The 58,546-nt window shown below is 32.5% G+C and overlaps 2 protein-coding genes across 2 annotated transcripts; one reads left to right on the top strand and one right to left on the bottom strand.

Annotated features, from left to right (window-relative positions):
• Positions 1-10,591: 10,591 nt before the first annotated feature.
• On the bottom strand, positions 10,592-12,747 carry LOC148622406 (uncharacterized). The gene is made up of 2 exons (XM_088574044.1): positions 12,695-12,747; positions 10,592-11,505 (listed from the first exon to the last, which is right to left on the bottom strand). The coding sequence occupies exon 2, from the start codon at positions 11,485-11,487 to the stop codon at positions 10,714-10,716; it is 774 nt and encodes a 257-aa protein (XP_088430170.1). The 5' UTR covers positions 11,488-11,505; positions 12,695-12,747; the 3' UTR covers positions 10,592-10,713.
• Positions 12,748-28,770: 16,023 nt separating this feature from the next.
• LOC148622405 (leucine-rich repeat and fibronectin type III domain-containing protein 1-like protein) lies at positions 28,771-32,761 on the top strand. Its single transcript, XM_088572298.1, has one exon. The coding sequence runs from the start codon at positions 28,902-28,904 to the stop codon at positions 30,543-30,545; it is 1,644 nt and encodes a 547-aa protein (XP_088428424.1). The 5' UTR covers positions 28,771-28,901; the 3' UTR covers positions 30,546-32,761.
• The last annotated feature ends 25,785 nt before the right edge of the window (positions 32,762-58,546 follow it).

Genomic DNA, 58,546 nt, shown 5'->3' with positions numbered 1-58,546 from the left:
ATATTTGAATTCAATAAAGCGAATGTTAATTATTGTAATTTTAAGTAAACCGCTGTTCTTAATTATTATTTTTTAAAGGAAATAGTAATGTAGAATTTACAGTGGCGTAATACTTCATATACGACCACCCTTTTTGAAATGACGTCCCTCAAAACGTTGTTTTTTTTTAGGTAACTTCAAAATATTAGTTCCTTATTTTACGGCACCATATAAGATTCCTCAGGTACACAACTTCTAAATTTCTATTTTTAATAATGACGTCTGAATCCCATTTTACTCAAAAACATATTTTTTGAAAATTTAAGATGAGGGCCAATTTTCGTCAAAAGTGTACTTTTCTCCTTTGTGCTACTTATGGTGTTATGTTTATATTCTTGGTGTAGTCTTTGTCATCAGATAATGAATGTCGCGTTTTGTCTCATAATCTCCTCGTCTCAACTAACTTACAAACATGCTAAACAATATATTTTTACATTTTTAAAATCTATGCAGTAATAAGTTGTACAAGACATGGTAATGTCGCTATGAGTCGTGCTTATTGAATAAACTTGATAGTTGTAAATAATGCCGTCATTAATGGTACATATTATACAAATTTATCATTTTGTAAATAATATGATTTAAGACTTTCCCATGAGAGACAGAGCAATTTGTCCTGAAATAACATTATTTTGTTGATAATGCACCGCTATGTTGCTATATCGCCGATGTCGACCGACAGGAATAATCGCAAAACCAATGCGTCTGCGGTTAAAGTTCAAACAATCACTTCTTTACTGCATACCTCACTCCCAACAGAACAATTTGTAGTCATTCATCTTTCAGAACAGCTACATATATCTCTATGGGTAATTGTTTCCAGTTTAATGGTTGGATTATACGCATGTAATTGATGTGTACTGTTCCGTACACAAAGTGTACACGGTCTACTTTAGTAAAACTTGAAAATGAAAGGTAAAACTTGGTGGACAATATTGATTGAGCATTCGTTTATAAACAGGTATAATACATGTGAAGGTAAAGTAATGGAAATGCATACTTCAAGGTATCCTGAAAGATACAAGTACTTACCAGATTGGGTTTTCTCCTCTGTACGTGCTGTCTGTTTCTAAAAAATGCATAGTTTAACACGGATTTAAAACTGAGGAAAATTAGCAGAAAAAGGACTTATTTTTTGGGTTTTCTACAGCAAAACCATGCATGCTTTCTGTAAGTTCTTTTCTGGACATTTTAAAGTGCCTTGTATGTTAGACTGTCATTGACAGTCAATTTTGGGAAAGCACCGATAATTTGTCATTATTTCTAACAATGTTACCATAGCTACAAATTTATATGACAAAATATATATATATATATATATATAATAACTTTTATGTTCATGATTAGGTCTCCATAATGTAAGATTTGTAAATTTATAAAACTTAAAAAAACAAATATTGGATATGTTTACTTGAGTGTCTCAATAAAATTTTATTTCTACAAATCGACATTAAGCTACCTGCAGTGACTTATCTAAAGAATGCTACCAAATCATGTCATTATTTCCTGCTTTTGCAAATATCCCCTAAACAGAATAAAGATAAATTTGTTTCATTAGGAATTTAATACAGCTACGCAAATAAAAAATCAAATCTTAAATAAATAAATAATATAAGTCTCTATTTTTTTTATGATGACTGTCAAAGATCTAAATGGTTGGAGTCAGTTACAACTGGATGCACATATACGGTTATTGAATTAAATTATATGACAAATACGAAACAAATAGAAAAACAAATAAAAAAAAAACAAAAATAAAAATAAAGGGTGAATTTCCAATGTTCTGGTTTTTGCCCTGATATTGTTATATGTTATAAGGACTTTCCTTTTGGACTATTTATTTTTTCTACTGCCTAGAGTTTATCAGTTGGGTGATTTTGTTTTTACTCTTCATACAAAGCAATTAATTAATAAAAAGGAAATAAAACATAGATTAATGTTCATTTATAAACAATTGATGAGCAGTTGTAAAACACTTTTTTACTCAAAATTATAATGAAATGTTTTGGGAATATGTGTTTAATCTATACTTGCTTGTTTGTATATTCACTTTAATATGACAAGAGTACTATTATAAAAGAAAAAAAAGAAAATCACAATATAGAATATTATAAATATTAAATACAATGTAAGAAAGTAAAAAAAAATATGATAAAATGGAATAGTAATCAAGGAAACCAAGATTCTAGTGGAAATCAAAAGAATGTAACCCAGGGACAAAGACCAGAAATGGAAAACAGACAAATGCAATAAAGAACATAAAATATCCAAAATAATATACACGAAATAACACGTAAATGAGCCACTCGGACTCCACAACTTGAACTTAAAATTGGGAGCATGGATCAGGTGCACCGGTAGGGTTAGCGTCCTCTGCTTTTCTAGAAACACCCACCAACAGGAATAAGCGATATACGTTCACATTAAAATGGGATAAGTTTATTCATGAAGAAACACGAGATTTTTAAGATGTTCGCGGAGGCATTTTATCAATTCCGTTTTCTCCTACATCATTCCAACATCTACAATATCGCATCTCAGCTGGTACCTTAGGAGCAATTGTGCTTAGGATGATATACAGGGTAATTTGTCAAAAGAAGAAGTAGAATAAATGAACACACACGAAACACACACACTAAAATGTACAACGGACGAAGAACAAATCATCCAGGTTAATTTGTTCAATGTATAATTCTACAAAAAAACATAATTCATAAACCAAAGCAATTGCGCTCGTGACTTAAAAAACGCACTAACATTAGATATAAATTGGTTTTAAAAATGGTGTATTGCGGAAACAAAAGCAGTGTTTGATAGAATGTTGTTGATCGTAAAGAATTGAATAAATCATTTTATAATTAGTTTGTTATCCTCGTATTAAGGCACCAAAGCGATATCTATGTCCCTCATGTTGGTCAACTTGAAAAAAACCTCCACTTCGGAATATTACCTATGAACAATATCTCTTCGTTTTCATCTACATGTAATGCAGAATCTCAGTCGGTACATCCTCGCTGATCCCGGAAATGCTCGGATTCAACCGAGATTGGCCGACAAGTTGCGATTGGTAGAACCTCGCACAAAACTACAAAGTAAATATTACAAGGGAATACTATTTATCAAAACGAGGAGATATAAACAAGATACAGCTATTTTAAAAGAAGTCATTGAAAATATTTTAGTATTTTAAAAGAATTAAGCTATATTCCTGTATATATAATGAAGGAAGAAATTTCTATGCCTTTATAATTTTTTCTGAAAATTTTGTAAGTTTTGTAAATTAAATCCTGCTAAGTTGATTTTTCTTTGCTCTCAAATTGTTTAAAAGTTTACTACACTACGGACAAACCGTTCTTTTTTTATTTGTTTTGTTTTTGTTTTTTATTTACAAAACATAACAGTCTATCCATGAGTCGACATTTACGATTATTATTCCCAAGCAGATTTTTATGGAACCACCTGGTGTCTTGACTGCTTAACAAGAGACTGCTCTTTCACTTGGTACGCTATTTTTTGTTTTGTTTTGTTTTTTGTTTTTGGTCAACAACCGATCGACAGTTCGTACATTTGTGCTGTATTTAAATTGTTTAATAAATATAAAATTGAAATTTCATAATATTGAATAAGAGTAAGTTGTAACATGCATCATACACAAACATTCAATCGAAAATACTTCGTAATTTCCTTTAATTGTCACCCATATCTTTAGAATTAAAATTGAATTGATTTAAAGTAAAAATAAACTAGTAAATTTTAAGAAATCTTGGGGTTTCTAGATGACGATTTCTATATTGGATAAGCTACATATATTCCAGAGGTCAAAGATGAAATATTTGGTAGTGACCCTTTGCGTCTTTCTCTTCATTGCAGGTAAGTTGATTGCTTACTTTGGTCTATAATTAGAATTAAATTTTTATATAAAAAAATGTTCGTTGATAGTTGATATCAGACAAGAATGTAATGACTGTTGTCGTTAGTCAGGTTGTAGCTGCGGAGACTGCAGTAGACATAGTTGTTAGTATAAAGGATGTAAATAAAGGGTAATAACAAAATAACTGATGAAATCTAGGTAGTAATTAAAAGGAAAAGACAAAAGGAAAGTCCGTATAACAAATGGCAATATTAGGGTAAAAACCAGGAAGTTGGTAACCACCGCAATGATCCTGACTTTGTACAGGTATTTCAAAATGAAAGGTGGGTTAAACCTGGCTCTGTAGTGCACTGAACCTCCCGTTTCCATGACCAAAACACGCTTTTGTAAGTTTGTTTTATGACATATAATAAGCAATACTTCGCATTTTGATAACATTTCTTTTTCGTTCAATTAATAATTGAATTATTTTTAATGAAACTAAAAAGTCAATTTTTGAACAGATTATTAATTTGTTATCTTAAAGGGTGACGTAAAGTGGGAAAATTACCAAAAATTGGTAGACCCTTTGTTTAGTCTCTCATCTGGGTATGAGAAACTTAATCCGCACACCTAGGACCGTTCATCATGAAGACGAACAACATTCTCATCATAGTTATATTTGAGGACGCTTGCACTACCGGTGCACCTGGTCCTGTTCCCAGTTTTTAGTGGAGTCCGAGTTGCTCATTTGCTTTTGTTACTTTGTATGTATGATTTCAGTTACTTCGTGTTCTTTGTTGTGTGTGTCTGTTTTCCATGTCTGGTCTTTGTCCGTGAAATACATTCTTTTGACAACAGCTATAACCTTGGTTCCTTGATGACTCTTGCAAACAAAATTAAAGTAATTTTTATAAATTCAAACGATAATTACGGTATATGTTGAATCATGATTAAAACAGAGAATTTTAAAATCCAATTCAGTAGTTAAAACGCACATTCTCAATATGTTACAATAGTTTAAGTTAGTATTCCGTTCTACAAAACGAAATCATTCTACTCTTAAACAAATTTCACAAATCAAAAATCTTTTTATGTTGATTTTTTAAACGCTCAAAATGAACATAAAATATTCGGTAACTTTCGAATTTATTTCAATGAAAGATTTAAAAATAATATATGAAGAACAAAAGGAAAATAAAATCTGATGAAACATTACAAGATAGTCACATATAAAATATTCATGTAATGACACACTGATGTTGTCTTGATATTTAGAAACCCATTCCAAGGCATTAAAATATATCTGCTCAGATCTACACGAGAGGACCTAAAAAGAAAACAATAATAATTGTTAAACAATACAGAAATATGTTTGTTTGTTTGCAATATTTCAGCTATATTCAGACGACAATACAGAAATAAAGTTAATTAAATAATATGGTATTATTAATCAACTACCCAAAATACGTTAAAATATGTCAAAAACCGACCAATTGATATGAATTCAACCAGGCATCTATACGGGGCCAATATGAAAAAAGGGGACCAATATGGATTAAACCAGGGCCAATACGGCATCATAACTTCCGGTCGTTTGACGCCGCCATTTTGAGTTAGAATTGGATTTCATGTACTTTGATCACCAGGACTAAAAGCTGCAGAAAAAGGATATTTAAGACTGATTAATGCAAATAAACCTACATGTTCTTGGTAAAACACAAAAACAACTGTTCTACATATCATCTAGTTCAGTAGGTTAATAAAATTATCAATAAATATATAATTTCATGTTGGCCCTGTTATAGGTTTCGGTCAATCATATTGGCCTCGACAGCCGTATTGGCCCTCGGCGATGCCTCGACCAATATGACAGACCTGAAACCTATAACAGGGCCAATATGAAATTACATATTTATTAACATATATTATTAATCAACTCTATAGTATTGTCTTTGATACAACGTAAACTGTCCTTAAGATATAAATCGTTAAACCGACCAATATCATATGCCAATATAGATTTGTTTTCAATATTGACCGGGTTCCGATCCGTGTCGTTCGGATATTCTTGACATCAACTTATGAATTTTCGGGACTTTTCAACCTTAAGCGAATTGTCAAAAAGTTGCGGAAGATTCGTGGAAATGCAAACACAACGATGAAAACTACACAATTTTCAAGAACAAATATTCGAATGTGTTAGGTTAGAAATCTGGTTAAGTCAAATAAAGTGAAAGGAAAGATCAACAAAAAACTCTGCATCCTTGCATGATGTTACGACACATTTTAACGCAAATGAATGAGGTAAAAGGTCAACCATTTGCATAAAAATGTGGACTTTATTAAATTTCATAAGCTAATGTACTAAACTAACACATTGACACAATTATTTCTTTTTAAATTGTAATGTAATGTTTTATTAAGAATTCGCTTTTGGAGAAGTCCCAAAAAATTCTTTAAAAATTTCCGAACGGATCTGAAACCGATTACTATAGAATTCGGTCGAAATTAGCTATTTTTTTTACATTTGCCGGGTTTATGATATTATTTTGTAAGGACAGTTTAAGTTAAATTAAAGACAAAAATATAGCGTGGATAAATAATAAAACAAATTAATGGTTCATTAATGCGTACATTTAAGGTTCTAATTTCAAGCTATAAGAGAGTCTTCGAAACGTTTTTAAGCTCATCTATTTCAAACTTATTTCAAGAAATGAGAAATATTTGACACAAGATTTTCAAAGCATTAATTTCAAAGAAATTAAGGTAAAAGTGAAAAAAAAAGACTTAAAGAAAAATAAAGAGATCACTACAAAGTCCAACCATACGTTGAGCTCTATCATATTCTTAAAGCGAAAATAAGGAATATGTCGAATGGAAATACTGTTGATATATATACAAAGCGGACATGGATTATGGTTAATGTTTTTATTTTCATATCATTTGCTATAATTTTACTTACAATATGAACAGTTACATTGTTTGAATTGGCAGTCGCCACGCCCACAGCCAGCATTTCTACAGCATTTGTTACATTTCTTTTCGGCCCTCCTGGCCACATTGTTATTAAGATGATTGCAATTATCTACTATTCTAAAACACTGAGATGATACCATCCCAAGGTTAGCCGACACATCATCTAAACCTAACAAACGAAATTTCATTTAGAATAAGTGTAAAAGTAGTCGATTTTAAAGGGAAAGAACACCTTTGCATTAAGTTGGGCTCTTATGATAAATCATACCCATGTAAACAAAAATAAATAACCTTTAATGCAAAATGCGCTTTTATAAAATGCTCAAGGCTATGCAAAGTTCAAAATTCTTGAAATATAAGTGGATAGCCATCTTGCAGAACTCTCCTATCTGAAGGAAGATCATAGTCAGACTTTATTGATTTTTACCGATAGCTTCTGAATGGCTCGTGACGTCACTAAGTCGGTTTGGTACTGATACAAGTACTGCAAATAATATGTAAAAGAATAGTCCGTAAATATTTCTACGATCATGTTTATCTAATCACCAAAAACACGACGACTTGTCAAGCTTACGATTGCACGAATGATAAAAGAGAAATGTTCTAAAAGTTTTTTTTTTACCAGCAACACGAACATTCTTCGGAAGTTGCCACACAATTTTCCTTACAAATACTAGTCATCTGGCTGCAAATCCCGTTGTTCGTCGATGATGTCTGACATTTGCTTATACGTGTTGTGCCTCAATCTCTCCTTCTATTTATTTTGGGTTGAAATAATAGGGGAAAAGTCCCAAATTTGCGATTTCTTCGGACATCGTAATCAATTACCTATTTACTTTCACTTTACAAACCGACTTCGTGACGTCACATTTCAACCGGTCATGGTGGCGCCCATAGGCGCGGGAAATTCAAATTTCCTAATTATAAATCTCAATTTATTAATTAAGAAAAGGAAATTAATTTGTTTCAATTTAAGTTTTATGAATATTTAACAGATTACTTTCGATATTCATGACGTTCACAACAACATGGTCTTTACCTTTAAACATATAATTTATCAATAGAAAATCAAAACCCTACAAACTTATTCTTTTATTATGTACCACATTCATCGAGCTCAAGAATGAAAATACAATGAAATTTCAAAATAAATGTTGTATTAAGCAGGAGAATGCAATACGTTAGTGTCAAATGCATTGAATGATAGTGCGCAATATTTAACAATTAAAAAAAAACTTTTTATATTATTCATAAGCAAGAAGTTTTAAAAACTATGACAACTAACTGTAAATAAATATCTTTTTTAAATGATAAAATAGTTAAATCTGTTAACATCCACTCAAAAATCACTCATGTAATGATACGGAAATTAAAGAAGATACATACATTGACAAAAGCTAAATGAAATAAAATCGAGCCATACCTGCTACCAAGAGAGCCAAAATTAATGTCGCCACTATATGTTTCATATTGTCTCGTCTGTCTGAAGTGGAGAAATATTGTCATTTAAAAGGGTTGCTAAGTTGTATTGTTTGTACGTATGTTTATAAACCTGCGTGTTACCGACTATTTTACGGAAAGAAAGACGAATTCTATTATGGACTGTCATTACCATAGATAAATGAAAAAAATATAAAGCTCTTATGTAAAAATCGAATGACATTGCTTTTGACAACACAATAAAGAAAACGACTGCAAAAAGATCGAGAATAAATCATTAGTGAAATAATAATAATAGGTTATAGTAATGAGTCAATAACAAACATACCTGTAACAAACAACGCAAATATGTTGCTGTCCTGTTAATCCAAGTACTACTTTTATACCATTGTCCATAATGGTGTCATACTGGATACTGCTTTAGGAAAGTATTCTAATTCAAATATTGTTACAATGATTGTCGACATATTGCGGTCAAATGTTTATTGTGAATTATGTTGACCACATGTTAACATGTTTATTGAATGATAATAATAATAAAAATAATAATAATAATAATAATAGCAACAATAAACCTTGTAGTTTCCGCTATATAGATGACGTATTATCTTTAAACAATCCTAATTTTGGGGATTTGATATATCGCATCTACCCCAAAGAACTTGAGATAAATGATACTGCAGACACTGTGAAGTCAGCCTCATATCTTGACCTACGCTTAAAATCAATGGTTAAGGAAAACTATTGACCAAACTTTACGACAAACGTGATGACTTTTCATTTAGAATTGTCAACTTTTCTTTCCGTGGCAACATCCCTTCAGCACCTGCGTCTGGAGTTTTCATATCACAAATAATACGTTATGCCAGAGCTTGCCGAAACTACGCAGACGTTTTGTATCGCGCTAGAACTCTAACAAATAGGCTTCTGGAACAGGGTTATGTTGCTACAAGATTGAAGTCATCACTACATAAGTTTTATGGTCGTCATCATGAACTCGTGGATCGTTATGGTGTATCCATCTGCACCATAAAACTGATTTATTCAACGGGTCATAGGTTTCCTTTCCTCGTTTGTCTACCCCGGACTTGACTTTTTATGAGCAACTCGGTGGGTGTTTCTAGAAAAGCAGAAGACGCTTACCCTACCGGTACACCTGGTCCATGCTCCCAGTTTTTAGTGGAGTCCGAGTTGCTCATTTGCTTTTGTTACTTTGTATGTATGATTTTAGTTACTTTTTGTTCTTTGTTGTGTATGTCCGTTTTCAATGTCTGGTCTTTGTAACTGGATTACATTCTTTTGATTACCGCTAGAACCTTGGTTCCCTTGATTAATCTTGCACCACACCCATTAATTTGTAATTGGTGAATGAGAAATATACAGGCACAGTTAGCTTGTGATTTTGTTTGGCGGCAAACATCTCGCTGCTGCATCCCAGTCGGCATCATTTCAAAGCTAAAAGTTGGCCATCGTGGTAGATGGTTATCCTTTGTCCGATTGGCTTGAAATTATTGATTTGGTACTTTCACAAGATAGCTGTCTTAATATAATATCGGCAATTTTATCAGCGCAAATAATCAGATTTTGTTGCAAAATTTGTCGATTAATTAAATATATATATATATATATATATATACATTATTTTTATTCTGTTTTCGAAAAAAATCAGGTATTCACGGAAATATAAAGAGGACCTCATTAAAAACTTCATGAAAATATTCAAGCATTTCAAGATATTCATTGAAATACTTAAGTCTTAACGAAAATATTCAGAATATTTGAAACGGAAATGTCCAATGAGAAGTCTTTACAGAAATATTCAGAGGTCTTCACAAGTTATTAGCAGTCATGACCAAAATAAGATAGATACGTTCCCGTTTGTCCTTCACGCATCTAGTGACCACAATTCCCCTGAAACCATGGCCGGATCCAGACACAAAGAGGGGTCCTCGTCGAGGTTCCTCGGAAAAAGGGGGTGCTAGGACATTATACCATTTTTGGTTAATTTTACAGATGAAAATGACAACTTTTTCAATAAAAAGGGAGTGCCAACCCATGCATCCCATTCTGGATCCGTCACTGTGAAACTACTGATCGAACTGATGTTATGAAATTATGGTCGTTTGAATTATTATATTTCAAGAGATATTAGGTAATGGGAGATAAACCTTACTTGTTTTCGAAAAAGAAAACAAACTTGAATCACACTTCGTCTCCCTTTCATATTTGTTTGTGAAAAAGAACAAAAGAAAAATCTCAATTCGTATTATAAGACGATGTTAATGGTCTTTAGATATGTTTTTTAATTTAGAAACCGAAATCAAGCTATACATTCTTGCTTTAAACAGCCTTACTTTAATGCACTGAAACACTTAAATAGTACTGCCTTTATGTTCTTTGATATTTTAATTGTTAACTTGACCATGCACAACGGATACAGAGAAAAATATAAGTCCGGACAGGAACACACTGGCAGCAATTAATCCAAGAGTGTAAAGCACAGCTGAAATTCTCCCATCAAATTTGGCCCTGTCCTCATGACCTGTTCTGTACTCCTCATCTGACCTTTCCATGTAGTGTACACCAGGTAAACAACACAACAAACAGAAGAAAAAGAAACAAGGACAATGTAACACTGCATGAAGTTTGTGATTACATTTATTATGTGGGTTCGGCTCAATAACATAGTCTTTCGGTGCCACTCGTTCCTCTTCCGATAAACGGTTGAAGAAGTATCGTAGTGGTTCGTCAACAACATGCTCAGACACCGGCTCAGGCTTCTCAGACCATGGTGATAACGGTTGTGTGATACAAATTTGATGTCTTTTCGGTGTAGGCGGGCAGGTAAATGCCTTTCTGGTCGGATCGTGAACATTTTCCCATTCTTCACCTATTGACATATTTATTTGACGGGTATAATGGGAAGCATTTGAATGTTTTGACCTCACAGAAAATGTCCTCTGGAAAGAAATCTCAGATGTTGGTGATCCTGGAGATATCGGTGCTTGTTCAGGTTGATGATAAAACGGATTATGATATCCAAAACGTGCCATTTTAGCAGAGTCTGTATCGTTATAAATACTTTGATTGTATATGTTGAAATTTTCTTGTAATTCATCATTAATTTGTAGTCCTAAATTATCATGGCCCAGTGGAGGGGCCGATGGTGTGACTTTCATCTTCTTCTATGTATCTAACTAAATGAATAATGAAATATCATTTACATGAAATAAACTGATACATGGTATTCTCAGTCTTCATCACCATTACAAAAGGTTTTTGGTTTTTCATAACAACTTTATTAAAAGATATGAAGTTTCTATCTCTATCTGAAAGATGAAACCAGATATCTGCCGTGAGTTTTCTCGTTTTACCGGATTTTACTCACTTGTGCGAGCAATGTGACAGGTGCTGCAGGTGGAGCAAAACATGCTAACCCTTCCTGAGCAAGTGGTGTCACTTTCGGAGTCTTCATACTGCAATTGCTTAAGCTTTAAGTGTGCTGTATTCATTTTGTGATATTCAGATTTTTCATTGTATTTTATTCTGTTGTATATGCATTGTGTATGTTGATTGTCTCTTGCATTTTGATGTTCTTTGATTGTCCTCCTGTACTGATGCTTCGGGAGTTTTTGCTGATATTTACACAATGGCCAAAATACATTTATCATATATTTAGATTAAAGTATAATTTTTTTTTGTACAAGTATTATAAGTGTTTGTTTAAACCCCATATCATCTACCCCTTTAAAGAACACACTTGTAGTACGGTTTAAATATATGATATAATGAACATGACATGTCAAAATCTGTATCACATGCGGTATCAAACCTCGACCTATATCAACCCATGGGTCGGTGGCCCATGGGATGATATAGGAGTCTCGGGTTGATGCAGCATGCGATACAGATTTTGATATGTTATATTCAGTATATTTTTTCTGTTCTATACAATCTCATGATATTTGTTATTCAATGATTTTACAATTTTACGCGTTTGTCTTTTTAATAATGATAGTTTTATTAAATATTAATACTTATTGCAGAGAAGAAATAAATTCAGGTTTTAGAAAAGTTCATTGTTTACTAAAATTGATTGAAATATGTTTAATGTTACAGATATTTTGGATGGAAATGAAGTAGTAAATAGCATTGTACGACATGCTCTAGTTTGACAACTGAGAATATATTAACATATTTTCTGATTCGTACGAATATAGAATTAATTACTTTTAACAATAATATCATCTAATATAGCCGTAAGACAAAACCAGGATAATCTAAATATTTAAACACTATGCTGGTAATCATATTTGTGCTTGAAATTGAAGTATACGTATTATTTTAAGCTTAAAAGAAGTTTTATACCTGAAAGAGTTGACTTACCTGTTAGGACTATAATTTTCTTCTTAATGTGTGAATCATGTCCTTCCTTTATCGCAAATGATTACCTATACATCATTTGGGGCGTTAGAAATATTTCATTGGTTAATTTCACTTGAATAATGCATATCTTCGTGTTTTGCTTGTTTTAAGGTTTGACAGGAAATAAACAGATTCAGGGAAAACAATGGCAGATTTAGCCAACGGATAATATTTTTAATTATCAGTGATGATTAAGTTCCCTAGTTTATTAGACAGGAATGCTCTATGAACAAAATACTATGGAGTTCTACGACATCTTAATTTAATATACTACATGAAAAGTAGTAAATTCATGAAGTAATTGGAAACTTTATTTTTTCAGCGTTTAGAAGTGTCTTCTTTTTTTCAGTATAATAAAAGAGTAATCAAGGAAACCAGGGTTATAGCGGTAATCAAAAGAATGTAATCCAGGGACAAAGACCAGACATGGAAAACATACACAACAAAGAACATAAAGTAACTAAATACCGTGTTGTTTTACACAATTTTGTTGCTCACAAAACAAAATATTCGGAATATCTAATTTAAAATTGACTTATTTGTTTTTGAGTTAGTGGTGTTGCTTATAGACAGTTATAACCAATGTATTATCATGAGTGAATTTTATTGTGTGTTTGTTTGTTTGTTTGTTTGTTGGGGTTTAACGCCCGAGCAGCAATATTTCAGTTATATTAAGGAGATGAAGATGAAGTGGATGACAAAATGAACATGAAATGATGAAATGAAAAATGGGATGGGACACAAGGATAATGGGGTCGAGAAATTCTGATTGCCACTGGAAATAGGGAGAGGTGGGTAGAATCGGGCAATTTATCCTACTGTGGCGGAGCCCTATGGTTCCTACTCCGGGAGAATACCACAGTAGGTTTTTTTAACGTGCGAGGAACGTGGCATCTTTCCCAACACGGTGCACCACTATGGTTTGTGGTCAGGTTTTCCGTATTATAGCCTGACAACCCCAGCATGTAACACGCCAGGGGTACCCCATTCCACCACCTGGGGCACACAACCCAGTTGCTCTGTGGTCAGAGCGCCCTAGCCCCTGGCTAGGGTTCTGAGCAATTTTACGACAAGCTTAGCGCTGCTGCAGGCCTATTCTTTTGACACCCGGACCTGCACGGGTCTATTGTATATTTGTTTGTTGTTTCAATTCATAAGTGTATTTGCTTTAAAAGGGGACGGATACACTAGTTAAATACCACCGCAGGTTTCATGCACATGTCCACGGCCAGGTATCTGCCTTTGTGTTATAATAATACATTTCAGTCTGTTTACATGGATTTATTTTTTTGTGGCCGAGGCTTTCCAGAGCTTGCTTAAAGGTGTATCTACACCTGTTGATGACCATATGTTGACAATTTATGGTATTTACTATTTTAGATTTAGGTTATACACTGGTTTTACCATATCCGTTATATTACTTTTCCATCATAATCGGAAAAAAACATATTTCAGAAAAAATGCTCCCAGTTTTTAGTAGAGTCCGAGTTGTTCATTTACTTTTGTTACTTTGTATGTATTTTTTAATTATTTTATGTTTTTTGTTGTTTGTATCTGTTTCCCTTGCCTGGTCTCCATCCCTGGATTACATTCTTTTGATTCCCGCTAGAATCTTGCTTCCCTTGATTAGTCTTTAATGAATGAACTACTGAATGATTTCTCAAGTTAATATAGTTGAAAAAAGGTGTCCATTTCCTAATTTTTTGTTTAGCTCTGCGAATAAACTTTATCGAACAATCGAAGAGAACGCTATAATCGAAATGACTAAAGTACTTCCAAATGACTTTATGAAAGCTTTGGAAATACTTGTAATAAAAATGTGGGATATTTTGTTTAGCATTACCTCCGGTGCCTTTTCTGCTTCTTGTGAATAGGATCAAATTCTGATATTAGTTATTATCGAACAGATTACGTGTAAATAAAGCCTCATTACGGGAGATTTAAACCATAGAAAACGAATCTCTTAGTAAATACTTTCAAAAGGTCCCGAGTTCCGCGAACCACGCTCCATAAATTGGAATTATAACTTTAAAGTTCTTATAAATGCCGTGGAGGACTACGCAAGAAAATGGATAAAACGAGAACAAGAATGCGACATCAGTTTTCACCGATCCCGATGTGGCAAAACATTGTCTACTATACATGACAATATGTTGTTGTACCAGCAGACAAAGCCCAAAACAACATTTTGTTTTGTCTGCAAAACGTATCACACAAATTGTTTATTATAAGAGATAGACGTAGATAATAATAATAGTAATAAGATCTTTACTACCGCTACAGAAGAGATAGTGGAAAAGCAAAAAATTGATATCCTCTTTTGGTATCTCTACCGAATACGATCATTGTAATCTGCCATCTATATACTGGATTCCTAAACTTCACAAGAATCAATACAAAAAAACGCTGGCTCTGCAAAATGTACCACCAAACCTCTTCTCAAAACTTCTAACTTCTATACTCACAGCTGTCAAAAAGTGTCTCCGGTTCTACCACGACACCTGTTGCTCCCGTAGCGGTATCAATTGAATGTGGATCCTGAAAAATTTGAAAGATAACATGAAAGCTCTCAATTCAAGATTATTATCCAAATAAAATAGCATTAAAACCTATGTTTTTTTTAACTCTTTATATTTCTATTCCCTATTTCTTAGTAAAAATCACAACTCAAAAACATTATACATCGTTGTTAGTGTGAAGTCAGCCACATATCTTGACCTACAGTTAGAGATCGATGGTGAAGGAAAACTATTTAGCAAACTATACGAGAAACGCGGTGACTTTTCATTCAGAATTGTCAACTTTCCTTTCATCTCTGGCAACAACCCTTCAGCACCTGCGTATGGAGTTTTCATATCACAACTCATACGTTATGCCAGAGCTCACCGTACCTACACAGACTTTGTGTATCGCGCTAGACGTCTTACAATTTGGCCTCTTGTACAGGGTTATCTGCTACAAGATTGAAGTCATCACTGTAGAAGTTCTATGGTCATCATCATGAACTCGTGGATCGTTACGGTGTATCCATCTGCATCATGAAAACTGATTTGTTCAACGTGTCATAATTTCCTTTCCTTTCCGTTTGTCTTCCCTGGACTTAACGTTTATGAGAACTCGGCGGGTGTTTCTAGAAAAACAGAGGACACTTACCCTACCGGTGCCCGTGTGGTCCTTACTTCCAGTTCTTTTGTGGAGTCGGAGTTGCTCATTTACTGCTGTTGCTTCGTACGTATTAGTTCGGTTATCTTATTGTCTTTGTTGTGTTTGTCTGTTTTCCATGTCTGGTCTTTGTCCCTGGATGACATTCTATTGATTTCCGTTAGAATCTTGGCTTCCTTGACTACTCTTGAGCGAAGATCCGCTTTGTACAAGGAAGTTTTCTGGTATGGTATTGCGAGTTTATACATGTGTACCCTTTTGCTATTATCGTCAAAGTGTTTTTTTTAATTAAAAGTGTATTTCAGCCATTATTAGTGACAAAATACATTCTAACCTCTCTTTTCCTAAAAGAGAGAAAATGAAAAAGTTACGAATATTTTGAAAACAAATACATGTCTTGCAGTTTGACTTCCACTATATCAAACACGGTCTTTTAAAGTAATCAAAATAAGTAAAGCCATGTCATGTCGGTCTATTATAAACATGCTTTTTGAAAGAAACACACTGCTGCAAAAAGTTGGTAATGACGATTTTTTACTTGAATAAAAACTCCATTTATCTTAGAAGAAAAACAGTGGTTATCTTTCTTTCTACGGTGTGTATCAAGATTTGTACAGCCTATAGATCTGTTACTGTTAAGGCGTTCTGAATATCATAGTTGGATCTCTTTTTGTAAAAAAAAAACAAATAAAATAAAATGAAATAAAAAAAATAAATAAATAAATAAAAAATACATAATATAAAAGAAAAACTGTTTGGTATTGATAAATTAGAATGGATTGGGAATGCGTTTTATGATAGAAAGAGTAATCAAAAGTATAGCGGTAGTCAAAAGACTGTAATCCAGGGACAAAGACCAGACATGAAAAACAGACATACACAACAAAGAACATAAAGTTACTAAAATCATACATACAAAGTAACAAAAGCAAATGAGCATCTCGGGCTCCACTAAAACCTGGGAGCATGGACCAGGTGCACCGGTAGGGTAAGCGTTTTCTGCTTTTCTGGTGCAGATGGATACACCATAACGATCCATGAGAAATGAGCCAAATGGTAATAAGCTTCGTACTTTTCGAATATATAAGAATGAGTTGTTTACAGATTTTTATGTAAAGAATGTTTTGAACAGACAGCATAGAAGGATATTCTAGCAAATTTTAGAAGTGGTTGTTTTCGTTTATCTTTTGAAACTAGGCGATATACCAGGCCAAAGGTTCCATTGAATCAACGTTTTTATATATATTGTAATAATAACTATATTACAAACCAGCATTTTTTTTTCATTAACTTGTGATTTTTATTCTGACATTTGATCTATTTTATTTGATAAAGCGAGTCAATTTAATAAAGGATTTTCTATTAAGGGATAACCTTATTTTTTCTTATGACAAATGTAAAGATCCAACTTTTTTTTGGCCAAAACTATATATCATATGTTTTATCGCAGAAAATATTGGGTTTTATAACCTTATATGTTTGTACATATACACGAATAAAGTGTCTCGTATATCAAATATGGTTGGGAACCAATATTTTAAGTGTACTGTAATTTGTATCCCGTACTGTATGTATTTGTAATTGTATTGGTATGTAATACTATAGTAAAATTTTCATATTCTGATATTGTGTTACAATTTAGAATTGACAATTTTATTTAATTTAACCTGACCACAGAGATATAAAAAATCCCTAAATTATCGGATATTGATCTTGTCTGAGTTGGCGCAAAATCATTTTGTATTAAAACATGAAAAATAAATAGTGTAATTGCACAACGTCAGAAATATCCAAAATTCTACCAAAACAGGTAATTTTCTCACCGTTGGGGAGTGACGATATTCCTGTGTTTCACAGTCATTTTGTACCCTTTATAAACAAAGTTTAACGTATATATCGTAGAGGTACAATTTTAGTTCTGTATCATATCTGGTAAAGCAGCCAATTTCCGTATTTTCACGTTTTTTTTCTAAAATGTTGCCATCACAATCATAGCTTGTCGTGTTACAAAAGTTTTTATCCATTTTGAATGGGATAAGTTTATTATTTATTTTATTGACATAATTAGCAAAAGGACTTTGAATTTCTTATTTTCACTTAATTTCAACGGAAAAAACTCGTCTACAACTTAACATGATTGGTTATATTTAAAAATCTGGATTCAAAAACATTAACTGCATAGATATTACTGCATCTTTGTTTTGATCAGAGCTTAACCTTCAAAATAATCAATTTGTCCTTTTGATGGCTTCAATTGAAGTCAGTCTAACAGATCGAAAAATGAACTTGGTGAAATGAGATAGAATTAGTTCAGCTACAGATTTGAGCTTTCAACCCTTACGAGAGAGCATCGTGTTTAACAATGGTTTGTTTTGGTTTTAAGTAACGCATGTGTGTTCTATTAAAGCTATAAATTTTGTATTTAAGTTCATTCCATTTGCTTCGTTGCTTAGTTCCTCGGTCTATTTGCTCTATATTCTGGTATGAATTCTCAATTATAATTGTAGGATAGTCGAATTAACAGCACATAAAAAATCATATGATCATCACCTAGTATAAAACCTAATTATACATATTTTTTTATTATTATTTCGATTCTTGGAATAGACAAAATGTTTTATCAGCGATAAATACAGTAAAGACCTACCACCCACGAGTAACTAGAAGATATAAATCAATGTGAAAGACAGACTATGTGCTTCTTGAAGATTCCGAGAAGTTATACGTATAACTAAAACGTACGTTGATCGATTAGCCAAATCTAGTTTCTTAAAACCAGACAGAAAAAGATATCTTGGTATGTCTCCGCTTTTTTGAATGCGTTGAGCTTTTGTGTTCTTATTGAAATTATTCAAGCTGTAATTTAGCAAAATAAAACTTTAACTGCTAAGTGTAGGAAGTGTCAGCAGATACAGGCTAAAAACCACTAATTCCACTTCCCATAGGCTTCTATGCTAATTTCACAATATTCAATGGCTTCTCTGGACTTTACCTTAACTTTAACCTGCAGAGGACTATATATCAGCATGATTCTACATATGTCAGCTCACAATCCTCAGAATGGCATGTGGGGTTAGCAGACTTGCAGTGCAGTACTGGTCACCGGAAGTGAAGGGTCTATAAATAGCATGGGAAATCCCAGTGTTTTCACAAGATAGCGGTATATTTAAAAATCATTATGGAGATTAGGTTTCACATCACAAGAAGCAAAATGTACCTATAAAATGTACAGAAATGTTTTTCCTTTCAGAAACTGTTTAAATATTTTTAATAAGATGAGAACTTTTTTCACAGCACTATGAGGAACAGGGGTAATTTCTGCGTAGGACTATTTTTGCGTACGTTCCAAATGCTCATTGGTTGAATTGGTGGTCTGTAACCTACACGCTTATTAAAAAAAGCAAGATATATTGTGAACAGAACTTAGAGAAAAGCATTTTCAAAACCTTAGTAGTGACTTCAATCGAATAAAGCTAGCTTTTCTATGCATTCTGTAAAAAATTGTTAAAATATCAATGCGTCAAGGTATGTTAAGTGTATAACTAAACTTCTAGATTATTTATTTGTTTGGCAGCAGTTTGAGCTATGTTCAGTATTTCAAATACACGAAACTAATTAAAAACATTTGCAGTATTTAGTTTAAAAAAATCAGAACATTTCAATGGCCATAACTTTCATATGCCACAACCCATTTGACTTATCTTAAGTGTCATACTGCGTGATTCTTTGTTCCTTTATGCATTTCTAGATACGACACTGTCAGAACAGTTAACGTTGAGTACAAATAAGTCTGCATCATGTTTATCCTTTTAAAGATTTAAATAATATATTAACTCCAAATTCAATGAACGTATCGTTAATTCTACTAATCGATAGACGCAAACTTATTACCTTTCCTATATGAAGTAAAAACTTGCATCATAATTCAGCTTTATTCTTCTGCTTCAGTGACAAGAACCCTTTCTCAATATTATTGTAAAGTATTATTGTGCCAATGTGATGTGTTTTAATACATGCTTCGTACTAACTAAAGGTTTACACAAACCTAATACTTGACAGGTGTCGACGTTATATGTAATAAGCATTAAATGGCAAAATAAAAAAGAGAAATTAATATCTTTTCGACAGCTAATTTTCTGCTGAACAGAAATCGTAATATGTTTAGCTTTTCCAACAAGAAAGGGACTATTATGATGAAAAACCTTTACTTACATGTACAGGTTATCTTGCAATCAAAATATATTTACATTTTCAAATTCCAATTGTTTACCACTTTTTGAGTACTTCTTATAAAATATGAAAATAATTCAGGAAGATTATTTGATAAATCGCATCAATTATCAAGGTGATTAAGATAAAGAAAAAAATAGTTTGTATTACATTAAGGTAGTTTTAAAAGGTTTTATTTCCGAAACATTACAATATTTCCTATAGTTTTATTAGACTAAAATTCTTAAATTCTTGAATTAAAAAAAAACATTTTACTTGGTGTGCTTATCATATTGTGCATATTTTAATCAGTATCGAACTATTCCGTTTAAGACTTTTTTTTGGAACGTAAATAGTGTTGCAATGTAACACAAGGACATAGAACAGGAACATATAAACAAGCAAGCGAAATTGATGTGAAAAAAATACAGAAAAACCGGATGCAAAAGACCCAATAACCAAGTACTGTTCGTATAGTATATATAGGGAAGTAGAACACTGTGATCGAGTAACTATGAAATGACAACATTGGTCGTACATTTACACAATCCTGCTGCAAAGTATAATCTGTTATAAGTTAGAAAAATGTCAGCACAGTATTAACTAGTACATTTATTAGAGTTGAGATGCGAAAAAGCTGACAAAATGCTACCACAAACAGAAGAAATTTTACTTTTAAGGAATAAATTTAACGCTAATTAGCATACAGTTTAGATGTGAAATTTCTCCACTCATTGAATTAAGCAAGCATGCGATTGTTGCGATGGATTAAAAGATTTGCGTGACATCATCATACTTCGATTTCTCTTTTACACAGATTGATAAAACATATAAGACAATTTTACAAGTGAAACATTAATAGCATACAAAATAATTAAACACTTTTAAATTATTCAAAAATAAATGTTCCTTATGTGGTTAGCACATAAGTCAATGCTCATAGTCTATAGAATGGCTTCTGCATGTCCGGCTGTGGTTAAGAGTAATCAAGGTAACCAAGATTCTAGCGGAAATCAAAAGAATGTAACCCAGGGACAAAGACCAGACATGGAAAACAGACAAACACAATAAAGAACATAAAGTAACTAAAATAATATATAAAAAGTAACAAAATTAATTGAAAAGCTCGGACTCCACTAAAAACTGAGAGCATGGACCAGGTACACAGGTAGTGTAAGCGTCTTCTGCTTGTCTAGAAACACCCGCCGAGTTACTCATAAAAAGTCAAGCCCGGGGTACACGAAAGAGGAAAGGAAAACTATGACACGTTGAACAAATCAGTTTTCATGGTGCAGGAGGATGATGACGACCATAAAACTTCTGTAGTGAGGACTTCAATCTTGTAGCAACATAACCCCTGTTCCACACGCCTAATTACAAGAAGTCTAGCGTGATACAAAAAGTCTGCGTAGTTTCAGCAAGCTCTGGCATAACGTATGAGTTGGTATGAAAACTCCATACGCAGGTGCTGAAGGAATGTTGCCAGAGATGAAAGGAAAGTTGACAATTCTAAATGAAAAGTCATCACGTTTGTCGTAAAGGAAAGTTAATAGTTTTCCTTTACCGTCGATTTCTAAGTGTGGGTCAAGAAATGAGGCTGACTTCACTGTGTCTGAAGTATCCTTTATTTCAAGACCTTTGGGGTAGATGTATCAAATCCAAGAAACCTGGATGTTTTATTTAAAAAAAGTTAAATATAGGTGCACCTAGTCAATGATCCCAACTTGAGTGAACTCCTAATTGTCAATTTACTTTTAGTTTTCTGTGGGTTTTTCCCGTTTTCAAAAATATATTTCTTGTTTTTCGTTTATGCTTACCGGTTTTTATTGCTCTTGTCCTTATTCCTTTATCGTAGATTGTTGATATTTTCGTTCCCGAGTACTTCATAAATAAAATTGAGTTTTATAGGGGATATCAAGTTATTTTTCTTTTCCAATATTTAATAAGCTCATTTTGTTTTCATTTGTTTCATGAGTTAATGATGTTCTACCTCTGATGATAATATATAAATAAATAGGCTCTTTCCAAAAGCCAGCATTTTGTTAGAAATATCAATTGAATGCGAATAAATCAGAATTGTGTGAAAGTATCTCAATTTATTTAATCATATAGTTTTGAATAAAAAATGAAACTTTATACATCATTACTTTAACTCATCTATTCTTAGCAGCATTTCTGTGATGTAGACAGCAATGTCGGTAATTAAATCTGGGTGCGTTACGGATCGAAAATTTCAGATCCGCTCACACATTAAATTCAATATCCAAAATGGAAATTGAATTAATCTAATAGAGATACGGTCATATTGAATAACGAAAAAACAACTTGTGCGTTAAAACTGAACTAACCAGATTTCCTCCAGTTTCAATACCATGATGCCTTATCTTTTCAATTTTCAATCCTGAGAATAATATTTCCTCCAGCACATTTTGTATGAATACATCACATCGTGTTATAAAATATGACATGGCTCAACTGACAACATCAGACAAGAGATGAGGTTAACAAACTTATGACTAACAAAGACAGACGTATACAATGCAACTGAAAAAATACTGACTGATGGTAAAAACTGAAAAGTAAATATAAAACAATAACAGTAGAAAATCAAAGTACTCATGTACTGAATCCATTTATATAGATCGTTTGAATTCTTACTCCTCAAATTATCGTCAAATTGCAAAGATAAGAGATTAAAGAAAAACAGGGATCGAATTCAAACGTATCTTAACACAAGCTTAGTGTTGTAAAATGTTAATATTTAATTCATTGATTTAATACGTTTATATATTAACCCTTCTGTTTACGAAGGACATAAAAAAGTAGACATACCAAAAATACAAAATTGACGATGCATCGTAGCAGTGCATCAGTTTGCGTATCATTCAGGTTCGGGGTTGATTTACATGATGAATGAACACAAAACTCTCCGACATATTGCGTAATTGAACTACAAACTTCTAGTTGGACTTTCCCAGTTTCTACATTCAACTTATCGACCTCCAGGTCGAAACTGTCTGTCTACAGGTTATCGCATAAACACGTATGTGTCATTTAAAACGATAATTTCAATAATCATATATGGTGCACGAAACAATAGCCATGCACTGTGAGGTCCTGTAGCACCTACAGCTCTATTACTATAACAAATGACAAAAGATACAAAATTGACGATGCATCATAGCAATGCGATAGTCAAATAGAATGATTATAACAAAAAGCAATATCAAAAGATGATAACTTGACACGATTCCTGAGAAATGCATTATCGAAATTCCTGTGCCACCGTCTAAGCAAAGTTTTATTTTTGCTCGTCATCTCCGGACTTCTGATATCACCAGGCGGTAACCATTATAAAATATACGACACAGATGGTGATACATCAGAATGGTTTCTATGGTTTTGCTGCCCTTTTGTTAAAAAAAGTTGAAAAAAAATATATAAATAATAATAATAATAATAATAATAATAATAATAATAATAATGATTGAGAGACAAATAATTGCATGGAACCCCTTTCTTTAAGTAAGTTTCTTGATTGGGACCACTGTCTCCTTTTTGTAACTATTTGGATCCGCCAGGGCCTGCTTGAAATGTCTAGAGACAGACTTTACAATTGGCACTGAGGATTCTTCTTAATATTTCATTTCTATGATTAATGACTATTGATAATCTCATAGGGGCTTCATTTCTAGCTAAACATCAAATTGTTAATTAAACCAATTGTATGCAACTTAAATATATCGACAGTGAATGACCAGTTTATTCGGGTAAATGCATATAAATGAACAAGTACAGTTTATTGACATAAATAACATAGAATTAAAATTGATATATCAGAAATACCTATAAAGTGGACCTTACAATCTGCACTTATGTCCTTACTTATATGCCAATGGGACTACTTTCCTGCGGTAGTATAAGATAATTACAGATGCTAACAGGCTTTACAAATCTAAAGGCTCCAGCGATTGTTCTATCAATTCTGATCTTCGATCTTCACTGATAAAAACAAACTGATATTTTACAAGTAAATAGATAATGAAATAAAAAAATGAGACAGAATAATGAACACCAAAACTAGGGAAAATACACAGAACACTATAACTATATAGTAACCTGGTCACCTCCAAATAATTAAAGTAGGGACCACGTGCTAAGGTGTGGTAAGTTTCCTGTTTATTCGGTCGGGTAGTATTCAGTAGACAAATAGTAGAACTCAACCTTCAATATGAATTTGTCGCGTCTTTTTCGTAGATTACAGTTGTTGCTGGACGAATAAGATTCGTTTTACCTATTATATGGGTCTGTTATAAGTGTAACCGACATACTATTCTCTGAATGGAAATTTTTCGTTCACATCGTATACATCAATTTATTATTTATCATCTGAAACAATGAATTATCATTCTTCACAAACGAAAATAGAGCTTGCAAATCAATTGAATCATTCAGGGAATATTACTTACCTACGTTATAGTATAATTTTGTAGATAATAATGTTGATATGTATAAATACTGTAAGCCTGTTGTCAATTGTTGTAAATACCGTAGAAACAATGAATATCAATGTTGGTTTTTGTTTCCCCTGGATGATAAATGGCTATATACCGAGTAATAATGGTTGCTGTAACTGTTTGAATTGCAACTTCAATTAAAGACGATGGGTAAAGTGCATAATTATCGTAATTATCCAAACCATGAAGCGCTTTACTGTTATTAAATCTCTCTTTCTGTTTGGCGAATGATAACATGGAATTGATGAGGTTTTTTGTTTTTTTACAGAAGAGTAAAAATCTTTCAATATTGGCCTACTTTAGCTGTAATAAGCATGTTTACGTAACGTTTTATGTGACAAATGGATCACTGATTGTTGTAGATTATGACTTTTTCTAATTTCACCAGGCAGCAGTACTATCGATAATAGCCGATCCTCATTACATTTCAACGACATATGTGCAGTTTTTATAGCTATGTTTGTCTTTCTAAGAAAATTTCGAATACTTAATTTCTTGTGTGTTCTTTTCGTTAAACGTATGAAGGAACAAGAACAGTGGTAATGGAAGCAATTTATAAATATCGTGAGCTCAGTAGAACCACAACTACATATGGTTTTGCACTTTGTATATGATAATAAATAACGCCTGCTCTTATACAGTAAAACTATCTTATACCAGTATTTATTTTGGAATTAAAAAAACCCTTTTTTTTATAGTACACAGGCTGTCGTCCCATCGGTCTTTTCGCTGATCAAATATAAGTATAAGCTCTCACTGTCAACAGTACTAAAGGTGACTATGATTTATATCACCTATCATTATCTACACTGAAGTCCGTAATTGGTACTTTAACTGACGATCTACTCAAAAATCGACACTGATAATGCTAAAATTATAGATGATACTGTATGTTAGGACCTTAAACCTAAACATATACACTTACATAAAGATTCTATTAATGTAGTAGTGGATAAAACCCAATGCTCTTTGAAGTGTTAAACAGATAGAGAAGAAAAACCTTTTTGTTAGTTCAACGACCAAATATCTGAGGGATGTTTATATCAACTTAGTAATCTAGCTAATATCTTGGGTCTGCAACAGCTTATCAATGCTTTTTTTCTCGCCAATGTGTGTAATAGACATATGTCTCTATCGAAAGAATAACGTCATGAAATAATCCCAGACATAATTTGACCGTGTTCTATATAATATATGCGGCCTTAATGGTTGAGCCGGAATATGTCATGAAGCTTGAATACTTTATGGATTTTGTAATGACATCATCATCCCGTGATAAACATTTGATAAGCTCAGCGAGTAAGATTACTAGCAACATGTTACTTCCTTTTGTAAGGCCTTAGAATATTTGTAGACTCATTGTAATCCTATAGTTTAGTAAACTAAAAAAAAAGAGAAACCCACAAAAAAACCCACGATAAAAAATGAATCGAAAGAAATCAGATACAAATATGCACGCATAATACTAAAAAAAATCGATTTTTCTGGGGATTAAAAATTAAATTACATAAGGATTCTGCAATATGCATGTTGACAAGAAGATGTTATTATTGCATGCATTTAATGTCACATGAAAGTTACATTACAGATAAACAAACCAACAAATGTACGTCTGATATTTCGTATTAAGTAATTTGATAATTGGAATGATTTTTACCGACTTCCTATTATATTTAATTCGCTGTATCTTTTTTGAAAAATACTTGGAGATACGCCCATGTACTCTAGCAATTAAGATTAATTAAAATGCGAGGTATTTCCGCAGATGAAATGTTAAAACTCATCATGGAATGGTTGGACAGCTTCATACAATACTTTAACGTATATATATATGAAAAGTATATATGACCCAGACTTAACAGAATATTGACTAGCACACGCAACCCGCCGTTAATCAACCTCAAGTACACCGAATCCATCTTTTCAGACGCCCTTTAATTTACAACACCGACAATAGGAACCTTTGTTGCTTTACCCACGGTCAATTATACTTTATAGGACACTGAAAAATAACTTAAAGGTTTATTCTCTCGGATTGTGTCATCCCTATCGTAACCCTTTTGTATCAAGATAACCTGGATAATAGAACAGAGCAGGTCGTACTGGTGTTTAAACCACCTATTTAGTCGTAAGAGAGTGTTAAAAGCTAGCGGTACGGGCACCTTATTCCAAATTTCAATAGGATTTGATACGTATCGTGAGGTTTATACTTAATCTGTGGATTGATGGAGGGTTGACCTTTGACATGAGCGCTATTTTTCAATTGAAGAAATCGGAAAGTTGAACTTATATTGAGCAACAGAATCCGCCACAACATGGACACAAGTGTAGGGAAGGTATTCCAACATAGCGATTCCGTGTAATATTTACGTATTAAAATGACATTAGTTTACCATTAGAATAGCAAAGATTGTTTTCAAACTATAGTAGCTAACAAGGCGATAATATACCTTTCTCATGATAATTAAAATATCACCTGCAATTTGAAGTGGCACTCGGGTTCGGTAAAAATAACACCATGTGTTTATGAGAAGAAGAAAAACACGGTTTATCGCGCAGTCATTAAAAACCATTTAAATACAATTTAGACCTTTATTCGCCTTTCACGATGCAGTAATTACAGATAGTGTACATCTAGTAAACATAAAGGATGACCATGACATTGTTTATGATTATGACAATTCTTGTCAAAGTTGTGACATGGTCAAAATGAAAAGAAATCTGATTGTCATACTTTTATAAAGACAGCTAAATGACACATTCATTTGACTGAAAACCTAGAGAATGTGTCTTCTCGTTCAAGAATTAACACGGTTTATGATTGAAAGTACAACATTTAATGCATTAAGCTAAAACCTCTTTATCTTATCTCAAAGTAAATCAATGTCTCATCCAACCAACAAAGAATATATTATGACGAAGCAGGTTTGAATTGATTGCATTTTATTTATCATACATTAACTCATTAATTTTTAATTAATTCGTGATGAAATGTAGACGTGATAATGAAAAGTTGCTGATAATTCTGGTTTTATCTGTCACTGCATTTTGGAGAAGAGGGTTGCACATTTCTATATCATGTAAAAAGTAGGTTTTCATTCAGTTTAATGCATTTCTACAATTCAAAGGTGTTTTCTGTACAGAAATTAATTTATTGAACAATACAGAGTGCACCTTCTTTTCCATACCAGAATTACAGTGCAATGTATAGAAAGCCACCGACTCAGCCATTCTCAAACACCATTAAACATAAAAATCAAACGACAGTATAAATACTGAAACAGTACAAAGGTTACGTTCACTTCAGTACACAGAAGGGCTAGCCGATTAGATGAACTGATCTGAACTTTAATGTACATGCATTTAATTTCTGTACATGAATCTCGACTATCAAGACAATAACATGGATCCATTTTAGATAATATGCATGTCGGTCGTCTTTGTTATGAAATAATCTTTTAATCTTTGTATAGTAATTATATCAATCTTGGGGCTACTGTATGTCATATACTATTAGTACTTGTCATACATGTAAATATTTATCTTTGATTTTAAATAAAAAGTCAATACATTAACTTCAGGGTAAGGGATAACATAGGTATAAATGATTTATATATGTATTTTTAATGAATCAGTGCTCGAATTAATGACTATAACAGCTGTCATCAGAACTTCAAACGTGTTACATCGACATTCTATAAAATTGAAACAAAAACAAAAAAAGACGTCTAAGATAAAGTTGCAGTATTTATAAAATATATTTGGGATCTATTAATATTTAAGAGAACATTTGTTTTAATAAGAGTTGCGGAGGATAGTACTTAAAGGACAACTTGTCGAAGTATCTTGAAAGACAAAAAAAAAAAAAAGAAGAAAAAATAGCTATTTTTCATCCCCATTAGAAATTCACAGTTATCCTTAAATAACCCTTGTATCATGTTGACAGAAAAATCAATAAAATATTTTTCTTTGTATATCAATGAACATATTTTCTAAACATCAGACTAATAGTCTACAAAATATTTACAAAATTCTCAAATCCTGAAAACGTAAAGCTGATAAAATATTCTAGGTAAACTGCAATCTGAACAGAAATAACGTTATACAGAGGCACTCAACTGTATAGATATAAATACACCGATAGAGGTCGCTGTTTTAAATCCATACACACATTACAGTGAGATCGTTCACAATGAAGGATGCTAAATCTCGCTGGAGAATATTTATACCTTTGGAAATATTTTAAATGGAAATGAAAACAAATATAATTTATATTAAACATGTTTTATAATACGGATGTGCAAGTAAGTGTAACATTTTTAGTAAATTTCTTAACTATACTGGGATGTAGCAGTTTAGTTTCCTCGGCTTGTCCGGGGATTTGTTTTTGTCCTGCCTTAAGTGACAATGTTTTTTGTTCAAGAAAAAATTTACCATTCATTCCGTTTGGTGTCTCGCCTGATACCGTACAACTTAATATGAATGAAAATAATTTTCTAACGTCAACTTTGTACAGAAGTAATTTTTCAACGTATACAAAACTTGAACATCTTTACCTGAGTAGTTGTGGAATTGAGAGAATTGAAGTGGACACTTTCGCAGACTTAACAAAGTTACAGTGGCTTGATCTAAGCAAGAATCGCTTAAGAACGATTGAGGATTATACATTCCGAGGTCTAACTCTGGAACATTTATTCCTTAACGATAACCCTGGTATGAGAATAGCTAAAAATGCTTTCAGGGGATTGCGAACTAACGGATTATACATTCATAATTGTGCAATTTCTGAACTTTCATTAGAAGTTATTAAGCCACTTAATAGGACACTAAAATACCTGTGGCTGGATGGAAATAAATTTGAGAGTTTTTCTTCTAACTGGTTGTATGTTTTCCGTAGACTGACTCATACGCGGCTTGCTGGAAATCCTCTACATTGTAACTGTGAGGTAGGTTGGTTGTTTGATTTTTTCCAGACCAATATAAAAATGTTTACTGGCGTAGATCCACCGTCTTGTCGAACTCCGTCAAGGCTCAGAGCAAAAACTTTTAATGAACTTACGGCTGAAGATTTCCGCTGCCAGTTACCGGTTTTCAAAAAAGTAGATGCCATTTTTGAAGAATCAGTAGGCAAGCTGAACTGTCTTGCTACAGGGGATCCCATTCCACTAATTCAATGGATCAAACCAGGTAATGATGTTGAAACTTTCCAACCGAAAGGAAAGCCCAGTTCCAATGAAAATTATGGAATTCTTTACCTTACCGACCCACAGGCTACAGAAGATTTGGTTTATAAGTGTGTTGCCAGCAATCCCGCGGGGAACGTAACATTCTCACTGAATGTTGTCTGGCCTCCAAAATATTCCAGGGATCAAGTTATTATTAATACACCAAAGACTACACTCCCACCGACCATACCGCCAACTAAACAAACTGTTACGGATTTAAAACAAATTGAAAAAGATAGATCAAAAGAAAAAGACTCTAAACAAAAGATTGATACACGTGACAAACTGACAGTGCCGTTCGAAAAAGATAAAAACATGAATTCGAAAGACCAATCGTACATTGTTGATCATAAAAACAGTGGCGAAAATCAAAAGAATTCAGAGGGTGAATCAAAACAAATTGATAGAGAAAAAAATGACCAGCCATTTATTATAAACGCCAGTAAATCTGAAATGAGCATTGCACGCGAAGAAATAGTTCAGGGAGGATTTTCATTGGCTGACATTATTGGTGCCGTCGTTGGAACATTTTTGTTGACGTTACTTGCGTGCATTGCTGTATTCCATGTCGTTAATCGTAGATTTAATCATAATCTCATGTATAAATCACAAAACGTTCTACCGGGAAAACAAGTGAACAATCACGTAATAGTTGATCCACGAGCAGAGAACACGAAAATGCTACAAAACAATATCTGAACAGATTGATAGTGCGTGGAGTCCTCAGGGAAACATATAAATCCTTTACGGAAGGTGCTTTGTTGATGGTGTAATGAAATGAAAAATGGTGCCAAATTCTAGTGAAGATTAATGACAAGCACAAGATAAAGAGACAATGAAGGAGTGTTATTTGCGGCTAATAAATTTATTAAGTGGTGAAATATTAATATACAGTACCCATCTTGTCGTATATAAAGTTTAACAACCGGCCATAAGGCCGAATCAACGTCAGTTTTACTTAATTCGAACATAAAATGTGATTGATGACCGGTATGTGCCCCGACTTACCAAGTATGGATCATACTTACACCGTACATGTATATAATCGTATATTTATAAGGTTAATTGACATAATTGAGTATGTACATTGTGGTAATGATACGCTATACCATCTAGTCGATGTTATTTGTTTAGTCAAGGCATAATGCTATAAACCAGATTAAACTGATATAGAAATTATCTAAAATTAGCCCTAATCGTTGTGAACTGTCCCGTTCACATGAAAACTAATATCAATTTACCAGGCAATCTTCTCGCGTCCCATTTTTTTATTATTAGCTTCATAGTGGACATAAATATATAATGGTACATGCTAACTATAACTCTAAGCTTATGTATAGTCTCCTAAATATCGAAGAAAATCAATAGACTAATATGTTAATGACTAGCTATCTGATTGTTTTCTGTGGATTTATGTGAAGATAATGGTTTTATCTTCTTAGGGAATCACTGCAACTTGAGAGACACGTCCGTCCGTATTAAAAGCTAATCAAATATTTCCTCTCTGTTGAGTAAAACTGACATTTGCCTAAGAAAATCAGAACTAACTGCGTTAACGTCTTTTCTATTTGAAACACTTTATGGATAAATTGTCAAGTACATGCCATGAAAGACTTTGTTCTGGAAAGAAACAGCTTAATCGATTTCCTCTCTTTAGATAATTGCCACAAAGAGGCAAGATTAAAACACAGCCAATCATTTCTCTGTGTCTAACAATATCAAATGCTCCACCGTTCTCACAAATTACTTTCCCAGTTCTTTACGTTTTTGCCCAAGGGGAGAATTTCTTTTCCTTCATTGCAGGAACAAAAAAGTCGTTATCGATTAGTTTGTATGACTTTGACAGCATACTTTTTTTGCTTTTATGGAGCCGTGATTAAAATCATCCCGCCATTTCATTGTCAACCCGACTTAAAGTCTGCCAAATTATGTTGACATTGGGAGAAACAAGTTTATCAAATACTATTTGAACTAACAAAACAAGTTCTTGAGATAAATATCTACCAATATAAGGTCAATTTGAAGGCTAATATTGTTTTTGTCACTTATTTATAAGGTTTAGATTTTCGCTTTTCACATTGTAAATGGTGATTAGTCCGTGTTTAAACCATTTAAAGAAATATTTGTTTATGTTGAGGTTGGATATTAAGATAGGTGATTGGTATTTTTACAACAATTAAAAGGGTGGGAGAAAAAGATTTGATCTTAATGCGATATTTGTTAGTTGAAATGGTTTTTAGTAAAAACAAAGATATGCCTACTGGAATGTAGATCTTTGGCTAGTCTGGCGAACAGAGTCAGATAACCATTAATCTTTGTATATAATCTTCGTAAGAAAATGCAACTGCGGTCATTGAAGCATACTACATGCTTCCTCAATTATCTAAGTTTACGGCAGATTTATGTATTATTTTCATCACGCTTTCATTATGTACTAAAATATGTGTCTGTTTCATGGACCTCTCATTTTCCTTCACATTATTATATATTTATGAAGTTAGATTTTTTGTATTGATCGTTGTTTGTGTATTAACATTTTTGACATATTGCGTTTCATACACTAGTTAGACTATTTCACACCTCATAGGGCTGCATGGTTATATTGTTTGTACTTTACGTGATGGAATGGAAGAATATTGTAAGGATGAATGAGCATAAAAGATTGGTTTTCAGTCGACGGGTAAAGAATGAATGATGCTTTAGAAAAAAGAGCGAATGGCATTTATAGATTATTCTGTTTGTGGATGGTTCCCACGTGTGATAGAGATTTATTTTATATTGTCACATGAAACTTCATATTCTTCACACGTATTAGTTTAGTGCTGAAATGAATTTACATACAAAGTACCTATTTATTTCTATTTTCAGCATTAAACTAGCTGTGTGATAAATAAAAAAGATGTTTAAATAGACAATTTGTGTATCATTTTAGCCCATTTTAACTTCGTTGCAGGACATTTATCAGATGAGTAGGTCTGAATGAGAAAATTATTTGTAATATTTGCACGCTGTTACAAAATCTGTAAAACGTCTCGGTAAGACTTGATCAGAATCAACTAAAGTTGGGATGACGTTTTCTGAGGAAAACAAATATTTACAACTATTCATATTTTGTATTGACAGTATTAAATGAGTAGATTCCTTTATACCCCACTGTTGTTCTATAATAATGTTTAGATAATTTAGCGGAGTACCTACCGGATGAGTATTATATAAAGTTATAAAATTATCAATCGAAATGTTATATCAAAATAATATTCTACAGTGTGACAGGTATTCATTGAGCTCAAAGACAACCTTAAGTAGATTACAAACAAATCTTTAACCATCACAAAGCAATGTTTGAATAGAACCTCCTTACTGAAATTTAAAACTCCCTTCTCATTGCTCCACAAAGGGCAATGACATAATATCTTCTTTGTCTTATTGTGAAATGTCTCATTCTTGTAATATATCTCCATCAAGAGTACTTAGGAAATGAGTTTAATTATATGATTGATGTCCGGGTAATACCGAAGCCGGATACCCCCACTCTGGTATAAGTTTCTGGACTTATCTCATCAATAAGGATATACATCTTGTGTGCAAGTTGTAATTAAATGTGTAAGAACAAGAATAAGTGTCATGGCCCCATTATAACCTCAAAAGGCGACAGGATATAGAATCCAACATAATTATAGGTATTTGTATATCGCTGATAACATCGATATCAACTTTTCCTGTGTAATTATGGAAAATCTAGACTGGTCGTATTATTCAGTTCTCAGTCACAATGCTGATGTTTGATAGCTAGAATGTTCTGGGAATTCATTCGTAATATTCACATATTTATGTTTTAAAACAATGAATTACGAAACGTAACATGATATGATAAGAATTGATAATCATAGTATTATTTAATGAATCTAATCGTTGTTAGCTTGGAAAATTATTATATGCTTACTGTGGGTGGTATCCCACGGATCAGTATGATTAAAGGCCATGAAAATCAATTCCGATCACTTGATACATTCAAAACATATCAACAAGAACTTGTAAAAGCTAAACAAAAGTACGCATGTTGTACTTAGGGTTTCCAACTTCATTCAAATTATATTTCATAGAATCTAGTGTCAAGGGAACGTGACAAATACTCATAATTGAGAAATTTATCGCTTTTTTAAAATTTGTTAGTACTAAAAGATTTCGTAGCCCCGAAAACAAAATTTTGGGTCCGACGGGGCTTTAAGGAAACAGTAAAACATTTTCCAAAACCAGTTGTTTTTAAAGAAAAGGTGTGAAAATTGTCTTAATATTAAATGACAAGTATAATGGATTTTACTAGTCTCGCTCCAACGAGTAGAGAGTAAAAATTAAACAAAGGCATTATAACCAGACCCCAATCTTTTCATTGGAAACGGAATCAAATCTTAAAATGTTAAGATGTGTCTAATTGCTAAAATGCTATCTAATGGATGTGAAAACATTGACAGCAGACTGTTTTTTTTCCAGGTATTCTAATTTCAGCGGAAACCTGTTACAACACTCTTTTTACAATTCTTTGACCAAACCTTTCGTTGGACACTCGTATATAATTGGTTCTAACGACAGCATGTTTGACAATTATTTGTTATCATTCACACAATTTAGACTCGTGTCCACATACCTGAACAAACCACCTGACACCATACACCACACGGATCAAACAAACCTAATAAATGCAACATTTGTACATGTCAAGATGGTGAACGTTACATGTCATCGCTGTGTGACCCTGAGTTGACCTGTAAAGTCCACTGTCCTTGATAATTGTCCGGTTAATAAGTACCTGGCCTGATCATGTCTGAGTGCACCATTAGCATTCGGCAGTTATTGTTTTCATAACCAGACAGCTGCAGCATGCTTAAGCTGTTCTTTCAAACTAGAATATTCATTTACTGTTAAAATCGATGTCAGGTTCATAATTAATAAGTTTGTAAATATTAATTTGATATAGCATTGTCGATAGGTGAATTAATAGCATTGGGGATAGATTTCTAAGGGTTATATATACAATTATAGTAGCTGCATTGAAATAATTATGACACGCTTAGTCATTCCTTTAAGTGATCGTTAAATGGTATCGACACTTTCTGTTTGACAAGGTTTAAATAGGATTAAAATAACATTAAATCACGAAAGTATGTGCAGAAAATTAGGTTTAGATTTGTTCTTTTCAAATATTACTTGGTAAAATCAATACAACTCGGGACAAACATCGTGTAAGTTTGTAGTCTTGTTCTGATATGTTATGTATAGTGGTTTAAGCACATCTTCCAAAAAATATCTGTCTTCTTTTTAGTATTATTAATCAACCGACCTACCTATTTCGTAAAATCACTTTTGATAAACACGCAAGGCAACTGCAGTAATGATATACTTAGTTAATATGTTGAAGCGATACTGGTGCCCCCTCAACACACGCTCTGGTATCATTGATTGATTAGTACAAAATACCGGCATACACAAGTATATTAAACACTTTAAATATTGATGAGTTTGTTAGCCAATTCTAATGTTAAAATGGGCAAAACTGTGATAGACTCGCGCTTCACTAAAATACCGAGAGAAAAAAAGCTGTCTGCATGTGACGAAACAAATTATTTATAGACACATGAAAAGATTTGACGTCAATATTCATAAGGATTGAACATTAACCGGATGCCAGTTTAGAAATTAAAGTTGACAAAACATTCCATGTTTTTGAAATTCTAGATACTCTACTACTTTCAAGTGTTCGTACTTCCATGTCACACCACGATATCTAATTAACCATTTATGTTTACTTCATTAGCATGTCTTTCTTTTGACAGAATATGATAATTATGACACCGACAATTGAATTCGAGCATGCAGATGTGCATGTTAATAATCCTAAGTATAAACTTATAGTAAATAGAAAGTGTACTTGAAAAAGTCTCGTGTACTACAAACGCCATTTTGCGAAATAAAAAAAAACATGGGGAAAACCTGGAAAGAAACTGAAAATGATGGCTATTGATGGAGCTGGTTTCAACTTTATGCGCCACCGGCAACGAAGAGGGTAGGTAAAATACTGCAAGTACCTAACTCCTAACGTCACCTTATAGAGGTAGAACCATCATCATGACCATCTAGAGTGAAACTCGACCAGGTGTTCTGAAACATTGCATATAGTATATATAGTATATATTCTCATGTTAAACAGGTCCTTCAGACACCTTTGTATAATGGTTCACTCCCCTGTCTGATCGAATTGCAGGTGACAGGATTAGTACCCTGTATGGCTTGAATTTAATGTTGTTTAATGAATACGATACTTTACAAATTTGTTTTTTAAAGATGAGACGAGTTTACAAAGGAATCCCGTCATAAAATGCATACATTATGTAGATATATATGTGGGATAAGATCACAATGTTCATATTTGTGTGTAATAATTACATGGTTGGGTTACTGAAATGTATAGATGGAATCCAATAATGCTACAAAACATATCAAGCTTAATCTGAATCTTATTTGAAAGTAAATATTCCATGTTCGATCGCTTTTAGATATACAATGAAAGTACCAGTACAATTTCTTATTTTATTTTGTCAATGGTTTTTGCTCTCACTTTGTTATGTAAATATTTGTCATTTCCTTTAAAAAGTATTCAATTGCTGAATATAAAAATCGGTTCAGTTCAAAGCCATCAAACATCTGTTAGAGACCACCCCATGTCATACCCCGATGTCATATATTGGTATGTGAAAAAAAATGTTTAGGCTCAACATTCTAACCCAAATGAGGTACATTATTTAACAACAGAAATGGTAAAAAATCACGATTCAAACATGTTCATTGATTTAATTGTAAAAAAAATATCAAAATTGTATAAGTGTACTGTAGTAGAAAATCAAACGTGGTGGAATACAATAACATGTGAATTAAAAAAAAATAGCTCTAAAACTACCGTTACCATGATTTCACAGAGAAAGTTTGTCAAAACAACAAACAGAATTATTTTACTAAGTACCAACTAATTATTTGTCCAAGATTTATTCCTTATTCCATAACGAAATTCAATTTTTCTTCTACCAGTGTCAACAATAATGGTATTTGTTTAAGATCTGACCACGTAACCATCATGATATGTTTACCCTTACATTAATGGCTGTAATCATTACATTCATTTACATGATCAAAGGCAGTGTAAGTTAAAACCTGTGTAGTTGTCAAAAATAAGTTTTTGTCTAATAGTGACGTCGTGTTTGATCGTAAAATCATGCTTTGAGGGTACTCGTGCGTAGTAGATCTTATCAGATGATTGGTGTTTGTCTAAACTATGTCAGGTACTGTCAAGGAATATCAAAGTTTAATCTTGCTCAATTCACTTACGATTTGTACTTATACGACCTTAAAAGCTTTGCGGTCTTGTACGTCCAGACAAGTGTGGGTATCTCAACGAAAATATACCACAAGCTGTCATATCACAAATGGGTGGCTTAAGGGTCATGATTTGATCGGTCAGAAAGTTGGTATTACTTTAAATAAGTCAAACAATTGAAAGGAGGTATATTCGATTTATATCGATTGTGGACTGTCGATAGAGACCCAGATGCGAAATTATTAAGATAAGCATTCATGACATACTTCCATGGGGGAAGTATTAGAAACAAGCGTCGACATCTGAAACATTTCAAACCTGAAAGTAATTTGAATCAAGACTATTTTGACAATAATATAAAAACGCAGATATATTTATAATAATGATAAAAAAATATATATTGAAACGTTATTGATGTAATAGCTCGTGAATCTATTGTGTCTTGGTTTTATACCTTTTTAACATAAGTAGATGCCAGTAGGTTTTTAATGGGTCTTCTCAAATTTTCACTTAATGTAGCAACAGTCTCAGGAAAGAAACATGTCACACAACTCGCATTGTCGAGTATGCAACCCTCTGTCCTTTCGAATATGCGCTTGGCGGAGAACATTGATTGCTTATTTTAATGTTTTGGTTTCATGCAACCACGGATCCCTTCTTCTTGAAGCGATTGCACCAATTTATAGAAAACGTTTTGTTTGGTTGTTAGATTTAAGTCGTTTCCTCCATTTCTCAAAAAGATATCTTCATAGTGTAAATTATACTGAAATGGCGTTTCTCAAGTGTATCATTTCGATGTTTCCTCTAGGAATATTCAATGTCAAGAAACGTCAAATTCATAATCATGGTTCTGAGGATTTTCTCGATTCTATGGCTTTCACAAGTTGAAAATTACGCAATTTTATTCTAAGTACTGTACAAGATATCAAGATATACATTTTAACATATTTACCATGGATTCTGACGTGCATGTAATAACTATACACATAACTTCTTATTGTAGGAGATACAGCAAATTGAACTATAATGCATAATGCCATAGAGCCAACCAGGGTTCTGGCATATTGAAGAAGAAAATCAAATAATTTACTACTTGATGTTTAATCGAAAAATAATCGCATGACGCATCCATATGTTTTCCTCAGGCAACAGCGATGTTGTGCGGTGTTCTGCAAATTGTTTCCTCACCGAAGATTCGATTATTAGATTTCACCATTACTTTTAGAATGTCAGGTATTCTATTTGTTGATAAGTAGAATGGAGTTAAACAGGTTTACTGAAAAGTAGAACTAAATCTATCAACGAAACATTTTAATTCAAATTTATTTGTCTATCTTTTAATTTCATTTTGATGAAAAAAGTCTAAAATTTCCTTGTCTATTTTCCATGTTCTTTTCAAGATGTTACTGAAAATTAATCCTGTTCTGTAATAGCCCATGAACTGGGAGGGCCCACCGTGCACCCCACTCATCACTTAATTGGGATTACTTCATGGTGATTTTCTGGTACCTTTATACCTTTCATTACCGAATCAATTTGTCGCCAAAGAATATTCTATAATTTTTTTTCAATATAAGCCTATATTTGTACCCCACTGGGTCAAAAAGCCAAGATTTTTGTGACTCAATTGTTTGACCGTCTAAGCCTTTCTGAGATAGCATGCGTGAACAAACTAAACATATGTAGGTATTGCCATGTAGCCCAATGTTGCAGCTTTCTACTGGTACCAAAACAGTTGCGGTAACAATTGGCGTTCAGGGGTAACATGAATAAAATATACCCCTACCCCGCCGAAAAATCGCTTAAATTGGCATATTTTTCAATGTCCATAACCCCAAGAGTATTTATGCTTCGGTAAAAAATGGCTTATTTGGTATTTTCTGTTTAGTTTTATCACAATATATACTTGGGTTCTTTTGATAAATTTTGTCAGAATTTAGCCAAAAATGAAAAAGAAAAAGAAATGTGATTTTCGAATTTTCCGTAAAAGTCAGATAAATTCTTCTCTTCAAGTTATTGGTCAACTGAAACGTCTCAAATTTGGTATCATTCGACAGATAATTTTATTTTCTACATAAATAAACTACGAAGAACTAATTTTCAAGTTTCAAGAAAGAATTTTAAAAAATGGTAAAAATATTACCCCTACCCCTAGAAAACTGGTCACAGTATCAAACAGAATTCTCATTCACAGCATACCGACAGTGTAGAACCCATATCATTTGTTAAACATTCATAATTAAGATAAAGATGTACAAAACATATCAGATCAATTCTGGCGCTTAGATTTTCCACTTAGAGTGACAATTACTAAAACAGTAATCAAGGGAACCAAGTTTCTAGCGGTAATCAAAAGAATGCAATCCAGGGACAAAGACCAGACATGGAAAACAGACATACACAACAAAGAATATAAAGTAACTAAAATCATGCATACAAAGTAACAAAAGCAAATGAGCAACTCGGACTCCACTAAAACCTGGGAGCCTGGACCAGGTGCACCGGTAGGGTAAGCGTCCTCTACTTTTCTAGAAACACCCGCCGTGTTGCACATAAAAAGACAAGTCCGGGGTACTAAAAAAAGTACCCAAGAAAATCGGAAAAATGGGAATTTCACAATTTCAGAATTTTATTTTATATCACCCGTTATTGTCTTTTTTCAGAATACCGTAGTTTTAACAAGCGTTTGCGTGATACGGTACATTAATGTAGTGCTTAGCTTCAAAATTGGTCTAAGCAATAGATATTTGAACTTTTTTTCATGTCATGTTAGGTGGAAAAATGCCACCCCTACCCATGAAAAAAAATGCCTCAACATGAATTTAAATGTTAGTTTTTTGACAAATAAAGGGTGTACAACAGACATGTTGGGTTCTTTTGTTTTAATTAGCGATGTATCTAACATATCTTCTCATTTCAGGCGCGATTTTTTTTTCAGTTTCAATGTGACAATAATAAGTTTTTCATAAAAAAGGGAATTTTCGGAATTTAATATTTTCTTCAATTTATTCATTTATTTAGTCATTCAAATACAAACAAAAAGCTTCAAACAAGCTTTTGTATATTCAAATACTATTATATAGTGTCTTAGCTTGCTTGATAATGAACCCGAGTAATAAATATTTGAACTTTTCCAAGACCAATTAGGTGAAAAATTGCCACCCCTACCCATGAGAACAATACCTCCACATGGCCCAAAATGGCTTTTTTCCACCTAACATGAAACGAAAAAGTTCAAACATTTATTGCTTAGGCCAATTTTAGACACTATATTAATATGCTGTATCACGCAAAAGCTTGTTAAACTACGGTATTCTAAAAAAAAGACAATAACGGGTGATATAAAAGAAAATTCTTAAAGTCAGAAAATTCCCATTTTTCCGATTTTATAGTAATTGTCAACCTGAAAGGAAAATATAAGCGCCTGAATTGATCCGATATGTTTTGTACATCTTTATCTTAATTATGAATGCTTACAGTATAAGTTCTACACAAAATTTGAGACGTTTCAGTTGAGCAATAACTTGAAGAGTAGAATTTATCTGACGTTTACAGAAAATTCGAAAATCACAAATTTTTTTTTTGATTTTTGGATAGATTCTGACCACGAAAATCGCCAAAATTTGTTAAAAGAAGCCCAGAAGTATAAATTGTGATAATACTAAACAGAAAATACCAAATAAACCATTTTTTACTGAAGTTTAAATACTCTAGGGGTTTTGACATTGAAAAATATGTCAATTTAAGCGATTTTTCGGCGGGGTAGGGGCAATTTTATTCATTTTTTCCCAAACCCTAAGTGTTACCGCTACTGTTTTGGTATCATTGCAAACCTGAGACTATGGGCTACATGATGATACATACATATGTAAGTTTACTTTGTTTTGAAGAAAGAAGACGTGTTTAGAATCAAAAGACTCAAAAAATGGATTTTTGCCTCAAAGAAGTATACAAAGTAGCCGAAATATACAAAAGTGCTTCAGTGAAAGTTTTGGCGAAAAAACTATTCTTAAATGGGAGGTATAAGGGTACCGGAAAAACATATTTTGGTTGATGAGTGTGGGGGGGGGGGGTATCTCAGCCCCTATACTATGAATTTTTCATAAAAAGGGAATTTTTGGAATGTCCGTTTTCTTCCATTTTACCGGAAATTTGCAGTTTTGTTCAAATGCAATACTTCAAACAAGCGTTTGCATGTTCAAATACAATAAATAAAGTAGTAGCTTTCTAAAGTGCCCTAGTTATAAATAGGCCACCCATCGATTTTCAATGAACGACGAAGAAATCCTCATACCACAGGGCAGGATGCAGCAGGCACCAAAAACATAATTATACACAGGTACAGGGAAAGAGTTCCCCCCTTTTACTCTTGTAACATAAAAAACCTAAAGATTAAAACGAAACAAGACATACAGAGGCCAGAAATTCCTGACTTGGGACAGGCGCAAAAATGCGGCGGGGTTTAAGTTCTTTGGCGTGATCACAACCATCCCCTTTAAAATATGGCCACCATGGAAAAAATATAACACAATAAAGCACATTTATGTAGCATCTTAGCTTTCTAATGAGCAAATGGAATGCATAGTTAATCGTATTCCAGACTATTTTGGCGGAAGAATGGTACCTCCTACCCACTAAAATCTGCCCCAAAGTGAAATATAAAATTATTGTTTATAGCATACATGAACTGTACACATGGTCTATCTGGCATTTATTATAGAGATCTTCATCTACCAATCATATTAACTACCCTACCAAATATGCTTTAATTATCCAGAAGACGACGAATTATTGAAAAAGTGAAATTTAAGAATTAACAAATTATCACGCATTTTAGCACGTAAATTGTATATTTTGTGTTTATAATATCACAGTTTTAACATGTAAAAATATATAAATTCTGACTACAAAAACGCCACAAAAAAACCAGAAGTATTAATTGGGATAATACTTAACAGACACCAAATTAAGCCGTTTTTTACTGAAGCATAAGTACCCTAGGGGATTTGACATTGAAAAATATGTCAATTTTAGCGATTTTTTCGGTGGGATAGGGGTACTTTTGTTTTCATTTTACTCCTAAATCATAAGTGTTAGCGTTACGTTCTTCATACCATTGTAAAACTGAAACATTGGGCTACATGTTGATACCTATATATGTAAATTTATTTCATTGTGTAGAAAGGAGAATTTCGAAGAATCAAAAAACGTAAAAAAATGATTTTTGCCTCAATGAAGTATAAAAAGTAGATAAAGATAAAAAAAAATGCTTCAGTTTATATTTTGACAACACAACAATTATGTTAATTTGAGGTACAAGGTTAGCTGAAACTCATATTTTGGTTGATGAGTGGAGAGGTGCACGGGCGTTATCTAACCCCACGTACTATAAATATCATTAATGAAATGCTCTAACAGTAAAACAATTAGACGTATTCTACAGATAGTTTTTGAAACGCCCAAAACCATAAAAGTTATCAAAGACAACGATAAGTAAATCACTAATCGCTGAATACTAACAACTGAACAGTATCAATAGCAATGGATATCAGTAACCTTATATGATACAAACTTTTTTTTATAGGAGTGCAAGAACTTTTTTGTAGTTAGTGTCTATAATCTTAAAAAGTTGTGTAATTGACCTTTTATGTTGTTTTATTTGCTAATAATTGTCTATACAATAACCACACTTTAGAGTAACTTTCATTCTGTGATACAGAATAATGATTATACATACCAAAACAGCTGAACATGACTTATCTGTAGAATTCAACTTAAATGTCTTCTACAATTAGCTGTAAAACATGAATATGAATAAATAAGGCCAAAATATTTTAGTTAGGTGGAAAAGACGGAATAAAAATAAAATAAAACTGGCAAAACTGTCAATAAATACATTAAAACATAACTTGAAACAATTTGCTTTTATTAAATATTTCATCCCCAACTGCACATCCACCGTACGGTAATCCATAACTAGTTTTTGTATTTTGTTGATCAGATCGGAATCATTTACTTATTATTTTAAACCACGAATGTTCTGCAACGTATTAACACGGCTGTAGCCGCAAGGAATCAAAATACAAGAGTCTGATGAAGTTTAAATTGGAATAATGCTTTTTTGCGAAAAAAAAAACCGTTTTTAAACATTTTTAATAGGGAATATTAGGACCGACTGTCCCGTAAACCATAAAATGAAGAATTTTAAGCAATTGTAAAATTCTTGACTTTGATGTATTAGCTAAAGATAAATTTAGCAAGCCCTATATAAATCAACATTACTCTTATCATTCAGTATCTTGACTGGAATGTAAAAGAAGACTCAGTTGTCATCACTATTCCTGTTTCAAGCATCTTTAGTAATTCATGTCACCAGTAATTGATGAATGAAGATTATAAGCTTATACATCCTTACACAACAAACGAGTATGTATTTGTTTTGTATTACATAACTATATACTCTATAAAGTTACAATGTTAGCTTTCTATTGTGATGGCTGTAACTCTATTTCTTTGTAACTTTTCTTGACAAATGTTATCTTTAAGACATCTTCGAATCTTGTTGTTTGAAAGGCAGGAAACCTTTACCAGAGCCCAAATGACAGGAAATCAGTGCATTAACAATTTAATCCCCATCATGAAGAGTAAATATGACAGCAATCCAGATTAACACCGTCATCCGTGTAAATTGCCAACAAAAAGCCAGAATAATGCTCCTATTCCACCAGACTTCTCACAGAATTTCCGATAAAGAACCTGCGGAAAAGATAAATTGTTCATATTAGAACTCCCTTGAGGTGATTGATATAAAATATAATCAATATCAATTAGAGAAAAGAACAGCATAAGGTTCGGATATATATTGATTGGTTAAAAAAAAACTATCATATCAGATCTATAATGGCTTTTGAATAACCAGACAAAAATATCGATGCGAATCCGTTTAATGTCAATTTATTATATACTAATAGCCCATTACGTAAGCACATAATAAGACTTAACGGTGTGACTATTGCTGCAAATTGCTTATAAGTACAGATCCTTGTTTTGCACAAACTGAAATGAGTGTAAGTCACGAATAAAGAAAGTAAACTTGATTTTATAGACATGATGTAAAAGTAAAATGACCATAATATATTTCATGCCGTTTTGAACAGGAAAAATCTACACAATTATTTTGTTTAAAATGTCTGACCACTGGATATTGATCAATTTTAAAGCTTCTACAAATTCACAATATGGATAACATTTGAAAAGCAATGACATAGAAGCTGATAATAAAAAGCCTCATGTAAACATTATGTCATCATGATTACAGTTGATGGTATCATAAAAGCTATATATTTCCACTATTAGCTTGCAAATTGCTTTTAATGAAACACATATTATACAGTTGATCATCTCCAAGGCGATCTGATCAGAGTGTTTTATATTTTATTGTTACCTTCCATGTTCTGAATTTGAAAAATGTAAATTAACTTAAATAAGGGAAATTGATTTGATGGGGTAATTCAAAGGACTTCACTTTACTAATAGTGCACGGGAAAATTTATCATCTGACATTTTTCTGCCGTAAATTAGACCAAATTGATACAGATTTTGTTATGTATTCTGGGTAATAGGAAACAGATCAGTATGATCAGGAAAGTAATATGAGTATCTTAAAATAAATTCAACGTCATTTGTTAAAGCAACTAACAATATCCCAACAAGCAGTTTATAAGCCTCGGTGAATTTAGAATCTGTGATATTGATAATATTATCAACCACCAATTCTTCTAGCTATAATGATTCTAAGTGGGTATTATCCGTGTAATCATATACGATAATGGAACGAGTTGATATTCTCAAAGTACATTAGTCTTCAACAGATCCCGGAAGATTTACTGTATTTCTGTATAGACGAATGAATTCCTCCAACCAACTTAAAGGCTATAACTTTGGCCGATGCAGTTGCTGCTGGAATCTTTTTTTTAAATATTAAGGTGGGTTATTGTCGATAATGTTGAATCACAATTAATTGGTTCATTATCCAGTTATGGTTCAGCTTTTTTATCAAAGATTTTAATTTCACTTTTGTAAAAGTGAAATATTAAAACTATTAAATTTTAAGATATATTTTTGAAAACGTTTATCTTCAGGGGAACACATTTGCTTAGAATACCTACTAAGAACTAAATAGATTTTTAACAAAGATAGCATGCCATTGCTCCCTGCACTGCAGTTGTTCCAGCTATATTCAATGCTATAACTTACACAATAAATTTAAAACGAAGCACCTGATCAGATAAATTTCGTTCTGAAAACTTGTAAGAGAAATAAATCTGCCAAGAGTTTTATTAAAAAAAAACAAACTACTTGAAATAGATAGTCTGTTGACTTCCATCATTGTATAACACAGAAAAATAAACATTGCTCAATTTACTCTGTATCATTGTCTATCAACATATATACGAGAAAGACATTAATAAGAAGATAAAAAAAATGTTAGGTAATGATAAAGAAATCTTTAACGTATATTTTAGGTTAAATACTGAGCTATGATACGATCATGTATGTCATTCAGTTTTCCAGAACTCTAAAAACGTGCATGATTTGTGAGCCAGCAGGAACTATATTACAGGCGAAGACAACAAAAAACAAACAAACAAACAAAAAAAAATAAATAAAAACAAAAACAAAAAAAAACAGCAAGAACAAAACAAAAACAAAAGAAAAAAATGAAATAAAAAAAAACACATATGTTTATTCAAGCTTTGATATCATTCTTTATGTATGGTTTATATAATCACAGATAAATATTACAGTAGCCAAATGGATAAAATTGTCGGTTTCAGAAGAAAATACTTTATCACTGTCTTTTTAAACCACTTACTAACTTAAGGGACGATATAGTTTTCTTTTGGGAATTACATGACATCTTAAGGAAGCGACATATTATCTTGCGGGAATGACATATAAACATTTTTTGCATAGCCGCACACTGCCAACGTATAAATGATATGCACCAAATGCAATCATATTGCCGCTTGATAGCTTCGATAAAATCCTTCCCTGCCAGTACACAGTCTCTACATTACCTAGATTTACACACAATGCATCAACGTGACGATGCACGATAACTGAAGTTAAGTGGCTTCAGGCTAGATTAGGGGTCTCGGAGCAGCGAGGACCCAAACGATGCAATGTGCATATTATCCACCAGCGTGTGAATATAGTTGCTAGATGATGGCCATCAATCTTGGTCGGTAACTCAGCTAGGAGAAGGAACCTCTGATAACAAAGCATGGTTTATTACCCCTTTTCCTCTACTAGAACATTCATATTAGGGAAGGGAACAACGAAAATAAATCCATTTTGACTCTTCAGACATCAAATTTGGGGTTTATGAAGTTAATCACCACTTCCTGTAAGTAAAAGCTATATAACAGAAACCGAAGCAACATTTACCTTTCCTATAGGATGTAACATGCAGCATTCCTGATAAAAACATACCTAGAAAGGAGTCCGAGTTGCTCATTTACTTTTGTTACTTTGTATGTATGATCTTAGTTACTTTATGTTCTTTGTTGTCTATGTCTGTTTTCCATGTCTGGTCTTTGTCCCTGGATTCTTTTGATTACCGCTATAACCTTGGTTCCCTTGATTACTCTTTGTAAGCTAGTTAAACACATAGTAATATAATAAAATGTAATAATTAGTAGGTTCGAATTTAGAAAGTGTTATCCTAATAAATAAATAATTGAGTGAGAATAAGATAATAAACCGCATTCACAGGTGCAAAAAGACAATCGATAATGTCTGTGAAGATGATCTGCAGGAATGTCTTTGATAAATGAAGGTTGAAATATAATTTGCAAACTGAAGATTGAAGAGTCTACAAAGGGCTAAGCTTACGCAACTATCAATAGAAAGTAGGTACACTAGTTTACACATGTCGTGTCGGGGAATCAGGGAGAAGAGGAACTATCTTTTAATCTTTTAATCATAAGTTTGGAGAAGACTTAAGAAATGTGTCGGGAGATAAGTGGGTCCCCTAACAATACTGGTGAGTCGGTTGAGGTCATAAAGAGAGCATTCCTAAACAGAGAAGTCAGCAGAAGATTGAAAGAGACAATTTCTAATACTTGAAACACTAATCTTAAAATGCATGTGATTAAAAAAAGTGATAGAAACGTATCTTTTGAATTAGCCGGAAAAGGTCTATGGAACGTTGAACAATCTTTTCACCCCTTTCACGTGCTGGTGTTTAAAATGCACGTGACTGTTTAACCCCGGGCAGAGGTTTTAAACCATTTTCTTCTTTCTACGGTTTAATTAAGATTTTACCATCTTGGAAGGAGAAATATTTGAAACCACTCATTGCTGAAGAAGAATCCATTTGTAACTAATGATTCAGTTTAATGTTGTTCAAAACAAAAAATATCAACATGGACAACAAGACAAAAAAAAAACCTATAACTATTAGCTGCAAATAAGAAAAACAAGTCCGCAAACATAAACTAAGGTACAATAGATTGTAATTGAGTATGAACTCATACAAAAACAGGAATGATGACAACAGGTGCTATGGAAGGGTAAACATATACGGCTCCACCAGGAGCACCCGTCACTTTGCAGTAAGCGTCAAGTTCGGTAGGTTACCTATCCGATGATTTGAAATCTATCTGAAGGAATCATGTCTAATCTGTAAGGTAGAATCTTCATATCGACCAATTGTGATTCAGTAAGTTTAGTGAGTGATTCCAGAAGTCAAAAGATAAATTTTAAATCAAATGATGAAAAGCTTTCGCATATTTTTGTTTTTGAAATTCGTCAGAACTGCAAAACATTGCTGCTACCCTTTATTTGCTATTAGCATTTACATTTTAGTTCAGTGGTGATGCTTTTATTGCTCAAATAGTTGACCTAAGGCCTGATATTGTGCAAGAGGAATATTTTTATATGAATTAATTTGACACATAACACCTTTGATACTCTCAAACTACACAAGGTAATAAATTCATGACTTCATATAGTTTACAAGGTATATATAAATAATATAAAATTCGTTCTTTAATATTTGCACAAGTTTAAAAAGAATATCCGTTACGTAAAACATCTCTTTTAAGTATGAAATACAATAACTGCAATTGGAAGTGTTTGCTAAATTGCTAATAAATATTCAAAGGTATTTCTTATCTTTTAATCAAAGGAACTTTATAGAACATTCTTCTGAAGACAGGTATTTCAAAGGAAACACAGCGATATATTTCGAATATTGTGTAGTCTCATTTGATCTAATCAGTATGTGTAGTAATATAGTATGTGTAACCGTATACGGCATAAATTAAAAAAAAAACAATGACCTGAGAATGAGAAAATGGCATGGGAAAAGAATTGAAATTCTATTTTCTGAATTTCAATGAGATGCAACTTCATTGTTGGTTCAATTAACCATTTAAACGAACACCACTATATCATGATTAAAGGAAACAGGTTCTTCAACACAATTATAAACGGTGGTTTTAGATTGTTAATCTTTTGACAATCGCACGTACAATATAGTTCATATTGGACAAAGATGATATCAGTGACCATAGAATCACCACCATTCATGCTGGTGTACTTCTGTATTATGTCGTGTATAAATTCTTAACCGAATTTGAAATATTGAAAAAAAGATTCAGCCAAAATAGCCATTAAAACAAATAAAAGTTAAATAAAATGGCAGAAAACATCAGACGTTTGCTAAGTATATGAGATGCAGAAATCACAATCACTGTTGAGTATGAACACAGTGCAATAAGAATAAACGCACGCGAATAACTGCTTCCTGTTATGACAAAATGACATTTGCTAAAATGACACTCTCGATTTAGTTTTGGCACAAAGCTGTAATGAAAACATCGGATCCTCTGGCATATTTTACATTTAGTAACGTACAAATAGATGACGACATGATACGTGAACATTAATTTATTAATTCCATTAAAAAAGTTCTTAAAATAACCTTATAATCCACGTTGTCATAAAACCGTCGTAATTTGTAACATAAAATCCAGAGAAATAATCTATACGTAAGCACTTACTATCCATTTATCTGGCACCTCTTCAGATTCAAAGAAGAGTAGTAGAGTCAATAATTCTGTTAATTAACATTTATTTCAGAGACAGGTATTCTTTGTTTACAGTCATATCATGTAGTTGTTTATCCATCAGAGATCACGAACTTTACAATAAACTAAATTATTTATATTGATAACATATGGTACGGTAATAAGGGAGCAAAAGAATCTACTATCTATGATTATAGGTGCTGATTTTAAAGCATTGTTTATATGATCAAAGATTAGTTTTTTTACATTGGTTCGCTCTTCTAGTCGATTGTACTCTTGGAAAACTTTCCTGTGTTTTAGATACATTTTTATGAGAGATAAATGTGTTCTTAAATGATTTTATTTTCCGTTCATCATGCCAAATAGTTGGCTGTTCATGATCTTAACTGGAAAGTAGGTAGGCATAAACATAAAAAAACCTATTGCATTAAAATCGTTCAATAGTTGAACACCTTTTGTATCGTATGATAAATCATGATAACGATATAATACCTGAATATGTACATCTAAAACTTGCAGTTAAGTAAATTACGGCCATAATTCGATAAATCTGACAACCTTTTATGATTGCTTAAATTAAATATCTATTTCCTTCCACCTTAGTTCCAAAATCTCTTTGAAGCTTATTCATGTCTTGAACTTGCAAGCTTGTAATCAACAAATTCTCCAACAATTTAATGGCCTGTTGCCCTAGTTAACTCACAATTTATTACTGATATCGATTAAGGAAGATGAATTACTCCAAAGCGTCAATAACTGACACGCCTGTATCAATATATAAATGTAGTTTATGTTTAGTTCCAGATGGCCGTACTCCTTTCATTAATAGCTTTCCAGATGCAGACTTCAATTTTCCAGACTACTATATTGGATATGCAATTTCCTTTTTGTCTTGCGCTATTATTATCTCATTCACTTGCAGTAGATATCGAAAGTTTCGTCAGATTTCTACTCATATTCCGTTATCCTGTAGTTTACTGTTTTATTACTATAGTATCCTGCTGTAATACACATAAAAAAGATCTGATAATTAAATCAAATATCTTTGAACTGTCTACGGAAGACAACGAGGAGAGAGCAACGGCTTCCGGTTCAACTAAAATGAGGACAATTAAGTGTGCGATGAATTATTCCTTAATATTGTCTTTACTCTGACCATGGAAGTATAATATCTAGACCAGATATTATACTTCCATGCTCTGACGTTGATCAAATGGTGAACAAATTCACAAGATCATCTTCCCTCTTCACTTTTTTTTTGTTTTGTTTGTTTGTTTTATGAAGCTTAACTGTATCCTTTAAAGTATTCTAGTCGACGTTATTGTGATTACCACGGTGTTTCTCTAACCATTAAGCATAATGAAAATGAAAGTACAATGACTTTTAAACTTTTTTTTATATATAAACAATGTTTTCTACCTGTATTTAGAATCTAAATATTCTGCTCTTTAAAGTATATCTTTTAAATTTGTATTTTTTGCTTAGTAGTTAGAGGATTCATTTTAAAGAAAAACACTTTGTTTTAAAATTTCACAATTTCACGTAAAACATAAAGCACACACCCACAAACACAACCCCCCCCCAAAAAAAAAAAAAAAAAACCAAAAAAAAACCAAAAAAAAAAACGAAACAATAACAAAAATACAAATAAAACGAAAACACAGAATACACACACAAAAGAAAAAACAACACCACAAAACATTACATAGACGGTAATAATCTTGGCCTTGTAAGATATTATGAGAGTCAAATTTAATATTTTGGCACTTCAGTAGGGGTAAAAATGTAACATTGAATCCTCAAAATATACACGAATGGGTTTCTTTTTTATGTAAATTAAGGAGAAACCTTCATTTTATCGACAATTAAAAGATCACAACAAGAAACGTTAATATTTACAAGAGAAAAATATCTCACTATAAAGTAGTCAATATTTACTTCACACCTCTCCAAATTAAATAATGAAACGAGTGTTCGATAGGGTTGCTGTTTATGACATACTAGTCCATAAAGGTAAAAAGAAACCCTGTCACAATTGTAATCAATTTAATATGGAAACAACATCATCAGTGGAAAGTTAGATTGTCTTGTAAAATGCAGGAGACATTTATGTGATAATGCAGATTTTTCTAATGAAGTTTTATGTGCAACACTAAAAGATGTACATACAAGAAAGTTTCAAATGTATCTCGATAACTACCTGACACATTCTATTGCTATATATCAATCGTTATCAAAGGTAATTTTGGAAAGAAAATTCATATATTCAAGTATTTTTGAAATGCAAACTACCTTTAGACAGTTTATTATTTCTATATAACTCCTTTAACATATTTTAGCATATTTTAGCAATTTGCAGATTTTTCGAATAGAAACATCTGCTTGTAAAAGAAAGGTTCCTCTTAGCATGCATTTGCTCATTACGGGCGGTTTCTGTAGTAGATTCTTTCAAATATATAAAATTGTAAAAGGAAATAAGTTTTAGTTGCAAGATATGTGGCGCAATCTTTCAACTTTACGTTTTGACACACAATAATCCAACGTCATGACACACTTGACACACTTTAAAATGTAAAAGAAAAATACGCATAGAAAAAAACAAAAAGAAAAACAAAACAATATAAAAAACCAACAAAAACAAAAACAAAACAATATAAAAAACCAACAAAAACAAAAACAAAAAAACAAAAAATCAATACAAAAAAAATGTCAAGCATCCACCAAATAAATTGCATGTAAAAACAAATGAATCGTAACACAATTGATCACAATCGTAATAGAAAAACACAGACATTGTAAATAAAATCTTGAAACATTTCCCATTTCCAATAACACGTTGAGCATATTGGAAATGCGCTTGACCTCGCCGTAAGGCGAGTGTCTATTAATTACACAGTGACTAGGCCACCGCTTACGCAATGGATATTAGAAAATAATGCAATAAGGGCCAAACCTCGAAAAAATAAATATATATAGAAGCTTTGAATTTTGTTTATACTAAAGTTCTGAGCATCAATACGCGGCATTACAATCCAAGTACATCATTCCCAGGGTAGATCAGTATTTGATATCAATTTTACCGATGATTTTCGTGAGATTGATATTGGTATCATTTGGTAAATGTATTTGGTATTGTATCGACCATAAATACATTATCTTAGGTATACCAATGTCTTTTTTTTTTCTTTATAAGAAATATAATGACCAGAGTATACTCTAAAACATCAGTATCGTCTCTTAAAGACTCGCTTCTTCCACAGTATACGTATCTGTGTAATATGCCATAGAAATACAGTCAGTTTACGGTTCTGGTTTTACAGGTTCGCTCCCTAAAAATATTACATATTGTCTAACTCATCTACATGCTGTCGATTTTCAATTTCTACTTATTCTGCCGATGATATTTTCATTGTATTTAGTATAATAGACTGCTGTTGGATGATACGGGTTTACAAGTTGATACTTTTAGACGATTATCTCTTTGATACACACACAAAAACCTTTTACCGTTTCAGTAACTGCTTAATTCTATATCATCATTGTTACAACATCTGAGATTCTTACCTTTCACTCGATGTTTTTGACACCTTGAGAACTTTGTTAAAATCTACTCACAATGATATAGGACTATCATCCCGATATCATCTTCAACTAGATCAAGGGAAGCTTTCGATTGATCTTTCAGTTTGTCCCTTAGCTATTTAAAAATTAGATTTTCAACGTTTTCATGTGAATTTATTTCTTGGTCAATTTTAGAAGGTCGTCCTGATTTGTTTTGATGACAAGTTTCCAATTCCAGCCTGATGACAAGGCACCCGTTCCAGCTCTCGGGGAGTTTTACTTCATGCTTTTTGTGGGTCTCAGAGACTTATGTCGAACATACACATAACAGCACATTCGACATCTCTGACAGCAGTATAGATCCTAATGTTACAAGTACGCAAATCGTAAAATCCTAGTTATAAAAAACTATTATCAATCTTCATGAAGATGTCGAATCTTTAGTTCCATGGAATTTGACTTAATTTGCACCTGAGGATTGATTTTTGCATTTCTTACACATAATCATGGCACATGTGTTCCTTTTCCTTCAAATTATTATTTTTTTTCTGTTTTGCAGAATTGACAGTGTCTTTCTGTCTTAATCTTTTATTACAATTAAGCAGACATTTTTTCTTAAAGTCTTGAATTTAAGTTTAATTTTACAGTTACTTGTTGCCAATGCTACATGTTATTTACTGATTAAATGTAATGGAATAAGTGTTTTTTAATTCCAGTATATGATAGTTATCTCAAATATGCTAAATAAACAGATAGATTATTACGAAAGACAACTATACTTCGAATAAATGTATTTCTTTAATTTTCTAACTTTCAAAGCCAAAATAGTCAGACGTAAATAATACAGCAAAAGTCATTACCATTGTTCTAAACATGTATTTCTGTAAAGATGTCCTATAATATGAAAGGAAAGTCTAACGTTAATAAAGTTCCTTTTTATTACAGTTATACTATTTAATAGAAGTAGAAAAGAGGTGCAAAAAGTTGGTCTCCAATATTAACTTCACACATTTTGATTTACACTTTTTAGAAATATAATGTAAGTATCCCATTCTTTTACAATTGTCCTCCCCTTTTTTCCACGATAGACAGAAATGTGGACCACGGTTGTAAAAATATGTCTCTAGATCTGCCTAATTTTTTTTATTTCCGATGTCCAGATCTTATTAAGAAATATTCTGATTTTCATAGTGTCGAAAGCTTATTTTCTATATTTTTTGTTGCATCATATTACTTTCATCGTGAACTTGACGCACACTTCCTACAAGACTTATTTTAAAGTGGCGTTTTGTTGACTTAATTGTATTTAGCTCCTCTTATTTTTTGCCCCGTGCAGGTCTTGATGTCAAAAAAATAGGCCTGCAGTAGCGCTAAGCTTGTCGTAAAAGGCGACTAAATAGTGCTCAGGAACCTAGCCGGGGGTTAGGCGCTCTGCCAACCGAGCAACCGGGATGTGGGCCCCAGGTGGTGGAATGGAGTACCCCTGGCGTGTTACAAGCTGGGGTTGTCTAGCTATAATACGGAAAACCAGACCGCAAACCACAGTGGTGCACCGTGTTGGGAAAGATGCCAAGTTCCTCGCATGTTATAGAATCCTGCTGTGGTATTCGATAGAAGTAGGAACGTTTGCGCTCCGCCGCAGGAGGCTAAATTGCCCGACCCTACCCATCCCCCTCTTTCTTTTGGCAATCAAAGTTTGTCGGCCCTATTATCCTTGTGTCCCAACCCTTGTTTCATTTCATCATCATTCATGTTCATTGTATCATCCATTTCATGTTCATCGCCTGAATACAGCTGAAATATAGCTGCTCGGGCGTGAAACTCCAACAATCAATCAATCAATCATACATAACAGGGTTATGTTGCTACAAGATTGAAGTCATCACTACAATAGTTTAATGGTCGTCATCATGAACTCATGGTGTATCCATCTGCGTCATGAAAACTGATTTGCTTAACGTGTCACAGTTTTTCTTTCCTCTTTCCTCTACTCTGCGGCGGGTGTTTCTAGAAAAGCAGAGGGAGTTTACCCTACCGTTGTACCTCGTCCATACTCCCAGCTTTTAGTAGAGTCCAAGATGCTCATTACTTTGGGAGAAAATTTTCATTTATCTAAAGAAAATATGGTTGGATGTCAAAACTACAAGTGCAAGAATGGTCTATAATATCTCCTAAATTTGTACAAACGGATGTCTTGATATATAGATATAGACAGTCTCTCTTATCACTTATCATAATATAATTTTGTTCGGCAAATTAAGTGATTGCTTTATCGTTATTTGTTGTCTTTTAACTGCCAAATATTTCCATCAAATTTCTTATTTGCTGCATGCTTGCACATTATTTTTATCCTATTGAATGTCGTTAAAATCATATAATGTAATATCACGCAGCTTATAGTATCATGTTGATAACAGAGGGTTATTCGTGCAATCAAATAAATATCCGGCTGGTCGTAATCGGCACGTTTTTGATCAAAAATATGTTATGAAATTTGTCCACTATTAATTAAAAAATAATTAAAAACTATTAGAACAAGGATGAAAAATCAGTCTGCCATGCATGAAAATAGATCTAGTTCCATATTTCGTTCACAACATACAACTTTATACATGTTCGACCAAAAACTTACCCCTTAAGCTATATTTTGATTGTTTCTATGTCTCAATCAAAGTTATTTTTCTTTTTGTGGACAAATATTTATGCTTCATGAACAATAAAAATACCATATAAAACTAGACGATAGTTTGCATTTGTCGGACTGCATTTATCACCACAACTTAAAAATGTAAACTTATTGTTATAAAAAGCTAAGTGTAAATGGGTTTTTTGCGATGTTTCATTAATGTTATTCATTTTTTATGTTCAAATCAGATCGACATAGAATTTTTTTCATACATGTTTGGTAACTAAAGGCAGTAAAATATGTCCCTATATGAATGAATTGTGACAAGTGCGATTCTATAATTTAGCTTCAGACAAAATTTGAATATACAATCCTGTTATAAAAGGATATTTCCTTTCCCCTGTCTGAAATGTACGTTTGATATTTTATAATAAAATCTAAACAAAATATTTCAACACAACTATGCAATGACTCTGTGGAATGATGCTTCATAAAAAGACCAATGCATCTTCCGTAACTTAAATTAAGTTTGTGTTTTTTTCTAATACGAATTGAGGTTAATACATTTAGCTATGAAAGGGATGATAATTTCTGTTCATTCTCCGTGTCATTTCCGTATTAACAAAGATCATTTCGATAGATAACACATTTGTCTATTAATGTAATTGCTTATGTCCATATCTACAGACTAGTATATAAAGATTAACAACAGTTACAGTCAGTGCTCATTATAAATTAAAAAAAGGGTGTCATCACAATACCACAGAGTGGTATGTGAACTAAATACATCTTTTTTAATAAATTGCTATTTTTATCCAGTTTGAAACGTATACCTAGAGGAAAATATGAAATAATGACCCTTTGCCACCACGATAGCAAACAGCTGAATGTCTTTCAAAAGAAGTTTGTATTCAATAGTTTTGTTGTTGTTGATATTTGTTTTGGTCTAATCATTAAGTCTAGTATTTGTTCCATAATGTCCATTGTTTTGGTCTTTCTAATTTTTAGGTCTAGTATTTGTTCCATAATGTCCAATGTTTTGGTCTTTCTAATTTTTAGGTCTAGTATTTGTTCCATAATGTCCATTGTTTGAACTCTGACATTTACGTTTGATATGCCGACAACACTAGATTGTGTTTTTTTTTCACCGTAGCGTAAAGATGTCACATGATTTGCAAACTGTAATAAAAAGTACTCTTTTCTTTTCGTTTACAGCATTTGAGAATACTACTCTTTGCAACCTTTTCGCTAAAAAAGAACTATAAAATTCAAATAAGAATCTAAATCAATGAAGAACATTGACCAAGTGTAGTAACTTTGTACCCATGCATAAATCGGGGTCTAGTTATTAATTATTTATACACTCTTTTTCATTTCTTAAAGGAATTTGTAGACATCATGTATATCTTTGAAATAGTCATTTATGTGGTATTATAACAAATAAAAGGTATTTTTGAAGCAAAAAAAAACAAAAAACACACACACATACAGGACAAGTGCTCCCCATAACTTAAGATATGTAGGTTTGGTTTTCTGTGATAAGATTTGTTTGTTCTTTGTTATTTCATTTGATATTTGACTTTAAATTAAAATAGTTTTCATTGTTATCCTTAAAGTGGTTTCACTGAACCTGATGTGAATTCGTGGTATTCCGAATGTAATAGATTGCGCAGCTTTTAATGTACCAGTTTCAGCGCTCGATCTTATCGTACATTTTAGTCATAAAAATGAACTATTTTTAATTCAACCCTTTAATATCATTTTTTTTTATAATTTAGTTCGACCAGTGTCTAGATATGTTCTTAAATAAAACATATACTTATTTAATTTCATTTAAGAAATCAAAATAATGCGGTTAAAATGATGAAATAGTTAATATAAATGTTGAATCAATACATATTCATCCAACGGTTATGACTTTCTTCTAAACGGTTATTTCTATATAATTAGAAGTCCCTTAAACTTTCGGAAGGAACAGGAGCATTTCTGTGTATTGTTTTAGTTGATATACTATATTTGTCATTTGGTTTCATTTCTATTCTCAATACTCTTTAAGAATCGTCCATATCCTACCAACCAATCTTCGTAAAAATGAAAAAGTTGTTTCTTATTCGATGGAATCGGAACAAAACCATAGACGGTAGGTGCTGAATAAAGTTAATACTTTTGTAAATTCGTAGAATCATTGATTCGATCCATTTCATTTTTGTATACCTAATCTTCGTGACTTTATGTGAGCATCTAAGATTCATGTTTATTCAAAACAAACTTTGTACGGTTATCTAAAGTACAATACTTTGTGGTATGGCAGACATTCGAACAACTCAGGGTTTAACTTATTATTTGACAATAAAAAACAATTATACATATGGGAAGAAAGTTTATATCTAGATTTACATTTAACACATTATAAGCAAAAATGTCTTAAAAGCATATTGACAATAAAATTGAAATAAATTGCTGTACTGCAAAGAGATATCATCTAGACAACGAGGTGTCATGAAACAAGCGTCTGTTGAAAACTGAAGTTTTGATATAGATATTTCAATCGGTCCATTAAGTTTGAGTCTACAATTTACTATCTGTAAGCATTTATCCTTTATATTTTTATTGGTTTTGCTTCGATTCAGAATTTTATATTGGCAATATTTATCCTTTTTTAGCTTAATAATTTTAGAAAGTTAATCAATGTTTGGAGATAGCTAGAACTGGAAGTTGGTGGTTTACAACAACAGCGACAAACAATTAATTTTGTTTTTGTTTTTAACTAATATTTCCAAATGTCATTGTCCAATAGTTTTGTGGTGTTTAAAATTCAAAGTTTTGTTAATTGTTGCAAAACATTTTGAACAAATATGAGTACAAATTTGCCAGGAGAAAAACCACTCAATAAGGTATTGGTAGTTAGTTAACTCTCAAATTGAATGTTGCTGATTTATAAAGAGCACAAAATGATATTTCGAGGTGTTATTATATGTTTCAGCCATCGCTGAGAATACTTTTTGAATATAGTTGAATATATTAAAATCAATGTACTGTCACCCAAATA

The sequence above is a fragment of the Perna viridis genome, chromosome 3, assembly GCF_037379345.1.
Source record: "Perna viridis isolate PV_CMFRI_1.1 ecotype Kerala chromosome 3, ASM3737934v1, whole genome shotgun sequence".
Classification (NCBI taxonomy): Eukaryota; Metazoa; Mollusca; class Bivalvia; order Mytilida; family Mytilidae; genus Perna; species Perna viridis.
The sequence above is the reverse complement of the archived record's forward strand: the minus strand, read 5'-3'. Positions and strand labels throughout refer to the sequence as shown.

Bases quoted from the DNA above. Each gene is read 5' to 3' on its own strand.
- LOC148622406 (XM_088574044.1), bottom strand. From the start codon at position 11,487: ATGAAAGTCACACCATCGGCCCCTCCACTGGGCCATGATAATTTAGGA.
- LOC148622405 (XM_088572298.1), top strand. From the start codon at position 28,902: ATGTTTTATAATACGGATGTGCAAGTAAGTGTAACATTTTTAGTAAAT.